The 72089-nt window shown below is 39.3% G+C and overlaps 2 protein-coding genes and 1 pseudogene across 3 annotated transcripts; all 3 read left to right on the top strand.

Annotated features, from left to right (window-relative positions):
- Nucleotides 1-12981: 12981 nt before the first annotated feature.
- Nucleotides 12982-24765, top strand: LOC127437723 (ubiquitin-like protein 7). Of its 2 annotated transcripts, none has more exons than XM_051692824.1 (10): nt 12982-15348; nt 18056-18175; nt 18269-18351; nt 18469-18553; nt 18644-18701; nt 18882-19018; nt 21485-21534; nt 21631-21807; nt 22102-22212; nt 24479-24765. In XM_051692824.1, exons 1-10 carry the CDS (start codon nt 15165-15167, stop codon nt 24614-24616), a joined length of 1143 nt encoding a protein of 380 aa, XP_051548784.1. In that variant the 5' UTR covers nt 12982-15164; the 3' UTR covers nt 24617-24765. The 2 variants fall into 2 exon arrangements, with proteins under 2 accessions (XP_051548784.1, XP_051548785.1); XM_051692825.1 differs by having other exon boundaries at nt 12983-15348; nt 18885-19018.
- A 1758-nt stretch (nt 24766-26523) lies between these two features.
- Nucleotides 26524-32945, top strand: acot19 (acyl-CoA thioesterase 19). The gene is made up of 10 exons (XM_051692552.1): nt 26524-26730; nt 26851-26950; nt 28647-28837; nt 30202-30371; nt 30879-30998; nt 31137-31219; nt 31347-31440; nt 31574-31654; nt 31905-32046; nt 32599-32945. The coding sequence occupies exons 1-10, from the start codon at nt 26535-26537 to the stop codon at nt 32721-32723; spliced, it is 1302 nt and encodes a 433-aa protein (XP_051548512.1). The 5' UTR covers nt 26524-26534; the 3' UTR covers nt 32724-32945.
- Nucleotides 32946-42134: 9189 nt separating this feature from the next.
- Nucleotides 42135-68523, top strand: LOC127437486 (laminin subunit beta-4-like; annotated as a pseudogene).
- The last annotated feature ends 3566 nt before the right edge of the window (nt 68524-72089 follow it).

Below are 72089 nucleotides of genomic sequence, written 5' to 3'. Positions count from 1 at the left end.
ACATGATGGAATATAGGATGACAGGTCACTTAAGTACTGCGGAGCTAGACCATTTAAAGCTTTGTATGTAGTTAACAGAATTTTAAAATTAATACAAAATTTGGGGGAGTACAGTGACGCCATGCGAAGGGCAGACGTGTGAGAGACAGCTCTGTGCACTTTGCTAATTGTTTTTTATTATTTTCATGATATAATCCAGTGAAATTCGATACACCCAGTTACACATTTACTGTTTGAGGTAAACATGGCAAAGAAGTCAAAATCCTCAGGCTCTGGAGACATTAAAAGACACTTACAGGTTCAAGATGAAAGCCCAGACAGGCCTGTGGACCGGGGACTCGATTTGGATGACGTGGCGGGAGAAGGAATCCAGCGTCAACTGTCCAACATGTCGGTGATGTTGACGAAGGTACTTGCGGACTTGGAGATCTCGCTGTAATACGTCGATCAATTACGGCGATGGAAAAAAAATTATCTGAGCTAGTCACAAGAGTGACAGATGTTGAAAAACAAATCGATTATTTGGAGTCATCAGAGAGGGAATTAGTCGCTAATCCGCCCGTGACCAAAGCTGATTTAGAACGTGTTCTTGAAAAGCTTGAAGATCTTGAGAATAGAAGCTGCAGGAATAACATTCGAATTGTTGGAATTCCTGAGCAAGAGGAGGGCAGAGATATGGTGAAATTCCTAGACAAGCTTTTCCCGAGTCTGCTCGACATAACAGGCCACAAGCTGGAAATCGAGTGAGCTCTCAGAGTCTCAGCTCAAAGATCTGCTGAGGGAGGAAGGCCCCGATCGATTCTGGCCAAATTTTTGAGATCATCCGATAAAGATCTCGTGTTGCGCCAGGCGAGGAGCAAAGGAAAGCTTTCTTGGAAGAATTACAAAATTTTCTTTTTCCCGGACTTTGCGAACTCGACAAGAAAGAAATGCGATTGGTTTAAGGAATGCAAGAAACTCTTACATTAGTGGAAGATCACTTTTGCTCTGATGTTTCCAGCCAGACTGAGAATAAACACCAAGGATGGCAGCAAAGTATTTACATGTCCCAGTCAGTCAATGTCTTTTATTGAAACAATGGGTGAGTAACCATTGGGTGTTTTTCTAGTGTGTGGATTGACTCACTATACATACTCTGGCTTTCGGAGGAAGCTGGGCGCCATTTTTGTTTCCTTTTGCGTTGGCTCCATTGAGCGGCTGGAGTTTGTTTTGTTTTGTGGATTAACACTTTTCCTTAAATAAACTTTTGCATTGATGGAAGATCACTTTTACAATGAATGGATGACTGCAAAATATCTACATGCCCACACAAAGGATGACTTTTATAAAGTTGGTGGACTGTGTAAATCATGGAATATACTTTTATGCGGCCTCCGAGTGAATTGACTCTTGACCATCCAAGGAACTGGGATGCGTGTTTCGTTTCCTTTTGTGCTTGTTTTGTTAAATAACATTACTTCGGGACAGTTATGGATGAATCTGTCAGTTCCTTGTGCTTATGCCTCCTGTTGGCTGGTGTATGATTTGTGGAGTATTTTCGTGGGACATTGGAATGATTTTGTCATCTGCCGCACTCATTAGCTGGCTCACTGAAGATTCGTTTGTCTGACCGAAGAAACTGAACGGCTTTATATCGGCTGGAATTTGTTTTGTGAAGGAACACACCTTTGAGACAGTTCTGTGAATGAGTCTACACGTTCTTTGTGTTTATTCTGCATATTGGCTGGGGTTTGTTTTACAAAATAATTTATGTTATGTAATTTTGCCTTACAAATTTGTGAGGCAAAATTGAGCAATCCGATGGCAAAGTTGTCGCGGGGGCTCTCGTAGGCGTTCATGGACTCTTTGAGTTTAAAGGGATTGACGCCAGTTGGCGCTGTCGTGCACGGGGTTAATGCGCACGTTTTTCTTTTTTCTGTTTGTTTTGTTCGGGGGGAAATTCGGGGTTTTATTGTTGCATTGATGTTGAAATGTGGTCTTCATAATTTTGTTTTTGGCACACAATTTATTTTTTCTATTATATCAAAATGTTGAATGTTGGTATGAGTGTACTATCTCTCTCCACGTGGAATGTGAATGGGTTGGGGCGCCCCATAAAAAGAAGGAAGGTTATTTCTTTTCTTAAACATCAGAAATATGATCAAATTTGGGAAGATATGGGGTGGACATGTTTTCTTTAGTGTTGGCTCAAGTAAGAGCAAGGGAGTCATTATATTGGTGAATAAACATTTACAATTCAAATTTCTCAAACAGTTTAATGAAAAAATTAAGAAGAGTCATTACTGTTTTTGCAGAAATTCAGGGGCAAAGTCTGATTTTGGCTAATATTTACACACCGAACGCTGATGATCAGGGCTTTTTTTATAGATCTTGAAGGGATGTTGCAACTGGCACCCCTCATGATATAATTTTGGGAGGAGAACTGAATCTGTTGATGGACTTAGTCCTTGATCATAGTGAAGCAAAATCTGTAAGCCCCCTAGAGCAACATTGATGCTTCACAGGATGTGTAAAAATCTTGGTCTTACAGATATTTGGAGACTTTTGAACCCATCTGGTAGAGACTATACATTTTTTTCATCAGTCCATAAGATTTATTCTAATATATTTAATATCCAAATCCATCATTTCATCTGTTGTTGATTGCTCAATTGGAAATATCTTAGTCTCGGATCACGCCCTGGTGAGTTTAGAGGTGTTGCCACATAAAGAGAAAAAGAAATCATATAGTTGGTGTTTTAATGTATCCCTTTTGCAAAATCCTGATTTCCAACAAATGTTAAAGACTGAAATCAGTGTTTATATGGAGACAAACTGGTCCTCGGTATCCTCTGTAGGCGTCGCTTGGGAGGCACTTAAGGTGGTTCTTAGGGGTCGGATCATACAGTATGCCTCATTCATCAAAAGATCCAAAGCACGAGAACTCGTGGAGTTGGAAGGAAATATTAAAAGTGCAGAGGCAGAGCTGAAGCGCCATATGTCATCTGATGGCCTCAGAGAATTGACCCGATTGAAATATAAATATAATACTATTTTGTCACAGAAAGTGGAGTTTTGGTTATTCAGGGCAAGACAGTTATACTTTGAGTCGGGGGACAAATCAGGGAAGCTTTTGGTTAGATATATAAAGCAGAGAGAGTCTTTTTCTACCGTTCCCTCAGTGAAATCTGCTGGTGGTGAAATTTTTACCTCAGCCATTGATATTAATAATGCCTTTAAAGAATTCTATCTTGATCTTTATAGTTCCACGTCTTCATCTACTGATGAAGATATTAGAAACTTTGTGGAACCATTAGATCTTCCTAAACTGAAGACTGAGCAAAAAAACGCTCTTGATTCTGAGATAACCTTGGAGGAGCTTGACGAGGTAATTAAGTCCCTACCTACTGGAAAGGCTCCGGGGCCAGAAGGTTTTGCCACAGAATTTTTTAGATCCTATGCTACAGAACTGGCTCCACTTTTGTTAGAAGTTCATACTGAATCATTAAAGAATGGGAAGCTTCCTCAACCATGACACAAGCCCTGATCAGTCTGATTCTTAAAAAGGACAAAGATCCAAGTGAGTGTTAAAGTTACCGTCCAATCTCTCTGAACCAACTAGATGTAAACATTGTGTCAAAAATTTTGGCTAACCGATTAAGTAAGGTTATGACATCTCTTATACATATAGATCAGGTGGGGTTTATTTGAGGCTGCAGCTCTTCTGATAACATTAGGCGTCTCATCAATACCATGTGGTCAGTAGCGAATGATCAGTCTCTAGTCGCTGCCATCTCACTTGACACTGAAAAGGCATTTGATATGGTAGAATGGGATTATTTTTTTAAGATTTTGGAAATGTATGGGTTCGAGAGTACATTTATTGGTTGGATTAAGTTACTTTATAAACACGCTGTAGCAGCGGTACAAACAAATTGATTAATTTCAGATTATTTTACTCTGAATAGGGGCACTCGGCAGGGTTGCCCTCTTTCCCCATTATTGTTCTGTCTTGCCCTGGAACCATTAGCAGCCATGATAAGAAAGGAGGATGATTTACCAGGGGTGATAGCGGGAGGTGTCGCGCATAAGCTTCTGCTTTACGCAGATGATATTTTATTATTCGTCTCCGACCCCACTAGATCTATGCCTTGCCTCCACAGAATTATTAATTCCTTTTCCAAGTTCTCAGGATACAAAGTCAATTGGTCTAAATCCGAAGCTTTGGCTTTGACAGCGTACTGTCCAGTAACAGCCTTCCAGCCAGGCGCCTTCCAGTGGCCCAAACAGGGCATTTTTTTTTTTTTTGGGGGGGGGGGGGATTTTTCCCCTTTTTCTCCCAATTTGGAATGCCCAATTCCCAATGTGCTTTTAAGTCCTTGTGGTCGCGTAGTGATTCGCCTCAGTCTGAGTGGTGGAGGACGAATCCCAGTTGTCTCCGCATCTGAGAACGTCAACCCGCGCATCTTATCACGTGGCTTGTTGAGCGCGTTGCCACAGAGACATAGCGCTTGTGGAGGCGTCACGCCATCCACCGCGGCAACCACGCTCAACTAACCGCACGCCCCACCATGAACGAACCACATTATAGCGACCATGAGGCGTTTACCCCATGTGACTCTACCCTCCCTAGCAACCGGGACAATTTGGTTGCTTAGGAGACCTGGCTGGAGTCACTCAGCATGCCCTGGGATTCGAACTAGCGAGCTAGCGAACTCCAGAGGTGGTAGCCAGCGTATTTTACCCAAACAGGGCATTAAGTATTTGGGAATTTTATTCCCAGCAAATTTGTCTGATTTAGTCAGAGTTAATTTTGATCCCTTAATAAAAAGTTTTTCGAATGATGTGGACAGGTGGGCTTCATTACACTTATCGATGATTTGGAAGGTTAATGTAATTAAAATGAATTGTATTCCAAAATTCAACTACCTGTTACAGTCTCTCCCTGCAGATGTCCCCCTCTCTTATTTCAAGCAATTTGATAGCATAGCGAAGTCCTTCATTTGGAATGGTAAGCGTGCCAGGTTAAATTTCAATAAGTTACATAGGCTTATTGACAAAGGTAGGTTAGGCCTACCCAAGATTTTGTTTTATTATTATGCATTCGGTCTCAGACATTTGGCTCATTGGTCGCTTCCACCTGAGAGTGCCCCTCCCTGGTTTTGTATTGAAAAGGAAGCTCTTGCCCCTCTCTCGCCTCTGCATAGCCTTTCGATCAAATTAATTGGAGAAGTTAAGTCACACCCCGTTATTTTGCATTTACACTCGATATGGACAAAAGTGTCCAGAGTGTTTAATTCAGATATTTATTTAAACGTATTGGGTACTCGGATCTCCTTTTGCCCCAGGCTCTGTATTTTGGGTGATGTGGCAGTCACTGATGTAGGAGATAAGTACATGAAGAATTGGATCCTGGCCGGTGTTATGGTGGGTAGACAGGTTATCCTTAGAGGATGGAAGTCAGCTGGAGCCCCCTCGTTTCGTGAGTGGTGCGAGGAGATGGGCAGGGTGGCAGCTTGGGAAGAGTTGTCATATAGAAGGCTAGGCAACATGGATATGTTCATCAGGAGGTGGGGCAGCTATTTAGCCTTTTTGGAGGGCTGTCAGGGAGGGGTATTGGAGGGAGACATGTTGTTTTAAATGTGTATGTTGTAGCCTTTTTGTTTTTGAACATATACTTTTTTTAAATGTATTTCTAAATATTTTCTTCTGTTTTATTGTTTGTTTTTGTCAATTGTATTTGACCACTGGGGTATCTGTTTGTGTTGGGTGGTGGGGTGGGGTGGTTAATGTTCGGGAGGAAGGGTTGTAAATAATATAATGTGATTCCAAATATTCTGTTATATATATATATATGTTATATGGAATCAATAAAAACCTTTAATAACAAAAAAAAAAAAAAAAAAAGAACGTATTAATAAAAATGGTTGAGCAAATAAAATAAAAAAATAATAAAATTAACACAAAATTTAACAGGTAGCTAATGTAACGACGATAAAATGGGGCTAATATGATCATATTTCTTGGTTCTAGTCAGCACTCTGGCTGCTGCAGTTTTAACCAATTGAAGTTTATTTATTGAACTTTCATTACATCCTACCAGTAATGGTAAATAATCTAGTCTTGAGTTCATGAACACATGAATTATTTTTTCGGCATCAGCAACAGAGAGTATATGTCATAACTTAGCAATATTTCTTAGGTGGAAGAATGCTGTTCTACAAACATTGGAAATTTGGTTGTCAAAGGACAGATTGGTATCAAATATAACACCTAATTCTTCGCTGTTGAAGACGATGTAACAGTACATCCATCAAGAGTCAAATTATATTTAAGCAACTTATTTTTAGAGATTTTTGGTCCAATAATTATTACCTCTGTTTTGTCAGAATTGAGTAGAAGGGAGTGTCTGGCCATCCAAACTTTGATTTTATTGATACACTCTGCTAATTTGGAGAATTGTGAAATTTTGTCAGGTTTCGAAGAAATATAAAGTTGGGTATCGTCAGCATAAAAGTGGAAACTTATTCCATGATTCCTGATAATATCTCCCAGGGGAAGCATATATAAGGAAAAAAGCGGAGGCCCTAAAACTGATCCCTGTGGCACTCCATACTTAACTTTTGTTTGAAATGACAATTCCTCGTTTACAAAGTGGTAGCGGTCTGCTAAATAGGACCTAAACCATGCTAATTCAAGTCCACAAATGCCAACATACATTGGTGGCCACAAGTTTGGAATAATGTACAGATTTTGTGTTTCGGAAGGAAATTGGTACTTTAATTCACCGAAGTGGCATTCAACTGATCACAAAGTATAGTCAGGACATTACTGATGTAAAAAACAACACCATCACTATTTAAAAAAAGTAATTTTTTATAAAATCTAGACAGGCCCCTTTTCCAGCAGCCATCACTCCAACACCTTATCCTTGAGTAATCATGCTAAATTGCTAATTTGGTACAAGAAAATCATTTTCCATTATATCAAACACAGTTGAAAGCTATTTGGTTTGTTAAATGAAGCTTAACATTGTCTTTGTGTTTGTTTTTGAGTTGCCACAGTATGCAATAGACTGGCATGCCTTAAGGTCAATATTAGGTCAAAAATGGCAAAAAAGAAACAGCTTTCTCTAGAAACTCATCAGTCAATCATTGTTTTGAGGAATGAAGGCTATACAATGCTTGAAATTGCCAAAAAACTGAAGATTTCATATAAAGGTGTACACTACAGTGTCAATTGGAAAAGAGTGTTATGGATCTTAAACCCATTGAGCTTTTGTGGGATCAGCTAGACTGTAAGGTGTGTGAGAAGTGCCCGACAAGACAGCCACATCTATGGCAAGTGCTACAGGAAGCGTGGAGTGAAATGTCACCTGAGTGTCTGGACAAACTGACAGCTAGAATGTCAAGGATCTGCAAAGCTGTCATTGCTGCACGTGGAGGATTTTTTGATGAGAACTCTTTGAAGTAGTTTAAGTAGTTTTTCAAATTGTAATAGTAATTTTTCACATTATTAATGTCCTGACTATACATTGTGATCAGTTGAATGCCACTTTGGTGAATAAAAGCACCAATTTCTTTCCATAAAAGCAAAATCTGTACATTATTCCAAACTTTTGGCCACCAGTTAAATTCTCTAGCCTATTCAAGAGATTGTCGTGATCTATCTTGTTGAAGGCAGCACTAAGATCTAAAAGCACTAGAAGAGAAATGCAGCCCCTTACACAGTTTGAAGGAGATTCCATATTGACACTCATTTTAGAGTGTAAAAAATAGATTTGTACATTTTCTAAAGAAAATGTGAGAGTTGATTGCTAGGGCATTTATATGCGGTTGCTGAGGTGTTCTGGGTGGTTGCTAGGGCATTGCTAGTAGTTTTTTTTAAGTGGCCCAAGTCTTTATGATCTAAATATGGCTCAGGTGCCACATTCAATGTAAGTCAATGGAATTTTTTTTAATCCATTTTATCATCCAAAGGGGAAAAGCACAAGTCAGACCACTAAGATAATAGTTTTTTCAAATCCCTATACCTAAGTATAAGGAATAATAATAGTGATGCTTACCTTGGAAAAACACCATCTGGCGTAAATAATCATATCCCATTAATAAAGGCATAAAGTTGAAAAAGCAGCATTGGCTATTCAAAAAAGATTAGAGATTTTTTAATTGAAAAAGAGTATTTGAAATAAAAAAGCCTTGTTTAATAAGGACAAAATGCCTGAGTCTGTAATCATATTAGACAGTGTTGGAAATTAATTAAGAGGAAAGACTCAATGTCCACAACATCAAAGGCATTAGCCGTGCTAAATCTAAACTTTGACACAGTGAGCTCATTCCTTCAAAAGACATCACAAGACCATGATCAGAGTTCCTCAGTGTAAGTGAAGTCATTTAATTAGAGTCTCAATCATAAAGCTTTACCTCAGGCCCATTTCAACTGGAGACAGCTGTTATGCAATCAGCTATAATAAAAACCAATCACTGAAACTGCCTTTAAGGGACATTACACAGTTTTATGGATTACCTTTTCATTCCTTACACAAGCAGAGCCCAATTATAAGTAAAACAAAATGAAAGGGAAGATAGGCTGTGGTCTTAAAGGAATAGTTCAGCCAAAAATGTGATTTTTTTTTTTTTTTTGTCATAATCTACACTGTAAAGAGACAGGTAACCAAAAAAACGAAAAAACAAAATCTAATATCTAAATTGACTGGTTTTATTCAAGTCAAAAATATTATTTAATATGACAAAATGAATCTGACCACATTAGATGATACCAATTAAATTATATTAAGGGTCAGATCAGGTAGAAATAGTAAGGTATGGTAACAATTTTCACTTTTTCAGAGTGTAATTACCCTTAAGTTGCTTGAAACATATATAATTTTCACATATGAGTTATCTAGCTGAATGTCCAGGATGCTCTTTTCCATACAAGAAAGTAGATGGTGACCAGCAGCAATCAAGCTCCGAATAGGTAAAACACATTATAAAAGTACCTAAAAAGTAGTTCATATGGCTTGTGTGCTATATTGTAAAGCCCAAAGTATACTTTGGCTTTGACGTGAACGCTTCGCATCTGCATACAGTCGAACGCTAGCCTTTCAAAATATACTTTATTTGACAGTGCACGCATACACAGGTGGTTGCACATGCGCACTACGACTGCTATGAGACATTGGACAATTTCTCTTCAGGAGTTTAGACCCATAAAGATGTCTTTATATTTCTTCAGACTTGAGTTATACAAATGCATGTATCTCTTGACCTCCTCACACACGTGCTCTTGAGGTGCACATCAACTGTTGTTGTTTCCACCTTAGTCTCCTGTTGTTTATCACCGATTACAACTTCTTCTAGCATTTCTTCGTGACAGCAAAGGCTCAATTGTGAGTGTTGCGCCTTGTGGATAAACTAATTAGTGCAAATAATTCCAGGCACATGTGCATACTGCATGTTCAGAGTTCGTGTGTTAGAAAAATTGGGCCGCACGAGTTCAGTGCTTGAGCACTCTGCTGAAAGTTAGTCCTGTGACAGAACATGGAGCTCTGCTAGACAGTCATTTCTGACTTTGCACAGGGTGTCGAAATCTTTCCATTTATACTGGCCTAGTGTAGCTCAGTAGTTCAATTCTGTTAAGGTGGAAAACATTTTAGTGATCAATGTTTTTAGAGAAAAATATTGTTCTTAGCACAAAGCACAAGACTAATGACTGTAAATAATACATTATGGTGCAATAATATTTGCTAGCTAAGGCCAGCGACATAATTTATGCAAGTACGAGTACACAGATAAGCATGTTGGCCAAAGTATTACCAAGGCGCAGCCATATTGAACATGCTTAAAGGGAAAGTTCACCCAAAAATGAAAATTCTCTCATCATTTATTCACCCTCATGCCATCCCAGATGTGAATGACTTTCTTTTGTCTTCAGAACATAATCGAAGATTTTTAGAAGAATTTCTCAGCTCTATATGTCCATACAATGCAAGTGAATGGGTGCCAAAATTGTGAAGCTCCAAAATTTAATAATATAATTGGGGGTAATAGTAAAAGAATCTGCCATTAAAAACCCATATTTGTTGACCACTAATCAGAATATTGGGGTGATGCATTCATTTGTCTTATTTTCTTGTGAAAATATTTAAACATCCTTAAAACAAGAAAAAATACTTTAGAAGCAGAATGACATAAGATATTAAGTCTTGTTTTCAGAGTAGTCTAACAAAATGTTAGTTTCTGGCACAAATGGCACCATTTTCATAGATGAATCAGAACACTTGAAAATTAATAAACAACTAGAAATATTCTGCTAGCACAAGAAATATAGCTATAGTTACTTAAGCTATGAAAACACGTTCACATGTCACATGTCATCTGTTTTATCACTGAGACATACACTTTGCCTCCTCTTTTCTATAAGCTCTGTTAAAGGAATGGTTCACCCAAAAATGAAAATTCTTTCATCATTTACTCACCCTCATGTCATCCCAGATGTGTATGACTTTCTTTCTTGTTTTAGAATATTTCAGCTTTGTAGGTCTATACATATGATACATGCTATATGGTACATATGATAGGTGTGGGTGAGAAACAGATAAATATTTAAGTCCTTTTTTATTATAAATCTCCACTTTCACTTCCACATATTCTTCTTCTTTTGTTTTTTTAGTGATTCACATTCTCCATGCATATCGCCACCTACTGGTCAGGGCTGGTCAAAGGTGGAGATTTATAGCAAAAAAGGACTTAAATATTGTTCTGCTTCTCATCCACACCTACCATATCGCTTCAGAAGTTGTGAATTTAACCACAGAGTCTTATAGATTACTTTTATATGGACTTAATGTCCTTTTTGAGCTTCAAAGATTTGGACCCTGTTGACTTGCATTGTATGGACCTACAGAGCTGAAATATTCTTCTGAAATGTTTTTTTGTGTTCTGCTGAAGAAAGAAAGTCATACACATCTGGGATGGCATGAGGGTGATTAAATGATGAGAGAATTCTCATTTGCAGGTGAACTATTCCTGTAATGATGATAATTATTGTACAATACTGAAAAAGCTGCACTGTTGTGTATAGCAAACTCATATTAATACTGCATTGCTTTTCAGTTGCTAATCTCTGCATGTACATGGGGCCGAACTGGGACAAAAGATTTAATGGGGTCACTTGTAATCAAACCCATTAGCCTTTCCTTCATTCATAGAGTTTCCTGATTGACACATAATGTTCATTTATTCCATATCTAACAATCCCCTAATGCCCGTTACCAGCCCCTTCATTGTGCATTATATCCAGTTCTCATCAGACCTTCTGCAGACGAGGTCTTGAGCCTAATTAATCAAATTAAAGAATCCATTCCTTAGCCTCTCCATTAATCAGTACTCTGAGATTTGAATTTAAAGTGACCTTACTGGAAGAGACTCCAGGAACCGGCGATGTGCAAACACACACACACACACACACACACACACACACACACTGAACTCAAACACTTTCCTTACAGGAATTACTGTAACTGAGAAAAGGACTATTTTAATTCTTATTTGTATTAATATTAATGATCACAGACATTAATATATTATTAATATCATTATTTTTACAGACATTCATGACATGAAGCCAGGTGCCCATTAGGGGCCCATTTCTCACAATTATGACTTTATGTGAAGTCGCAATTCATAAATTAACAATTGCAAGATAAAGTCACATTTGGCAGACTGATCTCGCAGTGAAATCGGAAACAGTAGGTTGACTTTTTTTTTTGCTAAAATCAGTCTGTACTTACAGAAATGCTAAACACTGCCCCGAGTGGCCAAAGCGGTTAGTGTTGTTTGGCAGCACATGTGAGCACCATTTTCTGTAATGTCCACAGAGGGGCGCCAAAAGCTAATTGTTTTCAGCTGAACAGGCTGTAATGCAGTGAAGAGGAATGCATATTTTATAAACTGTACCCCCCAACCCAAACCCCAAACCTAAACCTAACCATCAGTGGAGTAAAAATGTAATGTTAGCGGGGAAAATGCAACCTCCGAATTGCACTTGTCATTGGTTATGCAAATGTGATTACTTCCTGGTTTCAATGCGGGATGTGAAATGCGATCTCCGAGACTTCCGGTCTCAGTACAAGGGAAGGTAAATGCACTGGAGCCGATGCAATAATGTCTGATAGGAGATGCCGCTTGTCAGTAAGTTGGTATAATGTGGCCGATCCGAGGGTATTGGAACTCTCGGAAACAACATGCCAACTTCCTGTGTGATCATGTTGAAATTGCAGGATTCAAACTCATAATTGCGACTGCATTTCTCTTTTACTAAATTTATTTCTTTCAATTCTAAGTTTACATCATGCAATTGTGACTTCGTAATTCTGATTCTGTCTCAAATTTTTTATTTTATTTTCCACAGTTATGACTTTATTTCAGTCAGGACCACTTCTATCAAATGAATACATGACTTGAATACTTGAATTAATACTTTATTCATTTATAGACAACTAAAGCAATCTGTTGGTGGTGGCGGTATGGTTCTGTTCTGTGCAAACTCGCCGGCCATCTATTCAGCCGTGCATGGACAGAGCAGGGAGTTTAGCGAATAAAATCCCCCAATAGACACTTAATAAAACCTCAAATACTGTATATCAAGTTGGTAAATCAAGAACAAGTAAGGGATAATGTACAGTCAGCCGGTGGTTATCACACAATAAACCCTGACAGAATGACCAGTCTTGTATCACCCTGAAGGGGTTTATTTTGCGATAACAACCAGCTGACTGTACATAATCCTGCACCAATACAGCTACTAACCAAATAAATAAATACATGAACATAAAATATTGATTTGCATTGAAATTATGTAATTTGAGAAGAAATAAATCGCTGAACAGCTGAAATTACGTTAGAGTTCTGTTGGTGATTATTTAGTGAAAATGACTGTCTGACTCTTCAATAGTCAGCCTATTACAAGACTACTTGCGAAAGAAATAAATAACTGCATATGCAACATTGATTTGTGTTGAAATTATTTTATTAGCTTACTTATAGAGATTGCACAGTAATTCAAGAAGCAGGAGAGACGGCTCACAGAACCCGGATGAGCAGTCTGATACACCTTAATTCCCGGATGTGCGGTTGTTACAGAGCAATATCTGACTGCCGGATGGCGCCATTGACCAATCAGAATAGAGTATTCCAGAGAGCCGTGTAATAAGGCATAATAACACATTGAAGATAGGAATTCCATCTGTCAAACAATTGCAGTCTTAAAGCACAGAACACAAGACACGAGAAATAAAGTTGCAATTGTAAGCTTAAATCGTGCAGTTGCGATATTAAGTTGATGAAAAGCAGTTGCTCCTTTATTCCATGGAATAAAAACCTAAAAAAGGTCATTCTGACTTTATGTCTTACAATTCTGACTTTATTTCTCGCAAATGTGATTTTATATTGATTCAAATCACAATTGTGTAATATAAAGTCACAATTACGAGATTATAAAGTAAAAGTTGTGTGATCTAAGGTCGCAGTTGCAAGAAATAAAGTCACAATTGAGAGATATTATGTCAAATTGTACTTTTTTATTTACTTTTTTTTATTCTGTGTCAGGATCAAGGCACCATACAATTGCTTGTCTGAGATGGATATGAAATTAAATGGAGAGCAAATAGAAAATTTCCTTTAGTCTGCTGCTTCTCAGTTTTTTCTCCTTCTCATACTTTTCTCATACAATTTTTTTTATATGAATTCAAATATCTCATTAAATTCTTCCAGACTAAATTATCTGGACTATTTGATATACATTACTTTTATAGTTCTATTACATTATGTCAACAACTGAAAAATGAAAATTCTCTCATCATTTACTTACTCTCATGCCATCCCAGATGTGTATGGCTTTCTTTCTTCTGCAGAACACAAATTAAGGTTTTTAGAAGAATATTTCAGCTCTGTAGGTCCATACAATGCAAGTGAATGGTGATCAGACTTTTGTTGCACCAAAAATCACAAAAAGGAAACATAAAAGTAATCCATAAGACTCCAGTGTTTAAATCTATATCTTTGAGAGCAATATAATAGGTGTGGGTGAGAAACAGAACAATATTTATGTCCTTTTTTACTCTAAATCTCCACTTTCACTTTCACTTTCACTTTCAGATGTGAAAGTGAAACTAAACAGGCACCACATATGGCTTTCAGATGTAAAAGTGAAAGTGGAGATTTAGAGTAATAAAAAAAGTCTTACATTTTTCTCATTTTTGGGTGAACTATCCCTTTAATATCACTGTATCAACATGAATATATGAGGTAACACTAACAAAACTCATTTTAAGGGTTAAATCAAGTAGATTTATTAGTTTGTGAATTTTGAAAAAAATAAAAGTGTAAAAATTAGCTTTACACTCTGCTATAACTGAGACATTTACTTCCACTTCAAAATAACCAAACTCAAGTCAAGAGTGGTCATTTTCGTCAAAGCAATTGTCAGTGTGTTCCCATAGAGTTGTAGATTGAAAACAGCCACAGTTACTCTAATCTACACAGCACAGACTTTCAAACTTAATCTCTAAACAAGCCCGAATTCATGTCCCTTTGTAGCTGAGCCATCTTCCAACAGGTCTGGCTGGACAGGGCATGTCTTTGCAGGGTGTGAAATGTCTGGACTTTTCCTCTGTCCCTGTCATAATTGGTGTGTCCTGGTTTCCTCAGGCGCTGTCAGCCGTGTTACACTGAGTGGAAGAGCTCAGTGGAGACTGGCACTCTCTGAGAGGCGTATCCAGCCAAGAGACCATCTGTCATAGAGAATAACTGCGTGACAGCACAAATACAGTTCTACCCCACCAAATCCCAGCTCTCACTGAGAACTGATGGAAATGAGCATTTACTTCAAGGTTTTTCAATTGATTTAAAATATATTCAATTGTAATTATTGGAATTATTCAACACTGGTGGTTTCTCAGAGAAACGCCTGGCCGCTGTGCAGGAAAAACTACAAATCCCAGAAACACAAATATTTCCTGCATGACGTCATCACGCACGGATGAAAGCAGTCGCTTGAGAGTATTAATTTAATGGTAAAAGAAGAACAGCATATACATATTTGACATACATATTCACCGTTTGTGCATTGCCAAAATAATACACAAATCTGCGTGGAACCGTCACCCGTGTTGCATTAGATCAATGGCTGTGTCCGAGTGGCGTCTGTCGTTGAAGCTGATGGATCAACCTTCTCTTTCAAAGTCAGTGCTGCAGTTTCCAGACCCTGAACCTGGAGATGTTCGTCCTGGCGAGTATCGGGTCGCCACTCTCAAGCAGCTCGTGTCAGCACAGATTCCTGATGCCATACCAGATCCGGAGCTCATAGGTAAACAGCTAATGCGTTGCATGTTGAACTTGGGGGTTTAAGGGTAATTCATTCCTGTAATTCAGTGCTTTTTCAGGCCCCAGTACAAATTATGGCATTTATAATTCTACATTCATCCATTGCAATTTTAATAGACTAGTTAAGTGTGTAAAGACTGTCTGTCTGTCTGTCTGTCTCTCTCTCTCTCTCTCTCTCTCTCTCTATCTATCTATCTATCTCTCTATCTCTCTCTCTCTCTCTCTCTCTCTCTCTCTCTCTCTATCTATCTATCTCTCTCTCTATCTGTCTATCTAGTATACTGTATATTTCTACATACTGCTGTGGGCCTATTTGTAAATGATTATTAAAAAGTTAATCAGGTAAATTTACATATATCACTGTTTATTTGGCGATTTTTAATTAATCATAGTTAATGTCCAACAATAATAAAAAAATATATATTTTTAATGTAAATTAATTGGCGAGCACACTTTTAAAGGGATAGTTCACAATAATTTTTTATTCCCTCATCTTTTACTCACCCTCATGCCATCTCAGATGTGTATGACTTTCTTTCTTCTGATGAACACAAATTAAGATTTTTAGAAGAATATTTCAGCTCTGTTGGTTCATACAATGGAAGTGAATGGGGATCAGACCTTTTAATCTCCAAAATCACATGAAGGCAGCATAAAAGTAATCCATAAAACTCCAGTGGTTAAATCCATGTCTTCTGAAGTGATCTAATAGGTGTGGGTGAGAAACAGATCAATATTTAAGTCCTTTTTTACTATGACTCTCCACTTTCACTTTCACTTTCACTTCCACATTCTTCGTCTTTAGTTTTTTGCCGATTAGCATTTTTTGTGCATATCGCTACCTACTGGGCAAGGAGGAGAATTTATTGTAAAAAAAAAGGACTTAAAACTGATGTAATTTTTTCTGTTAAAATACCTTCTCCTATCCCATCTTAAAATGCAGAGACAACTACAAGTAAGCCATTCATAGATTAATTTTCTCAAAAACTGTAAGCATTGTCTTTCTATGGTGCTCTGTTTGTTTTGAGTGACCTGCTTAGACCCGCCCCAACAACGCTACTCAACCAGTGGCGTGAGTTGGGGTCAGGACTATCTCTGTTTGACCAACGGCAGACGGGAGTATTCAGAAAGCTGTTTTGAAAACAAAGTTTCTTTTTGCAATTCCGTTTGGTGGCGCTAGTGGCGCAGAAATGACATACTTCAGCTTTAAATATTGATTCGTTTCTCAACCACATCTATCATATTGCTTCTGAAGACATGGATTAAACCACTGGAGTTTTATGGATTACTTTTATGCAGCCTTTATGTGCTTTTTGGAGCTTCTGAGTTCTAGTCACCATTCACTTGCATTGAATGGACCTGCAGAGCTGAAATATTCTTCTAAAAATCTTTGCTTGTGTTCTGTCAAAATAAGAAAGTCATACACATCTGACATGAGGGTGAGTAAATGATGAGAAAATTATCAGTGAACAGTGAAATCATTATTATTATTTAAATAGCCATGTTTTGTGAAGTAAACAACCCTTAGTGTGTATAAATGTATAAAGTGTATAAATATGACAGATTTAGTGGGCACTGACAAATAAGGTTGTCCGAAGTGATAAAAAAAAAAAGAAGTTCATAGAAATGTAATCTATGAGTTGGTTTCACAATTTTTGAAAAACATTTATAGCATTTTCAGCAGAAAAAACAATTATTTATTAACTTTAAAAATGTCATGTGGTGTAACTATCAAGTAGAAAGTATTAAAATAGTTGCACTTTGAATACATGAAACACAACTTTAATCATTCATTATTTTTTTGTTTAGATAATTTACATTAATTATTAGCAATTTTACAAATATCATGAATCTTTGAGTGTTTTCTTAGGGTTACTCCATATGACCTGAACAAAATATGCCTTTTCATAAAAATGTCAAAATATCAAAATTTTTGACCGTCTTGAGGGTCTAAAGGGCTCCTCTTTGTTTAATTTTTTTATTTATTTATTTTTGGTCACATGACAACAGAATGATGTAACCTGCATGTTGGGCTCATTGTTTCTGGCAGGCAGCAGATGCCCTAACCCCGCCCCCATCCCCAATCCGAACCATATGGAGCCTGTAACAATCTCAGGCACCTTTCTCCCATCGCGGCATGTTGGTTATAAACCACATGACTTTGATTTGGTGGACAAAGTTTTTCAAATATGAATACAATTTTGAAACAGAATTGTTTCACTGTTGATTTTTTTTTTTTTTACTGTCTTCAGACGGTTATACCACATGACATTTTTACATTAAACCACAGAGAAAAGTATCAAAATGACTTTGAACTCAGAAATGGAAAACATGTTCATCATAGTAGAGGTGTATACAAATAACTATTTTGTGCAAAGTGCATTTGTAATATATTTTTGAACAACTTAATAAATGCAGACCACAAAATGAGTGGCACATCATTGATCATAGTATCAAATAATATCAAGGGACACATTATCTTTTAGTGTGCAAGAATTATTCTCTAGTTTATGTTATAAGTCCGTTAACCTATTGGCCAGAATGACTTTTGAAAACTTTTACTTGTGCCTTTTATGAAGAAGCATAAAGACATTTGAAAAAGTCTGTTTTATTTGGTAGGAATGACCAAGAGAAGACACTTTGTAAGGTTGCAATGCAAACAGTTTCCCCATAATCTTTATGCATTACAGAATTGGTGTACTGTGGCAGAAAGTTAAAAGATGACTTGACACTGGAGTCCTATGGGATTCAGTCTGGATCCACTGTGCACATCTTGAGAAAATCATGGCCAGAACCTGAGATCCGGCCAGGTGAGTGGATTTTTGGGTTAACTGTTTCTTTAAATGAAGCCATGTTCCACCAGGAATGACAGCATCTGTATTACTCTACATGTTGTGCTGCAGAGCCAGTGGACAAGGTAACAGCTGCGAGAGAGTTTCGTGTCTTACAAGCTGCCCTTCACACCAGCACTGCATACAGGGACGCGGTGGGTTGACAAGCAACTGAACCAACCAATGGGCAACCAGCAGATTAGTATTAACCCATATGTTTCTCTGCTAGTGGATCCTTTGGAACTTAAACAAGTACCTGTCTGCCATTGTAGGTGTTCAAGATGCTAAACAACAAGGAATCCCTCGATCAGATCATTGTTGCAACCCCCGGGTTGAGCAGCGATCCTGTGGCTCTAGGTTAGTACCTGGATGTACAGTAGTAATACACATTTTTGGTGATGTGAGGCATGTTTAAGACTGACGCATGAATTTCACCCCAATTTGTAGGGGTACTGCAAGACAAAGACCTCTTCGTACAATTCACTGACCCGAACATGCTTGACACGTGAGTGAGCATCATTCAAGTCAACTTGAAACTAAATTGACCCTGTTTACTTTTCCTGGTCTTATTGTGGACTATTATGAACCCCATTAAAATGAGACCCATGAATCCGGTGCTGCACTTTGAATGAAACAAAAATGGCGTAAACAAGTTCACTATGAGCCCTGAGTGTAACTGTCTCAGCAGGTTGATCAGTTCTCATCCGGCACTGGTCAGTGCCATCATCCTGGTGCTGCACTCTGTGGCTGGCAGCGTGCCACCCCAGCAGAGCACCAGCTCATCCAGAAATGTGTCTTCTAGCTCTTACAGTGACATGCCAGGTGGGTAAGGAAGCCAAAAGAATGCAATCCATTTAAACTCAATTCAAATGTAAAAATGGTCCACATTGACATACTGTAATGTGGCCAGCACTGTCGATTAATTAAAATATGTCATAGAATTAAGTTCATGATATGATGATTAATTAATTCGATTAATTGAATTTATGTAAAAAATCTAAACTAAAAAGAAATGTGATAACATTTATATTATTATACTATTCAACTGATTACAACAAAACTCATATGTAGGGTACAACGTGGCTAAAGGCTCCGCAGGGTAAAAGGCTCCTTTGATTAAATTTTCTTCCAAAACACCAAATAGCATCAAAACCTACCACAGCACTTTCCTAAACACCTGTTTGTCACTATTCACTGCAAAATATTCCTGATCCATGAGATCATATTGTGTGTAAAGTCTAAAGTTTGATTTTGAGGCAATTTTATTTGTCATTTTAAATTTTATTCTAGGTGTTTATATCAAAGCATTTTCAATAACTGTCCAATAAGTGAAAGGATAGTATTTGGGGTAAAAAAAAAAAAAAAAAGCCCCCCTGTTGCAGTGGTTAAAGGCCCCTATTTAACACATTGTTTTAATTAAGTGGGGGGAATAGATTTGATATGAAGAATGTTCAGTGTGGGCTCACATTGACTAATCCAATCACAATGGAGATTAATTTGATTATACAATACTTAAAATGTAAGAAAATGTCAAATGGGATTGAAATGAACAAGAAATGTTGCACCCTTTTCTGAAATTGCTATTTTGAATAAGCATTATCTTAATTTGTTACTCAAAAAAAAAAAAGCTTCTTGCTGTCTCAAATTTATTTACGCAAGTTGACAAATTGTGCCTTATAACTATTGCCCCGGTATCTACACTATATCAATATAACCCCCCTGGGGGCCTTTTACTCCCTCGCCACCTTTTTAAAAAAATTATTTGTATTCAATATGACCTTCTGTTGTTATATTATCTTTAGCTGCACATTGTTATATGAGCAACCTGTTAGTAACTGCTCTGCCTGATTGAAGTCTCACAGGTCTGAAGTACAAAATTAAAGGGATAGTTCACCCCAAAATGAAATTCTCATCCTTTTCTCACCCTCATGCCATCCCAGATGCGTATGACTTTCTTTCTTCAGCTGAACACAAACAAAGATTTTTAGAAGAATCTCTTAGCTCTGTATGTCCATACAATGCAAGTGAATGGTGACCAGACCTTTGCAGCTCTAAAAATTAAGGAAACATAAAAGTAATCCATAAGACTCCAGTGGTTAAATACATATTTTCAGAAGTGATATGATAGGTGTGGGTGAGAAACAGAACAATATTTAAGTCCTTTTTTACCCTAAATCTCCACTTTCACTTTTACATCTGACAGTGAAAGTGAAAGTGGAGATTTATAGTAAAAAGGAATTAAATATTTTTCTGTTTCTCACCCATATACACTTAATATATACACACACAAGTCATACACTTCAAGAGTTGCACTTCAAGAGTACATTTTGGGTTGGACATTTATAACTTGGGCATCAGTATAAGATTAATTCAGTAACCACTCTGATTGATGTATAAGTGTTTTTTTATTCACTAAAAAGAAATGGCTCATTAGAGTCATTTGTTTGGGAATTGGACTACACCGGAAGCACCGGATGTTTCGTGCTGTATATTCAAAAGAACCAGCTCAGTTGATTCATTCGTTCAGAAATCAGACTACATTGGGCACGCTGCATGTTTCATGCTATAGATTCAGTAGGGGGCAACGTTGCCGCTATAATGCTCTGCAGGACACACAGTCAAAGTATTTTAGTGCAGTGTTCATCCACATCAGTGGAAAATTGCATTAAGAGCCATTAACGGAACTGAAAGTCATGTTCTGACTGCTCTCAAACGGTTCTGGTATTTAAAAAAGAATGGAACTAGTTCTGAACCGGTTCTCTGTTTCCAACCCTAGTGAGCACCCACCAGCATTCTGTTCAATTCATTTGGGGTCTGTATAGCTGTTTTATAATTTTCAAGTCATTTTTATTTGTATAGCCTTTTCACAACACGCATTGTTTCAAAGCAACTGTACAGAAAGTCATGCTTTAACAGAAAATAAAACTGTAATATATATAAAGTCTTAGAGTCATCATTGTGCCTCATGTGTGAACATTGTGCTTATTCTGTGCTATCTGCTCTTGGTAACACCTTTAGGTGATTCAAGCTTGAATTACTCTGATGCTAGGATGTACAGAATTTATGATGTAATTTGTGGACAGGCCAGATATGCATACATAGTGTTCATTTATTAACGCGCTGTACTAAATTATGGCGTTAAAAAATTATGGCCTAAATGTCTATTTATTGACTTCATGCAACAGGTAGGGATTTGAGTTTGTTGACATTTGAGTGATTGTTGATCACAATTTTGCAAGCATTTAAGTGCAAGACTTCATTCATTCTTAAACATCTTGTAATCCACAGGAGGTTTTCTTTTTGAAGGCATGTCTGATGATGAGGAAGAATTCCAACTGGTTTGTTATGAGACTAAATTAACCTTTTAGTCAAGGATATACTGTATACAGTACATTCAGAGTCTTGATTCCCTAAACCCGTGTTATCATATGTAGGGCAACCGTGGTGGCCCATCCACTCTTGCGAGTGGTTTGGGGGGCATGAGGCCTGCTTCGCTTGGTTACAATGGCGCCGTGGGCCCCAGACCCATCACTCAGAGTGAGCTGGCCACAGCTTTGGCCCTCGCCAGCACCCCCGAGAGCAGTGCGGTTACACCTACCACGGGGAACCAGGTACAGTATACTTAAATGACAAACGGGCCACATTTATGGACTGCCATAGATCCCCTTGATTTTGATAGAAGTGCTCCGTTTGTTACAGAACTTAATGAATGGAATGTCTTATAAACAGAAAAAGACTTCAAAAGCGTACTTTATATTTAACATTTAAATGTGATGCCTGCTCTAGTAGTATTCTGAGACTGCATGATTTAGTTTTTCTGAGAATGTACTGTATCTGTTCTCAGTTTTATGTTGTGTATGACTGGCAGATGCTAATTAATATTTCCATATCTGTGTCCCTGATAGGGTCCCTCATCAGGAGTGTCTCCTATTCCTGCAGGAACTCCTATAACAAATGACCTGTTTAACCAGGCCCTGCAGCAGGCACTTCAGGTCTCCAGCATGTCCAGCTTACAGGTGAGGAACCACTTTAGATAAAGTGAAAATATGAAAATCAGATTCTGGTTTGAAATGTTCATTCAAAAATCTCGAATAAGATAACTGGTAAAGAGTGTCGTTTTGTTTTACAAATGATTTTGTAGCAATGCAGACAGACATTTCAAAATATTGCTCGGACATACCACTATCTCTTGTTTCTTTTTTTAAATTGATAACAAAGTTACTTTAAGGCAAGTCTTGTCACTCTGCAGCCATATTCCTATCATATCTTAAAAGCTATTTTCTTGTTATACAGTACAAGTACATCTCCTATCCACTTGAATAGGAAAAGACATAAATCTCAAACAAACGTTCAAGTATACGATCAAAGGGGCCTGGGTAGCTCAGCGAGTATTGACGCTGACTACCACCCCTGGAGCCGTGAGTTCGAATCCAGGGCGTGCTAAGTGACTCCAGCCTGGTCTCCTAAGCAACCAAATTGGCCCGGTTGCTAGGGTGGGTAGAGTCACGTTGGGGTAACCTCCTCGTGGTCGCTATAATGTGGTTCTTGCTATCGGTGGGGCGCGTGGTGAGTTGTGCGTGGATGCCACGGAGAATATCATGAGCCTCCACACACGGTAACGTACTCAAAAAATCACGTGATAAGATGCACGGACTGACGGTTTCAGACGCGGAGGCAAATGAGATTCATCCTCCACCACCCAGATTGAGGCGAGTCACTACGCCACCACGAGGACTTAGAGCGCATTGGGTATTCCAAATTGGGGAGAAAAGGGGAGAAAATCCACAAAAAAAGAATATGATCAAATAACATATTTCAAATCAGCAATAAAATCAGACAACGATGATATCATACGTTGTGCCTTAGCTCAATCAAATTTTTCAGGCTGATCCAGTGAATGTGCACATGCATTCTTGAGTTAACTCAAAGGTGATGGTTGTCTCAATAACAAAGTAGTTGGCATTACACTCTTAAACAATTTGCATCACTCTTGTCCAATATTGCATCAGATGGTTTAGAGGTTGACCGATTGTGGATTTTGCCGATACCGATAGCTAAACTGGTGTCTATGGACAATAACCGATTAATCGGCCGATTGTTTTTAAAATCAATTTATTAAATGTTAAAAAATGTCTTACACTTTCCTGTGACGAGCACAGACATAAAGGCAATAAGAGTCTAAAATGAATAAAGTCACAGTTGCAGTTTTTTGTGCGACTAAAATCCCAATGGTAATCAGGAAAATATCGGTCATATCGGATATATCGGTCGACCTCTAGTTTAAACAACTTATTCCTATCCTGGGACTGGACCACTTTCTTGATCATATTTAATTTATACATATAGGTCATATTTCTACTGCCCCATTAGATTACTTATAATTACAGCTGATATTAGACTATATCGTGATTATAGAATTATGTATATTAGTTTTTACTTTTGTCCCATTTCTTGTTGCCTTGATAGCAACTTGCTCATCTAACTCGATTCTTCCCTAATTTGTTCAGACAATGTACTCTATGCAATTTCACACAAAGTAGCAAGACTGTGATGTCTTTAAAAGCAAGTACATCTATTTGTAGACTATGCTATGAATAGGCTTTGTGAAATTGATTGTGGTCCTGGCCCCCCATGCACAGGGCAATGGTAACACAAGCATTGAAATATTAATAATGCTGCATTGCAGAAAATACAGAATTGTATTGGACTCAGATGCTTGCACACTGTCACTGATTATATACTGTAGCCTACATTTGAAATGTTTTATATTAATATTATCAATTTTAAAATAGTATTGTCACTGATTACATTCATGTAAAATATTTTAAAAAGGCCAGTGCATGCTTATCCAGTTGCTCACATACAATAATATAGGTTACTTATTTAGATCTATTGGTGAAATCAGACATTTGCATTTTCAGGACCAGCAATCACTCTGTAGATATTCATTGCAGTTTTTAATGAACACATTCTAAAATCCCTTTTAATTTTAATGTTGAATTTGAATTATTAGAGAAACTGACAGATAATTATTGGGGACAAAGAGGGGCAATGCCAGAATCAAACCTGTGTCTCCCACATGAGAACCATACCTGAAGTCTGGAGCATGTACACTAACCCATAGGCAACAGTTCTGACTGCATTTTATAATTATTTTTAAGATTTGCATTCTTTATGCAGTGAACACTATAAATGATTAAAACATTGCATCATAGACGTTGCATTGCTGGTACATTGTAATGGTTGCGGAGAACTCATCTCAATTTAAATGTGTCTTTGTAGAACCAATGGCAATCTCAGCTCCAGCAGTTGCGGGACATGGGCATCCGTGATGAAGAGCTGATCCTGAGAGCCCTGCAGGCCACGGGTGGAGACATCCAAGCTGCTCTTGAGCTCATATTCGCTGGAGGAGCACCATGAGTCCATTCTTTTCAATCAAACGTGGTCATGATGTTACAAGAATTTCTCAAAACACATATTTAGAGATTCATTATTTTAATGACCATTTGTTTCTAACTTATATTTGTCTCTTATGACCCTCTTTTTTTTTTTTTTTTTTTTTATAAATACTTACACTGAATACTTGTTACAAACACTCTCTGCTCATTTCAGTTTCATGTCCATGGGAAAAATATATTATATTTGGATATTCCTGCTGTTTTAATATATTGTTGCTGTTCAGTTGTTTATCCCCGCAGATATTTGTAGAAGCTAAAACTTGCATGTTCAGACAATCATTGTGTTTAGTTTTGTAATTCATAAAAATGTCTTGTAAATGTCATATTGTTTGTTGCTTTTTATTTGTCTGTATATAGAAGACACTTACTTTACAGCACCATCTACTGGTGTGTCTTTGCATGAACATTAACTCAAAGGAATTGTTTACCCAAAAATGACATTTCTCTCATCATTTACTCGCCCTCATGCCATCCCAGATGTGTATGACTTTCTTTCTTCTTCTGAACACAAACAAACATTTTCAGAAGAATATTTCAGCTCAGCCTTCAGCTTCAAGTCAACAGGGTCCAAAACTTTGAAGGCCCAAAAAGAACATAAAGACAGCATAAAAGTAATCCATAAAACTCCAGTGTTTAAATCTATGTCTTCTGAAGCAATATGATAGGTGTGGATGAGAAACAACAATATTTAAGCCCTTTTTTACTATAAATCTCCACTTTCACTTTCATGTTCTTCTTCTTTTGTTTTTGTTGATTCACATTCTCAGTGCATAACGCCACCTACAGGACAGGGAGGCGAATTTATAGTAAAAAGACGTAACTATTGTTCTGTTTCTCACCCACACCTATCATATCACTTCTGAAGACATAGATTAAACCACTGGAGTCATATGGTTAACTTTTAAGATGCCTTTATTTGCTTTTAGGAGCTTCAAAGTTTTTGTCACCATTTGCTTGCATTGAATAGACCAACATAGCTGAGATATTCTTCTAAAAATCTTAATTTGTGTTCATCAGAAGAAAGAAAGTCATACACATCTGGATGGCATGAGGGTGAGTAAATGATGAGAGTATTTTTGGGTGAACAATTCTTATAGTTTAAACAGACTGATAATCTGTGATCACTGGAACAGGAAGCACAAATAAAAGGACAACAATTTCAGAAAAATACATAAAAAGCTAAATAAGTCTGAAGTATGCTTCCTAGTCTTCAAAAAACTTTGTTTACAATTTACAAATTAAAAGTGTATTTGTTTTAATAAGTTACAATAATTTATGAATACTCTTTGAAACATAATCAGGTAATGTTTAAAGCATTTGCTTTCATAAATACAAGGCAGAATATTCAATGAAAATTTCATACATCCCTCTTCCATGATAATACCTAAATACTGGTTCTGTCTAATAAAATGGGTAAAAAACAAAACAACTTTTTTGTTTTTACCCAATTATACAGATTACACCAAAATGTATTATTATACACAGAGAGGTCTGAAGTGTAATTTATTTATCTTTTGATTTTATAAATGATAGTAAATTAGTAATCATTAATTAACAAGTAAATATTATACAAGTTTAGAACAAATGATACATTTGTGTGACATCGTTCCTACTGACATTTTTAGTTTCTAAAATTAGTCAACTTATATGTTGAGTCATTTAGGTCAAACGGCCTATATAAGTCCTTTATCATCAGTTTCAATAACCTGTTACATTTTTATGGGCTTAATGTTTATCCATGAACTTCAAATCCAAATAAGGAACTATCTGTGTGAACTGGGACCTTATAGGACAATTATCAGCTTAAACATCCTATAAAGCCTTTCCCACGACCTGTTTTCAATCTGAGTCGCCTCAAGTTTTCACTCTAGAGGAATAAAATGGCCCAAACAGAACAGAGTCCTTTACTTTCTGTTCATCCTTCAGGTTGTTTGGTTGATGAAAAAATTGAGGTACAAGTTGAGCACTTGCAAGCGGACTCCAAAATCACTCTTCACGCATTGATTCACTCTGATGATGGGGACGATTGGGAGGCATTTGGCCATTACACCAGTGATTCCTCTGGAACTGTTAAAGGTATGAATTGTTCACCTTAATATAATCACATGTTATGTAAAAGCTTGCATTTTTGCTGCGTAATGTAATCAAAACGACATTCCCAGTGGATTCGCTGAATTATGGACACCTTTCTTGAAGTTTCCAGGGATAAAAGTCTCGGTGGGACTTTTGAGGGAGTTGAACCCATGGGTCTTTTGTGGAGTATGAGGCCAGTTCCTGAAAGTAAACCAGGTCGCAGGTAATAAACACACAGAGAGAAAGAGGTCAGCTTCAGCATCAGCCATTTTGGTGTGCGTGAACTCAATCTAATTTAGAAGAATATTTCACCCAAACGTATTGTCGATACTTATTCACCCTCATGCCCTCACTTTTTGAAGAATCTTCACACACTCTTTTCTATGCAAAAACAGTTCATAATAAATAAAGAAAATAAAAGTTGTCCATATGATTTTGCAAGTCCATAAGTCATGCAATAGCTTTGTGTGAGGAACAGACAAAAATGTATGTTGTTATTCTATACAAATAAAATTCTTCATCCCGCATATTCAAACTTGGTTACAACACACAGAAGAACAAATGCTGTTTGGTGTCAATGTCATTAAAAAATTTAATCAGAGCTTCACTGGAAGGGAATATTACACTGTGTAACAATTTATTTATTTATTTTTTCTGGGTAATAAGTGTTATTTCCTAATTGCTTATGCCTCATAAGTATAGAAAATGGCTATTATTCCCCCACAAACTTTGCTTTTGTGACCAGGACAGTGATATTTTGAAATTTACCTATTTCCAATGAGAAAACGGGCGATTTTGTGTCTTTTCATTCACATAAAGTCAGAAAAAAACAACATATGAATCCAAACTGACATGTATTTACACTAAAGTAATATTCAAAGCCATGCTGGTCCATAATGGTAACAAGTACCCGTCTCTTCCCCTGGGTCACTTGGTGTACCTCAAAGAGGATTACAACAGCATCAAGATCTTGCTGGACGCCTTGAAGTATGATGAGTACGGCTGGGAGGTCAGAGGAGACTTGAAAATGGTGGCATTACTGATGGGTCTCCAAGATGGTTTTACCAAGTTTCCCTGCTATTTTTGCCTTTGGGACAGCAGGGACACCAAGGCGCACTACCACAGGCGGGACTGGCCACAGCGGATCGAGTTCACTGTGGGGAGGAACAACGTCAAGTGGGAGCCACTGGTGGACCCCCGGATGGTGCTGATGCCACCACTGCACATCAAATTGGGCCTTATGAAACAATTTGTCTGAGCTCTAGATAAGGAGTCGGCAGCCTTCAAGTACCTTCAAGACTTCTTCCCTAAACTGTCTGAGGCAAAGGTCAAAGCCGGTGTCTTCGTCAGACCACAGATAAAGAAGGATTTTGGATTCATATGTTGTTTTTTTCTGACTTTATGTGAACGACAAGACACAAATTCGGTCAAATTAGGTACATTTCAAAATATCACTGTCCTGGTCACAAAAGCAAAGTTTGTGGGAATAGCCATTTTCTATACTTTTGAGGCATAAGCAATTAGGAAATAACACTTACTACCCAGGAACAAAAATTGTGTTACATAGTTTTAACCATGAATAATGGCTTCGGTTTGTTACTCATACAAAGCTATTGTTCCTTATGGCTTCAGAAGACTTGGAATGCTGCACAGATGTTGTATGGAATACTTTCATCACATTTTTAGGGTGTTTTTTTTTAAATCCTTTTTGGAGCTTGACACATGTGGTCACTATAAATTGTCCTTGACATTGTCTGGAAAAAGGTGCGTAAAGATTCTTCTAAATTTCTCCATTTGTGTTTCACAGAAAAGAACAATAGCATACAGGTTTGGAATGACATGAGGGTGGTAACTATGATTTAACTATGATTAGAGTGAACTATTAATTTAACCTTACTTTCTGATTTATATTTACCCAGATTTTGGAAGAACAATGTCGAGACACCAGTTAAAGTGGTTGTTTCTGTGCATGAAGGACATCTTGCTAAGGGCTTTAAGCATCACACACCCCTCACATCAACTACTGCAGAACGCTGGTATTTGGCCCTTGGAATCCAGAGGGTTGAAGTCACTGAAGGCGGGATAAAGGGGACACTCTTCATTCCAGCAGGTATGGATTAGTGGTTGAATTGTATAAAATACAATTTAGCAAATGAGACATTACTAGTACAGTTTAGACTTGTACAGATTAGAATTGTAATCACTGAATAAGCTGTTGGTAGTTTTCATAATAGCCAAATATGTGACAATTAATCATCCTTGCAGATATTTCTGTTTATCACTTGTATGGATTATAGTTGTAATAGTGGAAAATGTGCATTATGCATTGAAAAAGCTGTCAGTAGATTTAAAAAAAAAAAAGCCAAATATATGTCAATTAATCGACCTTGCCGATATATCGGTTTATCACTAGTACAGATTAGAATTGTAATTAAGGAAAATGTGCATTATGCATTGAATAAGATGTTTGTAGTTTTCAAAATAGCCAAATATGAGGCAATTAATCATCCTTGCAGATATTTCCGTTTATCACTAGTATGGATTATAGTTGTAATTGTGGAAAATGTGCATTATGCATTGAATAAGCTGTCAGTAGATTTACAAATAGCCAAATATCTGTCAAATAATCATCCTTGCAGATATTTCTCTTTATCACTAGTATGGATTATAATTGTAATAGTGGAAAATGTGCATTATGCGTTGAAAAAGCTGTCAGTAGATTTTAAAAAAGCCAAATATCTGTCAATTCATCACCCTTGCCGATATATCAGTTTATCACTAGTACAGATTAGAATTGTAATTAAGGAAAATGTGCATTATGCATTGAATAAGCTGTCAGTAGATTTACAAATAGCCAAATATCTGTCAATTAATCGTCCTTGCCGATATATCGGTTTATCATTAGTACAGATTAGAATTGATTTCAAAGTAGCCAAATCCCAGGTGATTAATCATCCTTGCCGATATATCGGTTTATCACTAATACAGATTATAATTGTAACTGAGGAAAATGTGCATTATGCATTGAAAACACTGTCGGTAGATTTCAAAATAGCCAGATATCAGCCGATTAATCATCCTTGCCAATATATCGGTTCATTGTTATTTTTTTATCCCAGTTATTTTATTTTAATAATTGATTACCCATAGTCTAGATGTATTCAATATATATATTGCTATGTTGCTAAATATTGTTTAAAGGATTCAATTCAAAACTGCAAAAAAAAATTTTTAAATAAATATAACAAAAAAAGTATTCTTATATATATATATATATATATATATATATATATATATATATATATATATATATATATATATATATATATATAAATACACAAGGGAAGCACTTACTTTAAAACCAACCTACTCTGTAACCATGTACAGAACATTTAAATTATTTTGCATTCTATCCACATCTAGAGACACTTAAGGGACTCTCTAAATGTACAGTATGTGGTTGATCTGATGTAGGTCCTGGACCCTTTCCTGCTGTGCTTGACCTCTGTGGAGGGCAGGGCGGTCGGGTTGAATATCGCTCAGCTCTTCTGGCCTCTCACGGCTATGTCTCTCTGGCTCTTGAATACATTGGGTTCCTGAATGCTGCAGGAAAACTTGACCATGTGGACAACACCTACATTGAAGTACATATGCATTATGATTGTCTAACACAACAGAAAAAGCAATAGTAGCAATTTATAATAACTTTAATTAGAAGTCATTAATAAACATTATATCAGAAACAAATCAGAAACTCTTGGAAATTCATATGTGGATGTAGTTGAAAATGTATGTATCATCAGTTCCATGACATTTATAACAATCTGAATGTAGTTTAATCACTTTTAATGATGTCGGAGGGGAAACACTTAATGAATATGCAGTGCTAAACACTTTGATAGGTCTATTGTAATGCAGAGAGTTCCTGGGGAAAATATAATATAATATAATTTCCCAAAAAATGTTAATTCCTGACATTTCTTACTATTTCACTGAGCATTAACTAATGATCTGGTAAGCATTTGTAATGTAATGTTAGTTAATGTCTTATTTATATTGGGGTTTGACTGAGAGAGAGCCTGGATGGGTCCTAGGTAAAACATTTAAAAAAAAAAAAAAACTCTGTAAAGGCATGTCAATCCCTTTTTCAGACTGCCTTCTCAGTGTTAAAACAACATCCCAAAGTTTGTTGTGACAAGGTGGCCATGATGGGGATGTCATTTGGTGTCCCTGTAACTCTGAAGATGACTGCATACTCAGAGATTATACAGGTACACAACCATTTCTTATTTCTATCAGTAGTAACATTAGTAGAGCAGAACTCATAAAATCCAAATGGAGATGTTAAAGTGCAATTCAGCAATATGATTTACATTTGATTTGTTCTGTTTTTTTTATGCAACTCTCAGCCCAAGTGTGTGGTTTGTGTGAGTGGAAGTCACATAATGCCACGCAACGGATCTTTGGCAGATGTCTACGCAGCACTCCAACAGTGAGACTAAATGTTTTTTCCCCATTGCTGTTATGATTATTAAGATGCATTAAAAGAATGAAACTACAAATAAGAAGCATTACCTCTGTTAATGATTAACTGATAACCTCATTATGTTGATGTAAAGGAATGTTGACAAAATCCGTTATGATGAAAAGATGCGAATAATTTGGCGGGATTTGTTGCTGCCGATACCAGATGACCCTTCCAAGAAAGTGGAGGTGTAGAAAAATTATGCAGTTGTTCATAATGCATTATGCATATGTATATATATATAGTAATATGTGCTACTGTACTCCACTTACCTTTGAGCCGTGTCCATACAATTCACGCAGTTGGTTTTGTTTGTACCAGATGGGTAAGATCAAATGCCCAGTTTTATTAATCGTTGGCGAGGACGATCAAAACTGGCCATCTTCAGAGTCTGCAGCAGATGTGAGTCTAGAACCAAAACTCAGTTTATCAAGCTAAAATCTTAAGCTTTAGTGCATTAATGTAGTCTTAATTAAATTGATGTAGCCCTGTGGTTCTCAACTGGTGGGTCACGACCCAAAAATGGGTCTTGTGGCTGTTCTGGTAGGGTTGCTTACTGAAGAGAAAAAATTAAATCTGAGTCCTGAAGCAAAACCAGTTGAGAACCAATAATTTAGCCAAACTAAAACATGTCTGTATGCTCATCCCTCAGATGAAGAAGATGATGGAGAAAGCTGGGAACAGTAGTCTCCTGACTCTTCTCTCATATCCTGGGACAGGTCATCTCATCGAACCGCCCTACAGTCCTCATGCCAGATTCACTGACTTCAAGTTGTTGGAGGCAAAGACCAAAGGTGAAAGTTGTAGTCTAATGTTTGAAAGAGCATGTTTGATAGCAGATTATCTGCCCCGCACATGGTCGGGTCTAAGGGGGGGCTAGGAGGTGCACTGGCCTCCTAGATTTTCCTTGTGCTCCCCCAGAAGCCTGACATCCCTTTCCCAGTCTGATGAAGAGACAACTTGCCCACCCTAATGTTGGAACCAAGATTCAACCATTCTGTATTAAATAAACTATTTTATTTGAATAAAACCAGTTCATTTAGATTTGACCACATAAAGTACATTTATGTTAACATGTTACAGTGGTGATCTATCTAAAGGATATAAAAATAGTATATACAGTGGGATACAAATGTTTGAGACCACATTGAAAATCTGGTATATATATGGTATCTGGAACATTCTCAAATCATTCTGGATAATGTGAACCATCAGGTTTTGCACAAATTTGTAGAGTCCATGCCTACTCCAGTGCATGTCATTAAAGCAAAAGTGGAACTGAAATGAATGTGCTTTTACATGGCAAGTACATCAGAAGGTTTAAATGACATTGGTTTGTATTTTAGTGATGGTGCTCTGGGGAGGAGAGACAGTGCCTCACAGTCGAGCTCAGGAGGACTCCTGGAACAAAACTCTGACTTTTCTAGAGGAGCATCTCTATGACAACAGCAGAGATATGACCAGATTCTAACCAGTTAAACTTTTTCTAAGGTTATTGCCTTGTATCCATGACTGAATGTGGTACTAATGTTCTTAAAGCAAAGTTTTGTTTCTCAGATTTTGTTTGTAAAAATAAGAAATAGGTTTGCACTCTTAGCATTAGCATTGACAGCAACTTTAAAATTTTGTTGTTGGGTTCAATAAAAAGCTACCAGAGGGATTTGAAACCTTTATGCCAGAATCTGTGAATGTGAAAAAGGCTTGAAAGCAATTGATAAAAAAATAAATAAAATAAAATAAAACAAATATGGTGACTATTGGGAGACTTGTTTGAATTAATAATTTAACATTTATCTGAATGTACTTAAAGGAATATTCGAGGTTCAATACAAGTTAATCTCAATCATGACCATTTGTGGTATAATATTGATTACCACAAAAATTTATTTTGACTCGTCCCTCCTTTTCTTTAAAAAAAAAAGCCAAAATGGAGGCTACAGTTAGGCACTTATAATGGAAGTGAATGGAGCCAATTTTTAGAGGGTTTAAATGCAGATTATGTGAAGTTTATAATTTTATAAAAGCACTTACATTAATTCTTCTGTTAAACTCATGATTTTTATTTTTTTATTTTATTTTTAGCTGTATAGTTGTTTAAATCATCATTTTTGCAGTCATTTTAGGATTTTAGGGTTTGTTGACATTACATCATCATGGCAACTGTAAGGGGAAAGTCACCCACTGGTCCAAGGACGGTATCCAATGGCGTGGCTGAAGGTCTCCTGCGAGTTCTGTTTTATCGTGCGCGACATTAAATAATACTTTGATTATTTGATTTGAGTTCCATGTTTTATTAATCTTATCATTAATTATTTTCTTTATTTCATCTGACTCCAATTATGAAAAACCTCGTTGATGTATCTATGCTCTGAATTTGAGTAATTCTCTCTTCTAGACTGCATTTGTTATTTCAATGTTATTTGGGTCCTGTACCTGCCGGACACAGGTCATTTAACTACAAATTCATCAGTTTCAGATATTAGTAAGTTTTAGACTAAGTCCTTATAGGTTCTCGGCTTTATCCGTTTAGTCTTATTTGGCTAAGTTCATATAGATTCTCGACTCACCGTTTAGCCCCAGTCAATTAAGTTCTGTTTTACAGATTCTCGGTCCTACTCTTAGTATTCCCGTTTAATTCCACTTGGCTAAGTTTTATTATAGATTCTTGGTTTGCCGTTTAACCCCAGTCAATTAAGTTCTGTTTTACAGATTCTCGGTCCTGCCTTTAGTATTTCCGTTTAATTCTACTTGGCTAAGTCATATTGTAGATTCTCGGTTCGCCATTTAACCTTTTAGTACATACTTAACTAATGGGTTACTTCTAAAGTAGCTTAATTAAGCCAACTCTGACCATAGATTTGTAGTCAATAAGAAATAGAAAACAGTCCTTCAGAATGAATCATAATAACAATTTATTTACCAGGTAATAGTAATACATTCAAACAATCCAATTAAAATAATAAATCAAACTCAGAGGTATCAGTGAACCAAGCATAATAATATAATTAAAGTTGCATTCCATTCAAACATTTACCAAACATAAGAAATACAAATTGCAATTACCTGGTAGAGAAAAAACTACGCACAATGTTTACTGTGTGGATCTTCTGGCTACAGAGAGACTTTGATAAATATAAACTACATGCAGCGGTACAGCATGGGAGATCTGCTTACAGATTCCTTCAAACATTTATCAATAATAAGAATTACCTGGTAGAGAAAAACTACATGCAAACGGCAAAGCATGGGAGATCTGGCTCACAGATTCCCCGAGCTCCTCTGCCACCCTTCCTTAAGTACCAAACGATTCTATTGTTGTTTCAGATGTGTATGTCTGATGTTATTTAGGATTTGGTTTACAATTTAGGGAGTTGTAAGTCGACCTTTGATTGAGTAGGTTGTTTGATGTTTACAAAGAATGATCTTAATCTGCATACAGCATCTGGTCTCTGTGTGAGACTTGGGAGGGGCATGCCCCGGAGAGAATACAGTATTTTACTAAGTTCTTAAATCTTACTTGCGATTTGACTTCACTGAAAGGGAATGAGACCGTTTTACCAGTTACACTGTTACCTCTTGAATGATACCAAACATGTATGATCAAAAAACCTTTTACATTACAGAACAGGATAAGTCATAACTTAGTTTTTAGTGTCCTTAAAGTGACCTGAGGTGAGAGAGAGAGAGCAGATGTGAGTGTGATTTGCGTTTTATGGTCCCCAATCAGTGGGGTGTGTTTTCTCAGGTGGATATGCTCCTCTGTGTGAGAGTTTTATGACGTTGGTTCTCGCAGAGTACTTTGACTTTCCCGGAAGTGATGCAGACAGTTTTGTGACAGTCTTACAGAACAAAATATAAAAACTGGCTATAACTTTACACAGAAAAGGTTAGTAAGTGATTTTGTAACACTAAAATCAAGTTAACATACACTGGCGGCCAAACATTTGGAATAATGTACAGATTTTGCTTTATGGAAAGAAACTGGTACTTTTATTCACCAAAGTGGCATTCAACTGATTACAATATATTGTCAGGACATTAATAACGTGAAAAATTACTATTACAATTTGAAAAAAAAAAAAAATTCAGAACTTCTTAAACTACTTCAAAGAGTTCTCATCAAAAAATGCAATGACAGATTTGCAGATCCTTGGCATTCTAGCTGTCAGTTTGTCCAGATACTCAGGTGACATTTCACCCCACGCTTCCTGTAGCACTTGCCATAGATGTGGCTGTCTTGTCGGACACTTCTCACGCACCTTACAGTCTAGCTGATCCCACAAAAGCTCAATGGGGTTAAGATCCATAACACTCTTTTCCAATTATCTGTTGTCCAATGTCTGTGTTTCTTTGCCCACTCTAACCTTTTCTTTTTGATTTTCTGTTTCAAAAGTGGCTTTTTCTTGCAATTCTTCTGATAAGGCCTGCACCCCTGAGTCTTCTCTTTACTGTTGTACATGAAACTGGTGTTGAGCGGGTAGAATTCAATGAAGCTGTCAGCTGAGGACATGTGAGGCGTCTATTTCTCAAACTAGAGACTCTGATGTACTTATCCTCTTGTTTAGTTGTACATCTGACCTTCCACATCTCTTTCTGTCCTTGTTAGAGCCAGTTGTCCTTTGTCTTTGAAGACTGTAGTGTATACCTTTGTATGAAATCTTCAGTTTTTTGGCAATTTCAAGCATTGTATAGCCTTCATTCCTCAAAACAATGATTGACTGATGAGTTTCTAGAGAAAGCTGTTTCTTTTTTTGCCATTTTTGATCTAATATTGACCTTAAGACACGCCAGTCTATGGCATACTGTGGCAACTCAAAAATAAACACAAAGACAATGTTAAGCTTCATTTAACGAACCAAATAGCTTTCAACTGTGTTTGATATAATGGCAAGTGATTTTCTAGCACCAAATTAGCAATTTAGCATGATTACTCAAGGATAAGGTGTTGGAGTGATGGCTGCTGGAAATGGGGCCTGTCTAGATTTTATCAAAAATGACTTTTGAAAAAAGATGGTGCTGTTTTTCACATCAGTAATACTTTGACTATACTTTGTGATCAGTTAAATGTCACTTTGGTGAATTAAAATACCAATTTCCTTCCGAAACAGCCAAATCTGTACATTATTCCAAACTTTTGCCCGCCAGTGTACATATTGTTTATGTCTTGTGGCTATACTTTTGAAACAGTAAGTATTTTAATGTTCACAAATTGGCCCCCATTCACTTCCATTGTAAGTGTCTCATAGTAACCCAGATTTTTGCTTTTTTAAAGAGAAGGAGGGAAGAGTCTTGTACTCTTAACTTGTATTCAACCCAGAATATTTTCCTTTAAAGAACTCAAGCTGCACCTTAAACACAGCAGAGTTTCAAGGGTTAAGATTTGATGCTAAATTTTGATTGAGGCATTTGCATTTAGTCTTGTTCTGTAAATGTCCACAGATGCCAGAAGAGCCCTTAAGAGGAATGAGAGTGTTGGCTTGGTTGGTATGCAGTTGCTCACCACAGCTGTTGACTCTGAGATCATAAAAATACCTTTGAAAGGTTTAAAAACGCATTTCTGTGATTTGTTGCCCTGATGCAGTTTTTATCAGTGTGACGTGCAATTTTTCCACTTAAATAAAAAAGGTTTTACACCTGAAGAAATGAATGCCGCATTTGACAACTATGGCCTAGAAAAAGCTGTTTCTGTGATGTTGGTCAGCCCTCATGGTGATCATATGATCAGTTGAACACTACTCTGTTTATCTTGGTAATGATAATCATGGGTGACAAATAAACTTGTGAATAGGGTATTTCTAAAATAGCATTAATCCAAAAAATGTCATTATGCATGATGCTACATTCAAACCAATAGGTGTTAGTATGAAGACCTATCAGCCATTGAAACAAACAAAAAAATTACATACATTGTGACATTTGTTTCAGTACAATTGTACCAAGACTACATACAAGTCAAGTCAACCTTTATTTTTAGAACACCTTTAAAAACCTGATTGTGCCTTATAGACAAAAATCAGAATTTTAAATCAACCCTGAATTTCATAGAAAGCCAATGTAGAGATGCTAAAACCGTGGAAATGTGATCCCTCTTTCTTAACCCTGTTAAAAGCCTAGCTGCCGCGTTTTGAACTAGCTGTAAGCGGGATAACGCAGTTTGGGGGAGACCAATGTACAGTGAGTTACAATAGTCTAACCTTGATGTAGTAAGTGAGTGGATCACAATTTCCAAGAAAATGTTTTATTTTAGAGATAGATCTCATGTGGAAAGAGCTACCCTTGACAACAGCACTGATCTGCTTTTTGAAATGTAACGAGGAGTCTAAAATCACTCCAAGACTCCTTACATGATCTTGTACATTCGACAACAGAGGACCTAACTGGGCAACCAGGCCAGGTAATGAGGAAGTGGAGGAACCTAAAATCAGATCTTCGGTTTTGCTTTCATTTAATTGTAAGAAATTGTTTGCCAGCCAATGTTTGATGTCTTTGAAGCAATTTAGGGAGTTCTCAGATGAACAATTCTTGTCTACACTCACTGGGAAATAAAATTGTGAATCATCAGCATAACAGTGATAAGATATGCTGTACTTCTGAAAAATAGAGCTTAGAGGAAGCATATACAGTGAAAATAACAAGGGTCCTAAAATCGACCCAGGAGGGACACCACACTGTAATTGAGCCAATGTAAAGAAAAATTACCTACATTTACAGAGAACATCCTTTCTTTTATATAGGAGGAAACCACTGGAGGGCTATACCCTGGATGCCAACCATATATTCTAGAAAATTGAGAGGAATATTATGGTCGATAGTGTCAAACGCGGCACTGAGATCTAATAAAACTAAGAGGACAGGTGAACCTGAATCCATGGAGAGAAAAATATCATTAGTGACCTTCAACAATGCAGATTCAATGCTGTGCAAGGGTCTGAATCCAGACTGAAATGTATCTAAAATCTTGGAAATAAAAGGCAGTTTGGAGATTGGTCTGTAATTGTTGTGTATTGCCAGATCCAAAAAAAGTTTTTTTTAACAAATGATGTAGAATTGCATGTTTAAAACTACTTGGAACAACTCTGCTTGCTAATGAGCTGTTAATTATAGCTGTCACACTGGAACTGACAGTTGTGAAAACTTCTTTAAGAAGGCACGGAGAAAGAATATCCAGCTTGTAACTGGAACACTTCATTTTAGAGACAACATCTGCTAACTGTGCTGACATAAGTGGTTCAAAGCGAGTCAGGGTGCTGGACGGGGAAGGAATTAGTGGTTGATCAAATTGTGAAGGTACAATCGCACCTTTAATCTACTCAATTTTGTGAGTAAAGAAGTTTAAAAATGTTCTGCAGGTCTCTTGGGTGGCGTTTTGAACAAAACTTTTGGTCGATTTGCGTTATCAGAAAAACTTAGCTTTTGCTTCCTTTACAGCTCTCTGATACTTAGTTAAACACTCCTTTATAATGTCATAAGAGACCTGAAGCTTGTCTCGTTTCCAGTTGTGCTCAGCTTTTCTACACTCTTGTCTGAGAGTGCGGGTGACGTCATTTAACCAAGGCTGTGAAACACCCTTAATTCTCCTTGGCTTGAGCGGAGCGACATTATCAAGAGTGAAAGTACAAGATTTATTAAAAGCTTCAACCAATGATTCAGTGTCGAGTCCAGCTGAGACTTCATCTGTAAAATGCATTAGATACAATTCTGAAAAATGTTTGGCAGTAGACGAGTGAATGGACCAGGAGTGACGTAGGGGCTGAGAAAAAGAAGGGAGAGGACACATAGACACAGACTCAAACATTATTGAATAATGTTCAGAAATGCTAATATCTAAGACCTCTAAGTTGGATACAGAAAGACCATAAGATAACGCAAGATCTAATGTATGACCCATATTGTGAGTAGGACCAGTGACATGTCATACAAAATTTAAAGACTCAGTGAGGGAGATAAATTCATTTATTCCAGAGGTTTTGATGGACAGCATACGTGAATATTAATATCCCCAAGAATCAGGAGTCTATCACCATGAGACACCAGTCCAGAGAGAAAGTCAGAAAATTGTTGGATGAATTCCTTACTAAATCTGGGAGTCTGTACACAAGTGCACAGAAAGCAGGACCCAAGCTGTCAATCTTTATTAACTGAACCTCAAAACTGGAATAAATGTCCGTAGGTAGTGTCCTGCATTTAAAAGAGTTTCTAAAAACAGTGGCAACGCCACCTCCTCGTCATGAAGTCCATGGGGAATTTAAAAAGTCGCCTGGCGGCATTAGATCCCCCAGGGCCATTTGTTCGCCAGGATTCAGCCAGGTCTCAGTGATGAATAAAAGTTCCAATGATCATGATATAAAAAAGTAATTAAGAATAAAAGACTTAATTGATATTGATCATGCATTAATGAGGGCCATCTTAATAGTGGTGACATATATACTGTACTTCTGTGAAGAATTGTAAAAAAGATTATTAGATTATAGATTAATCTCAAACCAAATCAATTCAAACTCAACCAGAAGAGTTTGTGATGCCTTCTCTGGGTATGGAGACAGTTTGGAAAGGAAAACTGCGACACACTTTCTCTTGCCCTCAGGCTCGCCATTAGACCTTTAACCCTCATAAAAACTCTTTAGAGAAAATCTTCAAAACTTCCTTACAACGAACTGACCATTTTCCACGGTGTAAAATGTTGGTGTTTACTTACAAATAATATCCACTTCCAGCAAATAGTCTTAAAATAATAATTTTATTACAGTACATACATTCTAGAATGTTCTCAATAAATATGTCTTCCCCTTCTGAACTTTTCAGTCCCATATAAAGTTATCACTATCCCATTTGTTGGGAAACAATCCACTAACCTAATTCTTATGAAGAAACACATTGATAATTGACATCTACAAAAGCAGAAGTATAAAGCATTTAATCCAAGCAGTAAATCCTAACTGCTACAAATATAGCCTCTAGTCAAACACATATTTCTTTAATCTGGTATTATTTCATTAATCACAATGAAAAGAGTGTAAAGGACAGTGTCTCATTGAGCACGTTAGATTCTATACATGTCGAGCATAAATCAACTTTCAATGCAACATAGTCCTTTCTTTCCACACATCCCTGAGGCTTTTCTTCCTTCTCACACACATACAGGAGCTTACTTTCAGAGTTATTACTGCACAATCCTTTGCTGGCAGCTACATGTACGCGCCCACAAGCCGAGACCACAGCACACAAAGATTACCAGTGAAGGGCCCTGAATTCACAGTCTGAAACTCTCCATACAGGTACTGCTAAGGATCATCACCTCTTCAATGAAAGTGTAAGTGATATTGTGCAAGTAAAAAATAAAAAAATAAAAAAATAAAATTTGCAAAACAAGCTGTGCTGCAACATCAGGAATAATACAATAACATGCAAATTGTAACATGGTGCAATGTCATTATAATGTCATTGTTTTGTCTAGTAGAAGGCATTTGGGATCTTCATAGCTGTGGACATTTGGTGGGTCTTGGTGAAAATTGCAGCATATGCCTCATTGAGGTCTTGAAACTACAAGCTGTTTGGCTTCATATCTGCAAAGGTATGTGTGGGAAAGATTCTGTCATGGTTGATGTAATGATTTCATGGTTTGGTGTACGTAACTATTGTGGGACACTGTCTGCATTACATCAGTATTTTGTTCTAAATAAAAATTAAAAATAAAAAAAAAATCAGTTTTGAGTAATTTGTGCTTTGCCACTTACAGCAGAAGTACACTAAATTCAGCCTATTTTGTTCATACAAGCATTTAGAGTTTTTTTTGTTTGGACATAAAATAACCTCAATGTAATAGTGTTAATTGCAGTATTTAGTAACATTTATTATTTTTTTATTGATTTCTTTTATTTTACTTTATCTGTATTCCTTGTGATTTAGTTAACTTGTCTACTACCTCAGGCCCTAACTATGTTTAACTAATAAAAAATAGTTAAAAGTTATTGTTAATGGTGAATAAAACTACAGATAATGAAAATCATGTTGCATTTTTCCCATAATCATGTTGAGTTTACTGCAATACGAGATGCTACTATAGTAAGCTGTCTCACTTGCATGGTAATTACGTTAGTGAGTAGCGAGTTTTTTTTTTTCTGTTGTATCGAGCTGCTGTGTTGCATTGCTTTAAAACCGATTTAATACAATCATGACTTGTCTTGCCCTTAAATGTTATAAATTTGCTATTACATCATATGCAACACTTAAACAGAAGCCCACCTGTGAGTTCCAGGGTTGTTGTCACGTACAGACATTGTGGATTTTCTTGAATGAAGTTGGACGTGCATTGTGATGAATGATCTGTGGCCTATTTAAATTACACTCTATTCTATCTCTTTTTGTGTGTCATGGACATGCAATACTGATGGGCTCTGCACAAATACTGTATATATAATTAAAGGCACATCTCACACTATTGTAGTTAATGGGTTCACGTATGTTTTAATTTATTGTATTTTGTTTTTTAATATATATTGTGTTGTAAAATCTAATGACATTCATAGATTTTTAAGTGTGGCTTAAGGATCAAATTACTTTTAGCATGGCCATGTCTTAAGGGAGGCTGTGGGCATTGGCCCACTAGATTTGCAATGAGTCTGCTGATTAACAAAGTTAAGATGTTCTAAGTAAATATTGAGAGCCCTAAAATGAGTCATCTGACTGCTGTATTTGTCACTTTGACCGTTCCATATTCAAGGACCAATTTTTTTGACATTACTTTAATTAAACTGACTATAAACCCTGGGGCTAGTGTTAAGACATATTTCCCACATTGATTCTGGATCACATTCTTTTCGCTCCATTCATTCTTCAATCTTTCTTATCTCTCCATTCACCCATCGCTCCTATAGGTCCAGCTATGCTGATCCAATTGGAGGCATCTGCGTTCCTGCTTCTCTGTGAGTCTGCTCATGTCTGCTTTGACATTGCTAGAAGCTGACAGTGAAATTACCCTATGGGCCCAATCAGGGGAAACATGTGATCACTTGCCAAACTTGGACTGATTTTTTTCCCCACTTGTTGACACTTGAATCATTTAACTTGCGCTAGATGCCTTTTCTGTTGCATATTTTTCCAACATAGTTATTTTGCCATCATAACAAAGCTAGTTCGAATGAGATGCTGTCACTCAAAGATTAGCAACTGTTCTAGCTCATACTTGTTTTATTTCACATTTACATTTTTCTCTTTCAAATGTCTTGTTTGGTGTTCATTTGTGGAACTTAAATCAGGTGATGACTATTTTTAAGCTGCTAGAACATGATTGCAAATTGCTATCTAGTCTCTGACACACTTCATTCCAGCCCACGTAAAAATAATATCCATAATTTTATTTTATTTATTTTTTTACTTTTTTGACACATTTTATCTAAAATTGTGCTGTTCATGAAAATCTCCAATCCAGATCGATGGGACATTTTGTAAAGCTTATCAGACCTAGCAAAAGTAACCAAGAGGAGTGAAGCTTCAGAAAAGGACAATTGTTCTTGTAATTTTTATACCTTATGAAATGGTTTGATAAACACAATTTATAATTTTCCTACTGAAACAGGAAGTTGGAGTGGGACATATGGAAGGGCTTGTCTTTTTGTTTTTTAAAACAGCAAATAGCCTTTAGTTTAAGACATGTCACTAAATCATGATTTAGTGAGCATTTTATTGGACAAAAATCTGTATACTTCTCTGAGCAGAAGATGATGTCATCGATGTTTTTGGTCCATTTTCCCATAATAGAACAACTTTTAAATGCATATCTGCTAAAAGTTTATTTTTAGGAGTGCACTCAAATATCATTGGCCTAACAGGTATGGACTAAAAGCCAAAAACCTTTTGAATTAATTTAATGGGGTTTGTAAGAAAAGCACAGTTCGAGTTAGTCACAAACGTTCAAAATCAGCATATTTTGGAAGTGCATATATTCTTTTAAGCTACAGCTAACTTTGCTAAGTTAAATCATCACTTGAGGTTTAGCTGAAAGCTAAAATAATTGAACTGTTGTTATTTGTAGTGGTAGCAGTTGCAGTCTGCCTCCAGGAGGAATGTGTGGGGAATTCATGCTACCCTAACCTTGGTGACCTCATGGTGGGCCGCGCTGCCCAGCTCACGGCCTCCTCCACTTGTGGCCTCTACAGGCCACAAAACTATTGCATCCTGGGATACCTAGAGGTCAGTTGTCTAAAACCAAAGTGCTTTAGTGATGCAAATGTCAGAAAGGGTCACATTTTACCTTTTTTTAAATCACATCTTTTGAGTGTAAAACTAGAAATAAACAAATGGTAGGTTTGCTTCCAGAATGTTGCTGGTTGATAGATTTTGCAGGTAAAGACAGAAACAGTGGGTTATGGTACTACACACCATTTTGAAACTTAAATACCCTAAAAATAAAAATTATTTGGGCTTTCAAGGTTTTAAATTCCAATGTCTTTGCGCATATCACTGTTGTTAAACCCTCAAGCAACACACGGTGGTACTCTTAATTTCAGTCAGGAATCGAACCTCTTTTCTCAGACCTAGCCAACAAAATTTGTTCACAAAAGCATACTACCATGCTACTCTTTCAATTTCTGCAGTATCTAGTATGTATACTGCATAGTATGTGAATTTTCTGCATGTACGGAATACCCACATTATCTACATTCCCATGTTGTGTAGTATACAACAGAGTACACTGTGTGAAATACTGTATCCAAAAATGAAAGACGCCTAACCTGACCGTTCATTTCCATGTGACGCATGAACCAAAAGTGCAGAATGATCCCAAAATGAAATCGGAAACAGTAGGTTGACTTTTCTTTAGCGAGTTAAGAACACGGGTCTCCCAAGCTACTGACGCAACGTGCTTCTGGTCGCATCACAAGGAAAGATAAACACGGCGGAGCAGATGCAAAAATGTCTGATAGGAGATGCCACTTGTCGGCATAATGTGGCCAATCCTAGGGTACTGGAACTCTCTGAAAGAACATACTTACCATGTGATCGTGTTGGAAAGTGATATCCACTGTGATTTTTACAATTTTTTTCTTGACTCTTCATTTGACCAGACTAAGAAGTTTTACACAAGAATTAATTTAAAATGCAAAAAGCAAATGTGGAATGAAATGTACATAAGGTCATGTGACAACAATGTAGCATACAACTGTTTGATATGGCTGTTTGGAATAGCACATGAACTAACTACAGAAATAGAAATAGTAGAATTTAGTATATACTGTGTGCAGTATGCAAACCTTCTGCATGTATAGAGGACCCTGTAAGTATTCCGTAAGCAGTAAGCTGTTGTTTCATTCTGAACATAGTCAATATTTATTATGTTGCACTCTTTCATATACTATTTTTTTTAAAAAGAAGCAGGCATTATTCAGCACATACTGTGCAATATGCACCAAGCAGAAGGCTAGTATTCCATTCAGAACAAAGCCTGATTTTTTTTTTTTTTTTTTACAGTACCTACTGCATTACAATTTGCATAACATCTTCACAATCCAAACTACCCAGAAAACAGTTCCATCCTAAAGTGCTCTCTTTTCAGCACCCACACTTAGATGAAAGAGACAGCATGCTTTTTTTTTGCTCTACTCAGTGTGCATTGGCAGCGTTTTGGCCAACCCTTTGGGTAATACATACTGCAGACATGTTCTGATGTGCCTTCTTATCTGTCATATAGGTCATCACCTCTTCTCTGCCACAAGACTAATTTATGCCTGTTTTCATATTCCCCCCGCCCCCACCCCCGTCCATACAGGTGATAAAACCAGTATGTGGGTGTGTCTTTTAGCACTCGTTTTGTATATTTACACTACAAATCTTGGCCTGAATAGCCCATCGCAATGGTGCTTTCAATAACAATGGTGTCAATGACAGGAGGCTGCACAAATGTTGAATACATCTTGATTGTTTTCTCAGGTATTTAAATGAGAATATTCCCAATGGATAATTTGTGTTGAAACATGCCTTAAATTTAAAAAGATGCATCTCCTCATTATCATGTTGGCTTGATTAACATACTGTTATTCTACAAACTTTGTTTAGGTTTTTTTTTTTTTTTTTAATCCCTAAACCGAGACCACACACTTTCAGTCACACTTTGTTTTACAGTGTTCATGTTACTGTGTATTTATATAGGTAATTACTGAGTAATACCAATGAACTACATGCATTTACTGTGTAATTATTTTGTAGAGCAGCTTGTGTTTACATATTATTATTGTTATTTCTATAGTAATTAATAAAAGTAACACGGAAACTGTAAAATAAAGTGTAACTCCACCTAGAGCTTTCAAGCTATATCCACCAAACTCGGCAAAGACCTTCAGACTGTTTTGGAATAGTGTGGATGATCAAATATTAGAAAAATCCCACAGATTTACATTAGATGAATGTTCAAGTGGGCCGATGGAATGCTTGTTAATTCAAAATCCATTTGTCAAAAATTCAAATGTAAACAAACACACAAAAGGCCTTTAACGTGTTTTAAGTTGCTCTCTCTCTCTCTTTCTCTCTATCTAAAGTCATCTTTACACTGCCAAGGTGGCACAGAAGCTGCATTTAAACTGGCATTTAGATGCATTTACACACACTGTTTAATGCTGCTCAGAGCAGGCATAAATGCATTTACACAGAAATTACAATTGCATACATAATATGAGATTAATGTTTTAAATATATCATTTTGAATATAGAAATATGAAATTAATGAAAATATAAAATTATTCCTTTAATATTAAACTAAATTAGGAAATATAAGCTCTATCATGACAAAAACAATGAGTTGGGTTAGAGCAGGCTTGATCATAGCCGCGGGAATGATTTTAGTACGGGGGTGCTGTGGGTGCTGTGGGTGGGGGCTATAATACCCTAGAACGCTAAAAACCCACTATAAACATGTCAATCAAATATTCAAAACTTTAAACAATTATTTATACATTTTGAAAAATGTATAAACATTTGTTGAAATATTTCTACGAACAGATTTGGATTAATGATCATAAAATATATAACATATAAAAACTGTCCTTGTGAAGACCTGCGCTGCTTAAATAATAGCATTTAAAGAGTATAAAGTAGTAGCTAGTATTAGCATTATCTTTTCAGAATTTATGGTGTTGTTAATCGTTTTAGGGACTGTTATTAATTTTCCATGTTTTAGACAAGCTCAAGCGGGGAAATCCCCAACACTATGCCTGGATTATTTAATACGATCTTTCTTGATTATTCTTTTTGAAAACATTGTTAGTGCACTCTTAATGACTTTCAGTATTCTTTTTTCTCCTCACATTTTCATAGAGTAAAAAAGTTTAAATTAAAATAATTTAATTTTTGTCATAATCTTCTTTTCTTGTCATCTTCGTTATTTTTTATGAAATAAAAATACCCCTATACATTTTCGTCATTACTTTCGTTAATGAGATTAACACAGAATATGATGGTTTTCAAATAACATTAATGAATTGTCATCAATTTTTCATGCATATACTGTTTTGACAGCACTTCACTAGGTGGGCTGGAACACTGACGGGGGTGCTGCAACTCCCTCAGCACCCCTACTTCCCAAGGCTATGGGCTTGATTTAGACTGGCTTTTATGGTGCATTACCTCTTTACACAGAATTTTAGGAAGGCACAGAGCAGGATTACCTCAGCTGTGTAAAGACACCTTAAGAGTTTATCTGACTATCTATGTGGCAATTTGACATCTATATAGCTAGCTGGCAGTTTTTCCTACTGTAATGTCTGTATATCCATCAAACTTCAAAATCTGAAAACTAGTTTAAAGTTTCAGACAAGGCTTTCCCAAGCTAACATCAAACTTTTACCTTTCTAGTTGTCTTTAGACTGCATTTCAGTTTCAATTTTATATTACACTTGTACTTTTTTGACATTAGAAAGAATAATGTATTATTTATTTAAGTACTGCACCTCTGGAACTAACCCCCTGCTGTATAAAGCATTTAAACACCTTAAAAACCTGAGAATTACACACAGTATTATTATATAAATATGAATAATATTTAATGAAAATTACAAATCACACAAAAATGGTCCCAAAACATATTCAGACATTTAAGCCACACTTAGATGTGTAAGTTGTTCTTCATTGCAATAGTTAACAAAATATCAAACCAAGTAGCAACAGCTAATGATTTTCTCAGAACTCAGCTCTTTTTGCAATTACATTTAACCAACTGGTCCAAATGTAATTTACAGTGGATGTATGAAGCTAAGTTCACACAGGTGTCCAATCAGACTAACCACAGATTTAGTTCAGCACATTAACTATGAATATCTTCCACCAATGTTTAACAACCAGAAAGTGACCAAATACTTTGTGTCTTTTGAATATACCTACTGTATTTACTGTATATCTATTGTTTTATAATTTGTGAAACATTTTTCTTAAAAGGTGTGCTTATGCTATCTTTCTTTAAAAGAAAATGTACATTTGTTTAATATGCGTATCTATAAATGTTACTTTGTTTAATAACTGTAGATACAGTATGTAAATAACTGACATAAATACATTTGTAAGTATGTGGCTTAAGTGTCCAAATACTTTTAGGGGTGACTGTTGCAGCTGACCTACAATATGTTAACAGTACTTTTTATCTTTGATCAGAGTAATTGTCTTGTTCTACTCTGTCATTTGACAGATACTATTGCCATTTTCCTCCAAATTCAGAATGACCGTAAGTGTTTCACCTGTGACTCCAGAAGCCCCTACAATCTGTACAACAATCCCAACAGCCACCGCATAGAGAACATCATCACCACCTTCCAACCGGAGCGCAAGATGAGGTGGTGGCAGTCTGAGAATGGTGCGTTCCTCAAAGTAATTTCCCTTAGATCTCATGTTTGTTGTTTGCAGATCTTTAATGAATTCCTTGCATGAACATCATGAATGCTTTGTCGTTGGATTGTACTGTTATATGAAGCTGAATCCTGAATCTCTCAATCCCAGGTATTCATGAAGTCAGCATTCAGCTGGACCTGGAAACAATTTTTCAGTTTAGTCATCTGATTTTGACATTCAAGGTACATTCAAACACTTTTCTGTGAGAGATTTCATTAAATTAAATGACATGGAGTGTAATTGTGCCACTAGCTGCAACAAACAGAATTTAATAAAAATGTTTCAAACTGGTTACCCAAACACTCCTACCACCCCTTCTGTCCGCCCTCCAACTGTTTGTCTGACTCTTTGTTTGGACAAACATGTAGTCCCACCCTAAACTCATGCCCAAGTATGTAAACAAATATACAAGATAGGGGGGACCAAATATAAAAGTTTAAGAATCAGTCATTAAAAAACCCATATTTATTAACCACAAATTGAAACGAACATTTCAACATTTAATTCAGTTTCCTACATCTTAAAAATAAAGGTTCTTTATCATTATCCATGGTTCCATGATGAACCTTTAACATCCATGGAACCTTCCCATTGCACAAAAGGTTCTTTGTAGTGGAAAAAGGTTCTTTAGACTAGAAAAAGGTTCTTCAACATGGTTCTTTTAAGAACATTTTACTGAAAGGTTCTTTGGGGAACCAAAGATGGTTCTTCTATGGCATCACTGTGAAACACCCTTTTTTAAACATTTATTTTTTAAAGTGTGTGATTGAGCACAGAATTGGAAAATGCTCTTGCCAAACAGAGTTTCCGCCCTGCTGCCATGTTGGTGGAGAGGTCAAAAGACTTTGGGCAAACCTGGAAGCTGTTCCGATACTTTGCAGAAGACTGTGCCAACTCATTCCCAGGAGACACCGAGAGGCCAGCAGATAGCATTGATGACCTTACCTGTGATAGTCGCTACTCTGGAGCAGAGCCTTCCACCAATGGGGAGGTACACTTGCAAAGCATTCCTTAAATAATCTGTCCTCCTCCATTATTTGTTAATGTACATGACGTTTGTTCTTAACTATGCATTCCAACCAGGTGGTGTTAAAAGCCTTGGATCCCAGCTATGACATCCATGATCCGTACGCCCCTACTGTACAAGGTTCACATCTTGTTGAGACTATTTTCTTTTGTGTGTTTGAGAGATAACAGAGTAATAAAAATGTCAAGACAGCTTTAAAGTATGGATGATGCCTAAAGGTATGTCCAACAAGTGAAAACCCTTGATATCCTGATGATGAGCTCGTAGTGCGACTTTTTTTTGCTTGATCATAAAATACACACTGTTCAAGTCAACATGCCATAACACAGTCCATTACAGTGGTTGTCAGTTGTTTTTGTTTCCGGACCCAGATTTAATTTTGGACGCTAAAATGCAACCAAACTCAAAATTGTTTAACAGAAAAGTAAACGAAAAATGTCAAACAAATTTATGGATTTTATTATTTGCATTTAATGTTGTTTTTCCCCTGCTGTCCACGACCCTATCCAAACAGTCCGGCAACCAATTTTTGGGCTGAGACCCATTTGAGAGCCACTGATCTAGCTATTTACTGATGTATATTTATCAAATGTGCTGTACTGTGAATTCATTAAGCCATTGTACTGTGTTATTCTTAAAATATAAGTATTATCATTCACCTCTTATGGTCTTCAGAGTTGATAACCCTGACAAACTTGCGGGTAAACTTCACCCGTTTGCTCACTTTGGGGGACACATTGCTCACACGACGGAGGAGGAACCCACAGGAAAAGTACTATTATGCCCTCTACGAGATGGTGGTCCGAGGGAGCTGCTTCTGCAATGGCCACGCCAGTCAGTGCGTTCCTGTAGACAGCACACGTGGAGATACCTTCGGTGAGCTTGACATAGTAAGTGTGAAAGAAATATCACAAAAGAGATCTTATCTAACATCTTGTTACTCACGCATTTTTCATTAATTCTCCCCATTTTCTCCACATTAATGTTATGTCTCGAACTATCAATAATAAAATATCAATAACTTTCTAATCTGTCTATTTTTATTTCTCCTAAGGAATTTCAGGAGAAACATATCAGACAAAGTTGTTACTTTATACAATTTAACCTTAAGCTAGGAGAGTACAAACATGCTTCATGAAAAATAATATTAGCTTAAGACATGGAAATTTGAATGAAGTGATAAGAATATTGAACCCCCTTTCTTAACTACTTTTGTTTGCTTTAGTTTACAATTGTAAAATCTTTTGCTAAGTATAGTGCATAAAACTCAGAACAAACAGCCACATTCTTTTCTCTTTGCATGGTTTATGATAAGAAAAACCTAATACATAAAACATTTTATTTGGGTAATTAGCCATAATTACTACCTGTCATGCTTCAGTGCTGAAGAAAATGTGTTGCAGTACTTTTGTAAGAGTGCCTGCTGTTACTTTTGAATTAGTTGCTTATTTTAAAGCAATTATTCATGCTTTCTAATAATTTTGTCTGTTAAAGTTTTTTTTAATTTTTTTTTTTTTATGTTCACATTTCCCGGTCCTTACTCTAAAAGGTGCATGGTAGATGTGTTTGCCAGCACAACACAGCAGGGTACAACTGTGAACGTTGTCAAAACTTTTACCATGATGCCCCCTGGAGGCCAGGTGGAAAAACTGACTCAGACGTTTGCAGAAGTAAGCAGTTTAATAGTTTAAAATGTCACTTTGTGATTAAACAAGGCCATTCAAACTGCTCTTAATAAATTGTGGCTGATCACTCTAAAATAATATTATGCAAAATAAAAATAGGAATGTCTCCATCTACTGTACATGGAGTTATGTCCTTGTAACATCAAAAAATGTCAAGATGATGTGTGTAAGGGCAGTGGCATAGCAGTACATGTGTGATGCAAGATTGAGTCTAGTTTGTGTAAATTCTCTTCTGTGTTCCCCCTTGATTCCCCATCATTACTTGCTTTCGCTTGAAACAAAATGCCAAACAAGAAAATGTGTTTAGACATGTGTTCACATGAAGTTTAGCATCACAAAACAACTCTGATGATTCAATGTAAATTACAATTTTCCTGATGCAAAAAGTTTTAATTTCAACAAACTATAAATTGATAACTTTATTTTTCAGGGTGTAACTGCAACGGCCACTCCGAGAAGTGTCACTTTGACCAAGCACGCTACCTGGCCACAGGAGGAGTAAGTGGTGGTATCTGTGATGACTGCAGAAACAACCGTGTTGGACCTCAGTGTGAGCTGTGCAAGCCATATTCCTACCAGAACCCACAGCGCACTGAAGAGGACCCCAATGCCTGTATATGTGAGTGTATTTGGAATAGCCCATGCTGTATCTACACTGTAAAATGTAATGAGTTGACTTTACTTAAAAAAAAGTGAGGAAACCAATTGCCTTAAAAAATCAAATATACTTATTTGGCTCAAGAAAAGTGGACTATTCCTAGTTCACTTTACTTGACCCAAAAGTAAATTTACTGCCAAAAAAGTACATTTACTTAGATTTTTTTAAGGCAATCAGTTTACATGCTATTTTAAGTAAGGTTAACTGGGGGGCCTGGGTAGCTCAGCAAGTAAAGATGCTGACTACCACACTGGAGTCACAAGTTGGAATCCAGGGTGCTCTGAGTGACTCCAGTTAGGCTTCCTAAGCAACCAATTGCCCCGGTTGCTAGGGTGGGTAGAGTCACGTTGGGGTAACCTCCTCATGGTTGCTATAATGTGGCTCTCACTCTCAGTGGGGCACGTGGTGAGTGGTGCGTGGATGCCACAGAGAATAGCGTGAAGCCTCCACATGCCCTAGGTCTCTGCGGTAATGCGCTCAACAAGCCACATGATAAGATGCGTGGATTGACGGTCTCAGACACAGGGGCAACTAAGATTCGTCCTCCGCCACCCGGATTGAGGCGAGTCACTACGCCACCACGAGGACTTAGAGCGCATTGGGAACTGGACATTCCAAATTGGGGAAAAAAATCACACTCACACAAAAAAAGTAAGGTTAACCAATTTGATTTTACAGAGCAGATAGTTGCTTATAGAATAATTAATCCATTATTCAGGTAGCAATGATTTAATTTCTTCATACAAAGGTTTACATTGTGATATGATGTACTGTATATAACTACTCTTCTATTCATGTTTCTATTGTATACCACCTCCAGCCTGTGACTGTGATCCAGATGGCTCAGTGGACCAAGGACTTTGTGATCCAGTGACTGGCCAGTGCTTGTGTAAACAGAATGTGGAAGGAGTGCGCTGTGACAGGTGCAAGTTTGGATTCTATGGGCTCAGCCGGGATGGCCCTAGTGGCTGCCAGTGTAAGTACTCACTCACCTACAGGAATTTACCTACTGTCTTTGAAAGGCTAAGCTAAACAAAGTGAAAAAACAAAATGTATACCTTGAATGCACTGTAAGTCACTTTGGGTAAAAGCCTCTTCCAAATGCATAAATTTAAACAGGGCTGTGGAAACATTTTCAGTCTAACTTGGTGTTTTATTTAAAGCATTTGCTCCAAAGCATCTCATGTTTCTTGAAAGGACAATAAATGTCTCCACATAACATCAGGAAAGTTAAGGCAAGAAACATACTCTATACAGGTATACAAATGTAGAAGTGAATGCTTGGCCAAGGCATTGCAAGAGTATGGTCCAGTTGAGATAGTCATCTTTAATTGTCTGTAATATTAAACCAGATATGTTATTATTCAGGTTGCTAGCTATAAACTAGGGATGTGCATGGGAACCCTTAGAAATATTCAGATAACTGCAAGGTTCATGAACGGTTTATTCATCGGAAGTCGAGACTGAGGAATAATGAATGTTTATTGCAGGGCCAGATCTAACGGGGTGCTGGAATCCAGCCCTGCAATAAACATTCTTTATTCCTAAGAATTATCCCTAAGACTCTTCCAGTGTGTAGGTGTAACTTCATGGGCACCGTACGCATAGGCAACCCTTGTGATCAGACCACAGGAAGGTGCATCTGTGAACACTATGCTCATGGTCCACAGTGTGACCAATGTTTGGTGAGCTGAATCACTCCATCATTATATGACCACACCATACAAATGTATAATTATTTAAGTTTGGTAATATTGATGAGTTTCACTTTTTTTCAGCCAGGTTACTGGGGTCTAGGGAACACAGTCTATGGCTGCATACACTGTAACTGCGATATTGGTGGGGCCCTGAGAACTGAGTAAGTTACTACTTTCTTTGAGCCAACTCTTGTCTCGATTTAATTGCACAGAAAATAAGACATGTAAGTGCATGTGTATCTTATACAGATGTTCCTCAGAGGATGGCCAGTGTGAATGTAGGCCTAACATGGTAGGTCTTAGATGTAGTGAGCCGGCCCCTGGATATTTCTTGGCTCCTCTTGATTTCTACATCTATGAGGCTGAGAATGCTGTGCCTGTGGTGAGAAACTATAATTGACTGGACATGATTCATTATCTACTAATTACTATATTCTACTGTGTTCATACTTATCCATATGAAAAGGTTACAAAGGTGCAATTCCAGTGGCTTTTGCATCAACAAACAAAATTGCTGAAATAATGATTGTTTCAAAACACTCCCATCGCCCTGATCCCCAAACTCACGCCATTGGTTAAACCAGATGTTGGCATGCCTGCCACTCAAACAAACAGCAATGTTTAAAAAGTGCCAGAGTTTTAATTGTCTCTGCACATTGAACTGGAATAGGAATATATGGAATTTCTCCATATATACAGGTCCCTCCATTAGAGTATCCCCCAGAACATAAAGCTGAACAACCAACCAAGCTCCCTCTATGCCCCCTTGCACCAAAACCCTCCCTAACACCTTATTATGCACCTGAACCACCTTATTACACCACTATACCCCCAAAAGCGAAGCCATCTCCAATCCCATATAATCCCCATGTCACACTACCCATTTGTGAGCATTACTTCAGACAGTGAGGTTATGACTTCAAGATCAGCAATGGGAGGATTGTGGTGGTCAAGCGAGAGAAACGGCAAACTCGAAGACGAAGACAAGGCCAGGTGAAGCCTGAAATGACAGATAAATAGCATATGTTTGTCTGTGTGTTTTAGACCACTGAGTTACACTCTTATACATGATAACAGACGAATATAGTGCTACAGAATTGAACATGATCTTACTTTTTTGTTCCTTTGCAGAGAACAATCCCCTTTGAGGCAGGTTCATATCTCCAAATCATCCCAAGAGAGAGTATCCCAGATGGGTCTATGACTTGGACTGGACTGGGTTTTGTGCGAGTTCAGGATGGGGCAGGACTCAGATTAACTGTGACCAATATACCATCAAACCTTGACTACTATTTAGTTGTCCGCTATGAACCAGAGGTTGGTCAGGTCTTTCATTTTGAGATGTCTTGGGCATGAGTTAAATTTTTATAAAGAAAGACAGTTGTTTATGTACTGTGCATTGACAGCAATGTGCATTCTAAATGTTATCTTCGCAGTCCACAGATGACTGGGCAGCTATTGTGAACATTTTATCTTTTGGATCAGGAGATGGAAGTTGTCCAAATGACCCACCAGACAAAATGTTTACTCTTCCAAGTTCTGGAAGGTGAGCAGATTGTTTTGTAGAGTACAGCTTTGCATACATTTAACAGTTCAAACCCTAGATGTATTATTAGGTTTCTGCCCAGTGCCTGTGTACATAATGGCTCTGTTTCTTGAAAGCATTTAGCATAAATGTCAAATGCAATGAATTATAACTAGATCTATTTCATCTATCTATAATTAACTGTTCACATTTAGGGCAGCTACTCTGGATTCTCCAGTGTGTCTCAGCTCTAGTGATCAGTACTACATGGAAGTCACTTTTAGGAAACAGCCTAATGCCAATCCTCAGTCCAGCTTATACATCCTTATTGACTCAATTGACTGGATTTCAACCAGTCTGTTAAATAATGGACTGGATGGAATGGAAAATTAGTTTTCTTTTGTTTACATATTTACTAGTTTGTTTACCCAATTCACATTCCTCATTGTCAAAAAATTATAGATTGGCCTCATCCCCAAGGTGGATTCCCTCCCAAACTTCTGCTCAGAGTCATACCTAACTCAGTTTCAGCAATAACGCTGTGTTGAGTTTGGAGCACAGGTAGTGGAGTACACCCTTCCTGAAGTATGTGAGAAGCTTATTGGAAGTATGTCAGCCTTTATCCACAATGGAGCAGTGTGTAAGTATCTTATAAATGTACACCACCAATGTACACAATACAGTTTTTAAAATGTTCATGTCACAATGCATTTTGCTTTCTCTATGTGTATCCATGTGTTTACCACCAGCTTGTAACTGTCATTGTGTTGGAGCATATAGTTCATCCTGCAGTAAATTTGGTGGACAATGTAATTGCACACCCAATGTTATTGGCCGCTGCTGTGATTCCTTTGCTCCTTTGACGTATGGGCTTGGACCTAACGGCTGTTCAAGTAGGTAATTTTCTTTCAAGTCACATGAAATGAACTGTGGCAAATTTCAGAGTTGACATAATTAAAAAATATGTAGTTTGAATAAAAGTCACACCACTTAGTTATAAGGAATACTTTGGCATGTATACAGCAAAATTACACAGTACAATAAATACTCTGTAAAATGTTGGCATTAGATTTTCAAAATGAAATTAAAATGTTTAAATGTTATTTCCCAAGTTTCACAGTTTCTATTGTATGTATGTACACCTATGTTGGAAAACATACCCTGCTGAAATTCCATGCTGCTTCAAGCTGGTTTATGCTGGTACAGCTGGTGGACCAGCATAGCCATTCTGTTGTTTACCTGCAAAACTTGGCTAGCAAAGCTGATCAACCAGCATGGTCTTTCAGGTGAAGCTGGTTGACCAAAGAAGACTTGCTGGTTATGCTAGTCAAGAAGGCTGGTTGGGAAACGTCCTGGTTACTTGCATAACCTCCGTTCCCTGATGGAGGGAACGAGACGTTGTGTCGATGTAGTGACACTAGGGGTCACTCTTGGGAGCCCGAGACACCTCTGTTCTTTGATAAATGGCCAATGAAAATTGGCGAGTGCAATTTGCATGCCACTCCCCCGGACATATGGGTATAAAAGGAGCTGGTATGCAACCACTCATTCAGGTTTTATGCTGAGGAGCCAATATAAGGTCCGGCCATTTCAGCGGGTAGTTCAGCGTTGTGGCAGGAGGGACAGTTGAGAATGCGAATGCCCACCTCCCTTAACGGGGCAAGGGCAGCCTCTGCGATCTTCATAAAGACGCGAGGAGACAGGGACAGGCCGAAAGGGAGGACTTTGTACTGATACGCCTAACCCTCGAATGCGAACCGCAGGAAGGGTCTGTGTCGAGGAAGGATCGAGACGTGGAAGTACGCAACCTTCAGGTCTACCGCCGCGAACCAATCTTGATGCCGGATGCTCGCCAGAATGCGTTTTTGCGTCAGCATCTTGAACGGGAGTCTGTGTAAAGCCCGGTTCAGTACTCGCAGGTCCAAGATTGGCCACAACCCACCGCCTTTTTTTAGTACGATGAAGTAGGGGCTGTAAAACCCTTTCTTCATCTTGGCTGGAGGGACAGGTTCTATCGCGTCCTTCCGTAGGAGGGTAGCGCTCTCCGCGCGCAGGGTGGCAGCGTTTTCGCCCTTGACCAAGGTGAAGTGAATACCGCTGAACCTGGGTGGGCGCCTGGCGAACTGAATCGCGTAGCCTGAATCAGCCATCGCAACGGATTGGAAAGCGCAAGCCACGCATCCAAGTTCCGCGTGAGGGGGACCAAGGGGACAACGTCGTCGGACGTACCGGCAGGTGGGGCCTCACGGCGGGGTGGAGCGCGAGGTGCCACACCACGTCGTGGCTGTGCTCAGTCTAGGGTCATCGAAGCACTTACCTGGCTCCTTGTGACCATACCCGGAACAGCCTGGGACGGGGGAGGAAGAGGCCTGTCCTCATAACCCGTGGAGACTGCCACATCGGGGGCGGCTGTGTGCCACAGCTGGGCGCTCAGGGGTGGGAAGGCAACCGCTGGAGCGACAATCCTGCAAGAAAAAGCCGGTGGACGGTAGTCGTGGTGACGACCATACACACCAGGTATGTGACCCAGGGAGGAAGGAGGCTGCTCTTTTGCTGAACTGTTGGGTACTGCAGCCACTTGGGCATGCGGCGAAATCAAACAAAAAGGCAACAAAAAATTTTCCACCCGGCCCTCCACCGGGGGATGGAGTGGTCTTCTTACCAGCTCCACATGAGTGGGTTCCCTCATCTCTGGGTCGCCCGTCTCAGGGGCGCTTCGAGGACCTCCGTGGGTTCTTTGGCGCCGGATGTGAGACGGGTGGCGTCGGCTTCCTGCGGTGGGCTCCACACCGGGGCCGGGCCGAAGGGGCGGGCTGCGGCGGAGCCGGTACAGTCACTGCAGGAGGACGCCTTTGGCGACGAGCAGACGGGGTGCAGGATCTTGAGCCATGCCGGGGCAGGATGTGCCAGATTGCCTCCGTCTGCTGCTTCACCGCCGAGAACTGCTGGGCAAAGTCCTCGACGGTGTCGCCGAATAGGCCCACCTGGGAAATGGGGGCAGCAAGGAACCGTGTCTTGTCGGCCTCGCCCATCTCGACCAAGTTGAGCCAATGGTGGCGCTCCTGGACCACTAGTGTGGCCATCGTCCGCCCGAGAGACTGCACCGTGACCTTTGTCGCTCAGAGAGCGAGGTCGGTCGCTGAGCGCAGTTCCTGCATCAAATCTGGGGCGGAACTACCCTTGTGCAGTTCTTTCAGCGCCTTGGCTTGGTGGACCTGCAGGAGAGCCATGGCGTGCAGGGCAGAGGCGGCTTGTCCAGCAGCACTGTAGGCTTCAGCCGTCAGGGACGACGTGAGCCTACAGGGCTTGGACGGGAGCTTAGGGCGTCCACGGGCGTACGTGCACTGCGAGTGCCTTATCCACCGGGGGAATCACCGTATAGCCTCTGGCCGCCCCGCCATCGAGGGTAGTGAGAGCGGGGGAACTGCGGAATCGGGGCCGGGCAGTAAAAGGTGCCTCCCACGACTTCGTCAGCAAATCATGCACTTGAGTGGGGCGTGGCTGCTTTGAGTGGCGCCGCGAGCCCAGAAACCAATCATCAAGCCGGTTCAGGGGAGAGCGGAGGGTTCCACTCTAACCCGACACTCGCGGCCGCCTGGGAAAGCATGTCCGTCATTTTGGCATCGGCCTGTGACTGGGCAATCGTCCCCGAAGGGGGAAGCCCAGCTGAGGCTTCTGCGTCCGACTGGACAAGCCCACTCTCTGATGCTGCGCTCGAGAGCTCATCATCTTCGCGGGCTCCGAACAAGAAGCCAGACTCGAACTCATCCTGCGAACTCATCCGGAAGCCTGATTGCAGCAGACGAGCGTGCTGGGAAATGGGAGGTCCGCGGGGGGATACCCGGCAGAGACGATCCCGTTGGGGTCCCCAAATCGCCCCCAGTGCTAGCCGCGCTGGCCTCATACCCGTAGGTAGAAGGACCGAGGCGGGGAGCCGCTGGGGTTGCTTTCTTATGAAAGCAAGCCGCGACCGCAACGTTGCCATGGTCATGTTCTCGCAGTGAGAACATGAACCATTCACAAACGCTGCCTCCGTGTGGGTCACGCCCAGACACGAAAGACAGCGATCATGACCATCCGAAGTTGAGAGATAATGACCGCAACCAGGAATATCACACAATCGGAAAGGCATCTTTAAAAAGATGCATCTTTAAAAAGACGTTCCATGTGTGCGCTCTTTTAGAGAAATATATACTCTTTTAGAAGAGAAAAAGCTCTTTCAGAAAATATACTCTCTAGTTTCTCTGCTGAACTCGCCAATTTTCATTAGCCTTTTATCAAATACCAGAGGTGTCTCGGGCTCCCAAGAGTGACCCCTAGTGTCACTACATCGACACAACGTCGAGTGAGTGACAGACAGGGAACTGACATGTTGAAGGTGACATATGACCATTTTGTTAGACACAAAGATGTGTGTTTAAAGAAACACACTTGATTATATTTTGAAAAACAGATGAAAGAAAAGCCATCGATGCTTGTCTGATTTGCTGCTTGTTCAGAGGTTCAGTGGCACTCTGCCTTCTGCGATTCTCACGGAACATGTGCATGTGGAGAGTTTTCACTCTTCTCAGTCTGAAAACAATTTGCAAGAATAATTTCATATGTGAACGCTACAAATGATCTTAGACCATCTAAGGAGGTGCTCTGAGTTTAGTTCGCTTTATTTCCATGGAGTAGTTTGCGTTTGACGAGCGTTGTGAATGCAGCCCTGCATGTTAACTTTATTTTGACCTCGCCTAATTACTGCTTGCTGGTGGGCTAAAAAGTTAACTTAGTACCCTGATTATTATGCTGAGAAAGAAAGCATATTTTCGAGGACTGTCAATTTAACGTTTCATTTGGTGCGATTAATTATATTAAAAATAATGTGTCAAAAAAATCTGCACAGTTAATTTAATAAGGCAATTTTCCATAAACAAATATTCATACCATCTAAGCCAGTGATTCTCAATTTTTTGGGGGTCAAGGCCTCCTTTTAAAGTTACACTCTTCATTGAAAAAAAAAAAAATCTAATTTTTTATATAATATCTTAATATAATCTGAACTTTTTGCCACTAGGCCAACTTTGCTCTATTATTTTCTGTATACTTTCTGTGTTACATAAATCAATAAAAAAGTTAACTTGGTTTAATTATATATATATATCTAACATCCAAAAATTGAATAAATTCAAAAGTGTGCTTAAAGGAGCAATGTTAATAATCAGAATCAGAATGAACTTTAATGCCAAGTGTGCTCACGTAAAGAGTATAAATAGACATACAAAAATAAAATAATAAAAAAGGACATATAACATAGAATGGCATATGTACATGTGCAAGTGGTAATATATGTGCAAGGCAGGTGTATGTACAGTTATTGAATTAAATATGAGTGAATTTACATATGTACACGAGATATTTATTTATATTATTGCACTATGGGGAGTCCTGGAGGAAGTTTAATTGTTCATGTGGTAAATGGCCTGGGGGTAAAAACTGTTCTTGTGCCTGGATGTCCTGGCGCTCAGTGCTCTGTAGAGCCGGCCAGAGGGTAACAGTTCAAAGAGGGAGTGGGCAGGGTGTGTGGGGTCCAGAGTGATTCTACCTGCACGTTTCCTCACTCTGGAGATGTACAGGTCTTAGAGGGTGGGCAGGGGGCACCAATAATCCTCTCAGCAGTCCTGACTGTCCGTTGTAGTTTCCTTCTGTCTGATTTGGTGGCTGAACCAAACCAGACAGTTATAGTTGTACACAGGATAGACTCAATGATGGCCAGTAGAACTGTGTCAGCAGCTCCAGTATCAGGTTGAACTTCCTCAGCTGGCGAAGGAAGTACAACCTCTGCTGAGCCTTCTTCACAGTGGAGTCTATGTGGGTGTCCCACTTCAGGTCCTGTGAGATGGTTGAGCCAGGAACCTGATTGACTCCACTGCTGCCACAGTGCTGTTCAGGATGGTGGTGGGGGGGTTTTCTCCTGAGGTCAACTATCATCTCCACTGTTTTGAGTATGTTCAGCTCAAGGTAGTTGTGACCACACCAGACAGCCAGCTGTTCAACCTCCCTTCTGTAAGCAGATTTGTCACTGTCGTGGATGTGGCCGATGATCATTGTGTCGTCTGCACACTTCAGGAGCTTAACAGAGGGGTCCTTTGCAATGCAGTCATTCGTGTACAAGGAGAAGAGCAGTGGAGAGAGAACGCATCCCTGAGAAGCACCAGTGCTAATAGTGAGGGTCCCAGATGTAAGTTTCCCCAGTCTCACTAGCAGCTGCCTATCTGTCAGAAAGCTGGTGATCCACTGACAAATTGGGGTGGGCACGGAGAGCTGGGTTAGTTTGGTTGAGAGAATATCAGGTATGATGGTATTGAAGGCTGAACTGAAGTCCACAAATAGGATCCTTGCATAAGTCCCAGGTCTGTTGAGGTGCTGCAGGATATAATGCAGTTCCATGTTGACAGCATCATCCACAGACCTGTTTGCTCGGTAAGCAAACTGAAAGGGGTCTAGCAGGGGTTCAGTGATGTCCTACAGGTAGGCCAAAACCAGTCTCTCAAACGACTTCATGACCACAAACGTGATAGCGACAGGTCTGTAGTCATTAAGTCCTGTGATTTTGGGTTTTTTGGGGACTGGAATGATGGTGGAGAGTTTGAAGCAGCATGGAACTTCACACTGCTCCAGTGATCTATTGAAGGTCTGTGTGAAGATGGGGGCCAGTTGGTCAGCGCAGACTTTCAGACAGGCAGGTGAAACACCATCTGTGCCTGAAGTTTTCTAGTCTTCTGTTTCTTGAAGACCTGGCATACATTCTCATTACAGACCATAAGTGCAAGTTGAGTAGCAGGAGGGGGGACGAGGGGGGTTGCAGGAGGTTTAAGTGGGTGTGTGAAGTGAAGATCAGAGCGGGGGATGGATGTGTGATTGGGCTTTTCAAACCTGCAGTAAAACACATTCAGGTCATCAGGCAGTTGTTGAATCTCTACAGAGTGAGGTGTTTTTGATGATGTCCTTCAGGCCTCTCCACACAGAAGTAGGATCATTTCAGCTTTTCAGAGTAGCTTCTTTTAGCCACTCTGATCTCCTTAGTGTGTTTCTGGTCTGGTTGTGCTAGATTTTATCCCCACTTCTGTAAGCATCCTTTTTGGCATGATGAAGCTGTCTGAGTTTTGCTTTAAACCATGGTTTATTGTTATTGAATGATAAAAAATGTCCTAGTAGGGAAGCACACATCCTCACAGAAACTGATATATGATGTCACAAGTATGTGAGCTTGTCCAGGTCTGTGGCTGCAGCTTCAATTACACTCCAATCAGTGCATTCAAAGCAGGCTTGTAGGGGACGTAGGTAGCTCAGCAAGTATTGTTGCTGACTACCACCCCTGGAGTCACGAATTCGAATCCAGGGTGTGCTGAGTGACTCCAGCCAGGTCTCCTAAGCAACCAAATTGGCTCGGTTGCTAGGGAGGGTAGAGTCACATGGGGTAACCTCCTTGTGGTCACGATTAAGTGGTTTTCGCTCTCAATGGGGCACGTGGTAAGTTGTGCGTGGATCGTGGAGAGCAGCATGAGCCTCCACATGCACACGATAAGACGTGCAGATTGATGGTCTCAGAAGCTGAGGCAACTGAGACTTGTCCTCTGCCAACCGGATTGAGGTGAGTAACCACACCACCACGAGTACCTAGTAAGTAGTGGGAATTGGGCATTCCAAAATTGGGGAGAAAAAGGGATAAAAACAAAATAATAATAATTAAAAAAAAAAAAAAATGCAGGCTTGTAGTTCCAGCTCTGCTTCATTGGTCCATCTCTTTACAGTCCTACTACTACTACAGGCTTAGCTGATTTTAATTTCTGCTTGTAGGTCAGGAGATGAACCAGACAGTGATCAGAGAGTCCTAAAGCTGCACGTGGGACAGAGCGATATGCATCTTTACAGTGGTGTAGCAGTGGTCCAGTATATTTCTGTCTCTGTTGGGGCATGTGATGTGTTGTTTGTATTTTGACAGTTCAGGGGTGAGGTTAGCTTTATTCAAATCTCCCAGAATAATGATAAGAGAGTCCAGGTGTTCTTGCTCTGTGTCTGTGATGTGATCAGCCAGCTGTTGCAGTGCTGTTCACACATACTTGTGGTGGGATGTAAACACTCACCAGAATAAACAAGGAAATCTCCCGCGGCGAGTAGAAGGTTTAAAGTTGATGCGCTTCTAAATTAGAAAAGCACATCTTCTTCAACACTGTTACATCTGTACACCAACTTTCATTGATGTAAAAGCATGTCCCGCTGCCTCTTGTTTTACCCAATGATTCCGCAATGCAATATGTTCTGAACAGCTGAAAGCTCGGCAGATGTAACGCGCAGTCCGGGATGGCTTCATTCTGCCAGGTTTCTGTGAAACACAGAGCAGCGGAGTTAGATAAGTCCTTATTTTTTTGAGTGAGCAGAAGCAGTTCGTCTGTTTTGTTGGTGAGGGAGCGGACATTTGCCAGATGAATACTCGGCAGCAGAGTCCTAAAGCCTTGTTGATCTTCACAAGTGCGCCAGCGCGTGTCCCTCACTAGCGTCTCTTGGTGCGCTTGTAGAGCACAGCTGTGCCTCCAACTATGATGTCTAACAAAACATCCGAATAATCAAACACCGGCAAAAAATTATCAGGTATACTCTGCTGAATATTCAGCAGTTCATCCCTGGTGAAACTGATCGGGAAAGAGTGACAAAAAAAATGTCAAACAAACATAACAAAAAAGCTAGAGAGCTCCACAACGAAGCATCCATCTGCGGTGCCATCTTGTTCTTGTATATATTAATAGCTCACAATAAAATTGTTCATCATTTACTCAACCTCCTTGTTCCAAACTTTTTTCATCCATGAAAAACATGAAGCTCAGAAAGTACAAAAAAGCACCATAAAGGTTGTCTATATCACTTGTGCACTTTTCACTGAAGCCATTCGATAGCGTTGACAGAAATGTAAGTGTTAAATCATCCACTGAAAACTTCCTCTTTACCCATTCAAATCTGTCACACACACACAAGAACATCATTGTTTATTTAACTGACACCACATAAGGAGAAAAAGGTGGTGGGAAAGAAATCGTGCACATCGGTTCAATCAAATTTCCGTCATCGTGGTAAATTTGAAAACGAGAAAGTGAACGAGATTTGCGAACAGGGCAGTCTTCCTCACACTTTGTGTGCATTCCATTCAGAAATTATCATCCATATTCCATTCGAAGGCTAAAAAATAAGGGTAATTCTGAACTCCCTTTTTGAAGTCAATTTTATTGGAAATTCTGTTTGAAGTGATTTTACAGAATGACTATAGAATAGAATAGATATAATAGATATCATGATTGTTCTCCCTTCAAAGTGCCCTTCGGAGGGTGATTTATCCCATTTGGACCACAGGATTTGAAAACCACTGATCTAAGCAATTTAAGCTTGATGTACCACCTTGTTGTTTTGTGAATTTGTGGCAGTTAGGGGCAATCAGCAATCCAGCTCTACAGGCAATGCACCTCATCAAATCAAGAGCAGGCAGCAAACAGCCTTCTAAAGATTATGTTTTTTTTGTGCTCAAAAACAGCTGGACCGAGCACAACAGAATGCAGGGATCTTTAGACACATTTTTCAATATTTCAAACTATGTTTAACTTGACACAGCATCCAAAAAACAGTTCTTATGGCTAGATTAGTTATCCCTGAAAATGAGTGATATGCAACGCAAACAAAGTGAGACACTCCAACAACATCCATCTGACGCATTATTACTGTACATAGGCCAATAATTAAAAATACCACAGAGAGAAGTAAGAGTTAAATTCATCCATCCATCCATCCATCTTCTATAGCCGCTTGTCTTAAGCAGGGTTGCGGAGAGTGCCCAGCTGTCTTTGTCCAAAGGCAAGGAAACACCCTGGCCAGGTAGCCAGTCCATCACAGGGCAACACACACAGACATACACATTCATGCTCATTGCTACAGGCAATTAAGAGTTTCCAATTCACTTGACATGCATGTTTTTGGACTGTGAGGGAAACCCATGTAAACACAGGGAGAACATGCAAACTCCACACAGAAAAGCCCTGGGTGAGCTGGGACTGGAAACTGGGACCTTCTTGCTACCTCTAGGCTACATTAATCCGGATACATTTGAATACAATGTTTTCCTTTTCGAAATGCTCTATGTACACACTGAGGTTTTCCAGAAGTTGCTCGTCCACACTGAAACATATGAAAACGCTTCAATCTCCTTACTGCACATGTGAAAAATCGCCGTTGGTCTCACGGTCTGAAACACAATTTTCCTTGTGTTCTGTCAGAGGACACCAATTCTAAGTAAACTTCCCATCACCTCTGAAGGAATGCAATGTGCCGCTATAACACGGGGTGCCATCTTGATTTTTTTTTTTTTTTTGGGTTGAATGGATCACATGACTGTGTCACATGACAACAAATACATCATTGTTTTCAGAAATATAAATTTTTCCCAGTCCACAATACAACACGAAGACTATGGAAGTGAATGGGGGCCAATTTTGAACGTTAAAATACTCACTTTTTCAAATGTATAGCCCCAAGATGTAACAAAATCACTTACTTACCTTTTCTGTGTAAAATTATAACCAATTTTACAACTTTGTTGCCATGATGATGTAATGTCAACAAACCCTAAAATGAAACTTTACAGCTCAAATATGTAGGGCTTTACTGGTTGTTTAGATCAGTGTTACTATCAGAAATAATTAATAATTATTTCTGTAGTTATTAATCAATATTTAAATTAATTAATTGGATCTAACTCATTAAAACTTCATATGGGTCTCCAGTAAATGTAGTGTGCTACGTTTAGGAGCAAGTTTGATTATTAGCAATAATTAATAATTATCAAAGATAATTATTAATTACAAAAATCAATAGAACATTGATGAGAATCAATGTTAGCTTTTTTTTAATCCTTTAAAATCAACACTTATCAAAGATAATCGTTAATTGTTAACATCGATGAAACATTAATTACAATTAACACTAGCTTATTGATCATTCAAATTCAATCAAAGATAATTATCAATTATCAAAAATCAATAGAATATTAATAAGGATTAACATTGACGGGGCACCACCCTGAAATCAGGGACTAATAACCGAATATTAAAACAGTCTCAATATTAGATTGTTTTCTTAGGAAAATCGACATCCGAAAAATGTCGATTTTCGGGAAAAAAAACAATGAATGAAGGTTTGAATCCGAGCACTGACATCCCGTCAGCATGACACAGGCGTATGCAAAACAAACCAAAACACTTCTCTTTGTAATATAAACAAAGTTTATTTATGCAGTAATATCAATTAATAATTAATACAATGCAGTCAATAAACTTCCAATTTACAACTACAAACTAAACAGTGATATGATTAGATATGGAAATAAAAATAATCCTATAACACATAAGGTGTGTGTGTGACAGTGTGTGTGTCAGTGTGGTTAGTGAGAGAGAGAGAGAGAGAGAGAGAGAGAGAGATTATTAAGTGACAGCCCGAAAGCTGATTTCGCGATAGCTGGAGATAAAGCAGCCGTGTTCATCACTCAGAGACGCGGTTTTACGAGCGGGGCTCGTAAAAGTCCCTTGTTATTTGACTCTTTAATGGATGAACTCAGTTGCTGTCTCACCCGCGATGGCAAAAATGCACAACAGTCCAATTTGGTTGGACCACAATACAGCAAATCAAATTCGTGATAATTAATACCCTGAGTATTACTAATGAGCGGACATGGCGGTCCGTAAACTGTACAAGCAAAAACCTTGAAACACAAGAATAACACGCTATAATATTCTATCTCTGCCCAGACGTAACCTCTTACTTGAATCGCATGAGGACACAGGTAGAATGTGTTTTCCTCCGTCCTTTAACTTTGACCCGGTTCCTTGAGGCTCGTGTGATGACGAGAGGTCGTTTCCTTGCGCTGTCGGCAGGCGGTACGGCTGTTGATTGTCGGCGGCCGGTACGGCTGTTGATTCTCAGAGGGCGGTACGGCTGTAGATTCTCGGCGGGCTGGCGGAGAACTCAGAAATGTCGACTTGATTGAAGATGGAAGAGAAATCTTTTTCTCTTCACTTCTGTAGGCCAACGGATGAAGATGCAAATTGCTCGGCGGTCTCCTTCGGATCCGTTAGAGTGTTTGGTTGAACACAGAGTAATCTCAACTCGTCCAGCGAGATGGAGATTGTATGGCCACAGTTTCAAGTCGGACATTACTTCCTTATGCCACGAGGTTGCACCAGAGAGCAGCAAAAAGCTACGTCCGTATTCGGTGAACTAAGTCGCTGGAAGCCACTTTGGAAGCATTTCAGAATTATTTGAAGTCCTGATGATGTCATGTTTGAGGGATGTTCTGTGGTGTGCCTCATCCAATAGGAGTTGAGAGCTCGATCCTTTAGAGGGCAAGGCTTCATGGATCTGTAGTCTGTTTTGGACTCCCTTTGATTTTGGCACAATTTTTATCAGTAAGATTTACGACTTAGAAGGTGGGGGCTTAAGTTATGTTTTTACGACTGTGTTAGGCCTGCCTTTGTCTTCTATCTGAATACATGAGGCCCAACAAATAATATACACGTTTTAACAAAAGAATATATGGACTTTTATAAAATTAAAAGCTTCACATTTCTGCCTTTAATCCCTCCAAAAATGGCCACATTCACTTCCACTGTAAATGCCTCCCTGTAACCTCCATTTTTGCTTTTAAGAAAAGGAGGAATGAGCCTAATTTAATTTTTGTGGTAATCAATATTATACCACAAATGCTGTTGATTGAGCTTAACTTGTATTGAACCCCGAATGTTCCTTTAATTATTATACAAAATTATCATTACTTGGGGCTTTTCACAGTAAATATTGATATGTGATTAATTGCGAATAATTGGATTATCACAGTATCGTAATTAATTCAATTAAAATTAATATTTTCTTTTGGCAGGATATTGAGGAGCTCAAAGAGCAGTTTGAAAAATTGAAATCGGGTAACAAGAACCAGAGTGTTAATGAAGAATCTAATGAACGTCTGAAGAAAATCACAAGAGAGGCAGAAAAGCTGGCTAAAGATGTTGAAGATAAAATGAAACAAACTGAAGGTACAGTGTTTTAAAATCTTAGTATTTTTTTTTTTTTTTACAGATACACATCTGTTGCATGCTAGTATTACAGCTCTTGGAGCTTTACAAGAAGCAAACTTAATTGTAAAATAAGCTTAAGAAGGTGTTAATTGTTTTCTAACCTTTGCCAAAATAAAAAATACTTCATTATCACTGTGGTTTCAGACTTGGAAAAAAGGATTCTGGATGCAATCCAAAGAAAAGAGGAGAAAATGAAAGATTTGGAGGCACTCCAGGAGGAGGCAAATAATTTGAGGGACTTCATTGTTGACAAAGTGGATAAATACAGTTTATGCTCCATTTAGGCCTGCAAGGGCTTCCCTACCTCAAAATTAGAGGAAGCAGAAGTTTTTGCCATAGGAGAAGGCAATGCTGGACAAAACTACCTCTGACTGGGATTATGGGATCATCTCAGTCCTTTTATCTTGATTCCTTTACTAGTTTATTTTCTGAATTTTGTTTACTATCTAGTGCTACAAACTGGTTCTCATCATGCACCAGAGATACCTTGTGGTCAGATACTGGTTCTGTCCAGTTTTTTAAATGAATATGGGCATGTTTAATATTTTAAATTAATATTTAATATGCATGTATCATCTCACAATGATGGTGTAATCGGCTTTTCATTATTCATTTAATTATATTATGTTTTATGGCAATAATCCCAAATTATGCAGCAGTCCTACATTGAAAACTTACAAAGTGAATGTATAACCTAGACTGTCCACAAGGGGTCTCAGAAGTACAAACTAAAAAGCCTAACACATAAGCCATGCATACTGTTCCCTATCTGTCACTCACTCGACGTTGTGTCGATGTAGTGACACCAGGGGTCACTCTTGGGAGCCCGAGACACCTCTGGTCTTTGATAAAAGGCCAATGAAAATTGGCGAGTGCTATTTGCATGCCACTCTCCCGGACATACGGGTATAAAAGGAGCTGGTATGCAACCATTCATTCAGATTTTCTCTTCGGAGCCAAATGGTCATGCTCACTGAGCTGAATTCCCACGACTGTTCATTCACCTCTGCTGGATCTGACGGTGCATTTCAGCGGCTTCTCCCTCTTCTGCACTGGTGCACTGCAGAGAATGTCCCTGGGTGCTTCGGCAGAAATAAGAGTATATTTCTCTAAAAGAGTATTTTTTCTAAAAGAGTATATTTCTCTAAAAGAGCGGCACACACGGAATGTTTTTTTAAAGACACGTCTTTTTAAAGAAGCCTTTCCTTTGTGTGTTATTCCTGGTTGCGCTCATTATCTCGCACCTTCTGACGGTCACGATCACTGTCTTTCGTGTCTGGGCACTGCTCACGTGGAGAAAGCATTCGTGGATGGGTCATGTACTCATTGCGAGGACATGTCCATGGCAACGATGCGGTCACGGCTTGCCTTCGTAAGAACGCAAGCCACCTCAGAGGCTCCCCGCCTCTGTCCTTTTACCCACAGGTATGAGGCCAGCGCGGCTAGCACTGGGGGCGATTTGGGGACCCCAATGGGACCGCCTCCGCTGGGTATCCCCCCACGGACCTCCCATTCCCCAGCACGCTCGTCTGCTGCAATCGGGCTTCCGGATGAGTCCGCCGGCTCGTCTCACGGCAAGTTTGACCTCTTATTCGGACCCCGCAAAAGTGATGAGCTCTTGAGCGCAGCATCGGAGAGCGGGCTTGTCCAGTCGGATGCGGAAGGCTCAGCTGGGCTCCTCCCTTCGGGTGCGGTTGCCCGGTCACAGGCTGACGTGGAGATGACGACATGCTTTCCCGGGCAGCCACGAGCGTCGAGCTAGAGTGGAACCCTCCGCTCTTCCCTGAACCCTCACGGATCGATGATTGGTTCCTGGGCTCGCGGCACCACTCAAAGCCACGCCCCGCCCCCGTTCCTTTCTTTCCGGAAGTGCATGAAGAGCTGACAAGTTCGTGGGAGGCAATTTTTACTGCCCGGTCCCGATCTTTTCAGCTTCCCCGCCTTCACTACTCTCGATGGTGGGGTGGCTAAGGGCTATTCGGCAATTCCCCAGTGGATAAAGGCGCTCGCGGTGCACCTATGCCCGCAGAGCGCCGCCACCTGGCGCAGGTGCCCAAAGCCCCCGTCCAAGGCCTGTGGGCTTATGTCGTCTCTGACGGCCAAGAGCTATGGTGCCGCTGGACAAGCCGCCTCCGTCCTGCACACCATGGCTCTCCTGCAAGTCCGCCAAGGCGCTAAAGGAACTGCACGAGGGTAGTTCCGCCCCGGGATTGATGCAGGAACTTCGATCTGCGACCGACCTTGCTCTCCGAGCGACGAAGGTCACGGCACGGTCTCTCGGGCAGACGATATCCACATTAGTGGTCCAGGAGTGCCACCTTTGGCTCAACCTGGTCGAAATGGGTGAGGCCGACAGGACACGGTTCCTTGCTGCCCCCATCTCCCAGGCTGGCCTATTCGGCGACACCATCAAGGACCAGCAGTTCTCGATGGTGGAGTAGCAGACGGAGGCTATCTGGCATATCCTGCCCCGGCGCGGCTCAAGATCCTGCACCCTGTCTGCTCGTAGCCAAGGGTGTCCCCCTGTGGTGACTGCACCTGCTCTGCCGCAGCCCGCCCCTTCGGCCCGGCCCCGGCGTAGAGCCTACCGTAGGAAGCAGACGCCACCCATCTCGCGGCCGCCAAGAACCCATGAAAGGCTTCAAAGCGCCCCTGAGACGGGCGACCCAGGGACGACGAAACCCGCTGCTCTGGAGCTGGTAAGCAGACCACTCCATCCCCCGGTCGAGGGCCGGGAGGAGAATCTTTGTGTTACCTTTGCATTTAATTGTGCTTCATGCCCAAGTGGCTGCAGTACCCAAGAGTTCAGCAAGAGTGGTTTCCTTGTTCCCTGGGTCACGTATCCGGTGTGCACGGCCATCATCACGACCACCGTCCACAACTCTATTTGGCAGGTTTGGTGCTCCAGCAGCGGTCTTCCGCCCCTGAGCGCCCAGCTGTGGCACAAATCCACCCCCGATGTGACAGTCTCAACGGGTCACGAGGACAGGCCTCTTCCTCCCCCATCCCAGGCTGTTCCAGGGGTGGGCACAAGGAGCCAGGTAAGTACTTCGATGTCCCTGAACTCAGCACGGCCACGACATGGTGTGGCACCTCGAGCTCCGCCCCACCCGCCGGTATGTCCAATGAGATTGTCCCTTTGGTCCCCCTTGTGCGGAGCTTGGATGCGTGGCTTACACTTTCCAATCCGTCGCAATGGCTGGTCCGGACCACCCGACTCGGCTACGTGATTCAGTTCACCAGGCGTCTGCCCAGGTTCAGCGGTATCCACTTCACCTTGGTGAAGGACGAAAATGCTGCTACCTTGTGCGTGGAGATAGAACCTGTCCCTCTGGCCGAGATGAAGAAGGGGTTTTACAGCCCCTAATTCATCATACTGAAAAAAGGCGGTGGGTTGCATCCAATCTTGAACCAGGCTTTACACAGACTCCTGTTCAAGATGCTGACGCAAAAACGCATTCTGGTGAGCATCCGGCATCAAGATTGGTTCGCGGCGGTAGACCTGAAGGACGCGTACTTCCACATCTCGATTCTACCTCGACACAGACCCTTCCTGCAGTTTGCATTCAAGGTTCAGGCGTATCAGAACAAGGTCCTCCCTTTCGGCCTGTCCTTGTCTCCTCGCATCTTCACGAAGGTCGCAGAGGCAGCCCTTGACCCGTTATGGGAAGTGGGCATTCGCATTCTCAACTATCTCGACGACTGTCTAATCCTAGCTCACTCTCGGGACATGTTGTGTGCACACAGGGACTTGGTGCTCTCACACCTCAGCCGACTAGGGCTTTGGGTCAACTGGGAAAAGAGCAAGCTAGGTTGCAAGGTTCAGAGCATCTCTTTCCTCAGTTTGAAGTTGGACTCAGTCTCTTTGACAGTGCGCCTCATGAACGAGCATGCCCAGTCAGTGCTGGCCTGTCTGAAGGCCTTCAAACAGAAAACAGCGGTTCCACTGAAACTCTTTCAGATGCTCCTGGGGCATATGGCATCCTCAGTGGTGGCCACCCCGCTTGGGTTGATGCATATGTGACCGCTTCAGCACTGGCTTCAGACTCGAGTCCCGAGATGGGCATGGCGCCGCGGGACACATCGCGTGGTCATCACGGCGGTCTGTCACCGTCTTTTCAGCCCTTGGACCGACCTCTCCTTTCTACGGGCAGGTGTTCCCCTAGAACAGGTCTCCAGGCACGTCGTGGTCATGACAGACAATTCCAAAACGGGCTGGGGCGCT

This window comes from Myxocyprinus asiaticus, chromosome 48, assembly GCF_019703515.2.
Source record: "Myxocyprinus asiaticus isolate MX2 ecotype Aquarium Trade chromosome 48, UBuf_Myxa_2, whole genome shotgun sequence".
Lineage (NCBI taxonomy): Eukaryota > Metazoa > Chordata > Actinopteri > Cypriniformes > Catostomidae > Myxocyprinus > Myxocyprinus asiaticus.
This window is presented reverse-complemented; position numbering and strand designations above follow the sequence as displayed.

Bases quoted from the DNA above. Each gene is read 5' to 3' on its own strand.
- LOC127437723 (XM_051692824.1), top strand. From the start codon at position 15,165: ATGGCTGTGTCCGAGTGGCGTCTGTCGTTGAAGCTGATGGATCAACCT. The intron at 18,352-18,468 runs GTGGGTTGACAA...CTGCCATTGTAG, and splicing joins GCACTGCATACAGGGACGCG to GTGTTCAAGATGCTAAACAA. The intron at 21,808-22,101 runs GTACAGTATACT...TGTCCCTGATAG, and splicing joins CACCTACCACGGGGAACCAG to GGTCCCTCATCAGGAGTGTC.
- acot19 (XM_051692552.1), top strand. From the start codon at position 26,535: ATGGCCCAAACAGAACAGAGTCCTTTACTTTCTGTTCATCCTTCAGGT. The intron at 30,372-30,878 runs GTACATATGCAT...TCCCTTTTTCAG, and splicing joins TGGACAACACCTACATTGAA to ACTGCCTTCTCAGTGTTAAA. The intron at 31,655-31,904 runs GTGAGTCTAGAA...CTCATCCCTCAG, and splicing joins CTTCAGAGTCTGCAGCAGAT to ATGAAGAAGATGATGGAGAA.